Raw genomic sequence first — 72,089 nt, 5'->3', positions numbered from 1 at the left:
ACATTTTGCTTTCATCTGATTTGTTGTCGGCCACACCAGTTAAGAGAAAGCAGTCCTCTTCGGTGTAGCTGCCGTCCTTACTTGGCCGCAGAAACTGTGCCATCGTTGCAGCACGAAGTGAACACTTGAATTCAAGTACACGGGGCACAGGGTTCTTGCACCTTAGTGTCGAGAAAATATTCTCTAGGGCATCTTGGCCAAGCCTACTCAGGAGCAGGAACTTGAAGTTGTACTTTTCAAGAAACAGCGCCTGCAGTAACAACACAGATGTTGTCGCTAGTATGACACCAGTATGCAGTGGCTTCCAGACGGCTCTTTTTCCATCACCAATGGAAATTTGACCAAAAAGTGCTATTGTTTCTTCAAGAAAATGAAGGGCTTTTCCGTACTCAACATCATCAAAATGGCTCAAAGCAAGTTTTGTTGTTCTGGAAGTCATGAGTCGGAACCATCGAAACATCATCTCCAGAAACCATGCAGTTGTTAAGGCTGATTTATCTAATGTTCCGTTATGTACAAGCAAGCGTAATGCAGCAGCAGTGTCACTGTTGATGAGGCTAAAGGCAGGCCCCACCTTCATTTTGTCATAATGACTGGGGTCAATTGAAGAAGGCTTCAGATGGGGTGCTAGCTTTAACTCTGCATTGTTGTCGATCTCAACCAGCTTCTTGATGGGCTCGATGGATACTTCATTTCCTGGCAGGTTGTGTTTTTGCACCACTTCTTCGGACAGATATATCTTCTGGCCCCTGGTTAAGTGACTCCTCAAGTTCTTAAGGAGATGAGGAACGTCAGCCATGAAAAAAAGCTGCCTGGATGCATCACATGGGTGGGGACAACAGGTTTTAGGTTTGCTGTGCTTGCCTACAACTATACCAAACAATTTCCAGATGGCTTGGTTCCCCCCTCCCATGTCTGTCACTACGACATCTACTTTCAGAGAAATTGCCTGACATGCTTTTATGATGATAATGATTATATCCTTAACTGTTTTGGCATGGAATGAGTTCCCAGTTAAATGGTAAGCAACTGTCTGCTTCCAGCGGGTTGTTATGCCACCGAGCATAAATACCAGTCCATGGGTGGCCAAACAGTCAAGTGGCAGTGTTGCGTCTGCAAGCGGTATAGTTGGGGCTCCGAGCACTGTACCTGAAGATGAGCTGTATACTAATCCTGGTGAAAGCTGCATCTCATCGAGCATTAAAGTGGCGTGCCGCTCTTCAGGTGACATGAGGCTGACCTGTGCAGAGGAAAGGTTTAGTTAGGTGATGCAAACAGCGCTGCTGTGTAAACAAGACAGGCCAATGGGTTCGGGCATCTGCCTATGTACTTACCTTTATTGCGATGGACTCCATGATTTCCTGCAGCAAACCTGGTGCAAACTTTTACCCTTCCAAGTGGCGATGTAGGGTCCATTCTGCTGACAAAGGTTGTCCAAGCTCCTTGACTGCGTCATAGCCACGTGCTCCACAGGAAAGTCTCACTTTCAACGCCTTTATAATGGTCTTCTTCGTCCATCTAGTTCCCTTCATTGTTGTCATCTTCAGGCATTTAACTTGATCTTCATTCAAGAACCTTTTCAGGCCTGATACAAGGCGCTTACTTGCAGTTAGCGCCTGCAGCCGCTGCTTCTGAGCAAGCCGAAGCTTCCGTTGTGTTGCCTGAAGTTTAGCTTCAAGCTGTGTTATCCTCTCCTGTAGAGCTGCTTGTATCGATTTGCCTGTAAGAGTGCACCGAGATTTGGTCCAAAGGAGTTGTAAATGTTAAAAAGGCAATAACAGGGGCTAGTTTGTCTTTTATAGTGGACATGTGACACTAACTGATACAGAGAACACTTGTACAGAATAGTCTGCTTGCTGTTCCGTGTATGTGTTTTCTGTATCAGTTAGCACCATGTCTCCGCTAGTTGTAAATAGCATTTTTAAAAATACATTGTTGACAGCAGATGGACTGCTGAAAGAAGACAGGTTGAACACAGGAACATCTCGAACAAACACAGGGAGATGTGACATTCATGAATGTTTCTTCTCCCTTGCTTTCTTCATGCAGTTCATTTGTTTTCATTTTGCACCAATTGCCTGCAAATCAATGCTGTTAAGATGTATTGCTATTTGCAAAAAAGGGCAGTCAACCCATATATGGCATGGACACTTGCCGTAGAAAGGTTGTGTCAGCTTGCACAGGTGCATACAAAAGAAACACTGGCTGCTGACGCACTACAAAAATGAAACAAACAGGTTTAACTCACCAGCTTCTGTATTTTCTGGCTGGAATGTGACAGCCATCTGCGAACTTGTTTGCACGTTGGGAAAATCTGTGTGGAAAACATGGCAACATGACAACCCGTAATGCAGAGAAGCATTATTCTCGCACATAGGCTGCTACACGCTTTGGCCCATACAAGATCTCTGCCTGTGAGCTTGAATAAGCTATATATGTACATCTTCATGAAATATACGGAAGCAAGTTGGAACCATACATGGGGACAGAAAAATATTTACAAGTACAATACATAAAACTTACTTATCTCTGTGCTGCCTGTGCCACATGTCTCGTCTGCATCTGTGTTGCCTGTGCCACATGTCTCGTCTGCATGTGAACACACAAAGAGCATGAAGACACTAAGTACAAGCAGGTCGAGAGGAAGGAGTTCAAAGACGAGAGAAACTTACCATTGTCAGTGTCCACTGGCTCAGGTACGACATCCACCGTTTTGTTTTTCTTGACTATGGTGGCATCTGTGCAGGATACATGAGCACCATGACAAGTGGTAACTGAAGCATGGTCTTCATTGCTATAATGCAATTTGGCTTGCAGGCTGTGAATCCCATTCAAAAACATTTCTTCTAGTTAACACTATGAACATACCGGCAGTGTCTTCTGTAGTTCTTTTAAAGGGTGGCTTTCGTGGCTTTGCGGCAGCTCGATGCAAAAAGATGCTTGGCGTTGCAAACGGCCTTAGCTTTTTTTCACCAGTATTCTTGGGAATAATTGGCTCGAACTGGTCTTCCGTGAAGTGGTCCTGCAGCAGAGTTGGAAATTACTTTTTAGGCATATTGTAAATCGCAGTAAACAGTGCGCGCACAAACACAGGAAAGGCTAAAAGCAGAATTCGCTGATGAAATTTATGAATTTTAATCGCACGTAACGCAATGCGGATATTTGTCAGCGAGTTAATGCGCTTCTGCCCTGCTATTGCATGCTAAGTCAACAGGTTAATAATGCACTGAAATCAATAATCTCCACAAACTTCGGCCGTCAATACTCATGCGCGCGAGTGAAATATTATCACAGCTCAACACACGCACGTGTATACTTTCTATCGCACCTTCGTATCGTTCTAGGTTGCTTTCCTCGCATAGTCATGCACTTACCGACGGTTCAAAGACATTGCGTCCAATTCTATGCAACCACATTTATCTTCTTGTTTGGTTCTGTTTGCCGCGCGGGATGCAAAATAAATTCTTGCCGCCCTTTGTCTGATCTCGGCACCCGCCCGTACAGTAACACGGTATTCAGGCCCTTCGCATGCAAGGTCATACTGAGCTATTCAGCGGGCTCATGACGAACTAAAATGAATAATCTCCACAAACTCCGGCGATCAACATTCATGCGCGCGAGTGGAATACTATCACAGCTCAACACACGCACGTGTATACTTTCTATCGCACCTTCGTATCGTTCTAGGTTACTTACCTCGCATAGTCGTGCAGTTACCAATGGTTTGAAGTCCTTCCGTCCAATTCTGTGTAGCCATACTTTTCTTCTTGTTTGGTTCTGTTTGCCGCGCGGGATGCAAAATAATTTCTTGCCGTCCTCCGTCCGGTTTCGGCACCCAACCGCGCAGCAACAAGGCATTTCGGCCCTCCCGCAACGAAAGTATCGCAGCAATGTGCATAGCGCAACTAAGCGCAACTAAAGCCCCTAAGCGCAACAGGCGAAACACGCCCTCTGTACGCGGCGCGCAGGAACTTTTATGGCGGCAAAGGGGCGGAGCAAGGTCACATGTCACCGATCAGCCTATCGCTGGCGTCGTCGGCTGGATCAAAGCCTGTCTGTACTTTGGAATCATTGAGGGGTTTTACGGAAGCGCAGCGCACGCTGCCCCCTGGTGCCGCACTCTGTGAGCGCGGAGAACAAAACAGAATTGGTTTCGTTTTCGCATTTGTGCTGTAGTTGGTGGAAGTGCAAAATAATCGCTTGGCAATTAATTGAATTCTAAAAGAGGAGAACGCTTTCTCTCCTACAAGTTAGTGCGTTTTATACAAAGGGAGAGAGAATGCAAGAAGCAGAAAGGTAGGGAGGTCAAGCAAACCATTCGCTACTGGGGATAGCAAACCCCTGTGCTGCAATGAAGTGCAAAGCAGTGCACTGCGATGCGTCCATAAGCTCTAGTATAGTGATAATGTGGGCTGTTTGGTGCATGTAATGAACGGGTAAATAATGAGTTGTGTCATAACATTTACACATGTATAAAGCACATGGAACTAATGGTGTTGCATTCTAGGTCAAAAAGAAATAAAGCTTTAATCGGTACAACTCGGCACTGGGCATTCTTTCTTTCCGTCTTTTTTTTTCTTCTTTTTGACAGTACACACAGTACTAGCACGGTAATAGATCCTTCATCTTCAGTCACCTTCCAGTAGTTTGCACACATGTCGGTGCATGTTCGCGTTCGTTATTATGCCGTACAAGAACAAGCACGCTTACCGGTCTTGTTTCAAGATGAAGTGCCAAATGTTTGCGATTACATCTTACCGCAAGAATTAACACATGAACAGTGAAGATTATGCGTAATCGATTTGTCTCAATGAATGGACAGAGACGAGATATTTTGTAAATATTATGGGAATGAGTTAAACCAACTATATACTGCAGTTCAGCAATGCCATTTGACACTTGGGTTAATTGCTTGCCGCATTCGAAAATTTCATCTGACCGTTGTACTTGGATCTATGGGCCACCAGTCCTCTTCAAGACCATTTGTTGCCAAATGTAAACGCAGTTACGGTCATTATACCCCTCCCTGCGTTTCGGTACTGATTTATAGTGCGCACTATTTTTGGCGTAAAGAGCACCAATGTCATTCCCAGTGCACCAGCACCTGAGTGCCGCAAACTTGTTTACATATGCACGTATGTCCACGGCTCTTCATTCACTTAAACATATATGCTGTGTTATTAGCTACAAAGCGCGTAATTTGAGAACATTGCGAGAACACGCATATATTTGCGCATATGATCAGCGTTACAAGGCCCATATGCGCGGAAAACTGCGACCGGTATAGAAGATGCGTATATATATTTATACGATCTGTTATTGCAGCTTTTGGTAGAAGGCTAGCTCTCACATTTTGTACGGATCTTCATGATGCGTACAGTTTGCATGTTGAATAAAATATTGTTAGCTGAAACTTTATGAGTACGAGCGCTCATTCAGACAGCTTAAATTTTCTCACAATAATACGGATGTTGGCATAACAAAAATACGGAATTCTGTCTGTTCCGTCAAAAACAGTTTATAGCCGTTATATGATTACAGTGAAAATGTCCGAAAAGCTTAAAGCGGAGAGCACTTTCCGTATATTAACGGCAGATTTTGCTGCACTTTTGAAATATGACATAGTTTCCGTATTTTTACCTGCAGTTCTCCGTATAATGACGGAAATCCTGCGTATATTGAGGGAAATTTTTTACAGTGTGTATATATGGCCGCGGTGTACGCGCGTCGCTCCCTGCACTTGTGGTTCCGCGATGAAAACTGAAATTAAAGCCGTTTAAGGAGTATTTAAGAAGGAGTCACGAAGTGTATTATAAATATCAGGCCTGCCGTTGTGCGTCACTGTTGTATAACAAATGTGTCGTGCTTGTAGGTGCATTGTGTTTAATAAGTTGCGAGAACTGAAAAACAGTCATAACTTTTGTTCTGATCAGTCAGTAACCTGCCGCTTGCATCGGCAGTGTGAAGTCCTTTCGTCGATACGTGGTACTGGCCCGTATTGGTAGCGACAACACCTCGAAATATACTATCCTTAGGCCATTTCTTAAAAATCGCCGTTTGTTTAACCTTTTATTGCACCGTGTGGCGTTTACGCAACATTTTGATGAAAGCCGTTAAAACAGAAGCAAAGTCCGTTTGGGGATGCCTGTGCACGTTGTTGGATTTCCGCAACATTCGTCTAAAAAACGCGCTACCTTGTGCTGCAATCTGTGCTCGACCAAAAGAAATGTGGCGGAGTTTGCGCGCGCCCGCGAGCAGTGGTACAGGTAAGGTTTGCCAATTGTAAATGTATTTCTCCATAAAACAAAGCGCAAAAAAATTCTTACGCTAAGTTCCACATCCTCCCGACTCTGTAGATTAAAAAAAAAACATTGTTATCTCGCAGTAGCTTCCTTCTGGCGACGGGACGTTGCTATGTTGCGCAAATACAACGTGCACATCGCTTATTTTCTTCGAAAACGTGAAATGGCTCCCACATTATATGGTGGAGCAATTAATCCTGTTAGTATAGGCAGCGACCTTTCCAGGAGTGACGACAACCACGAGTGTAGGTCCGTTTCTTTTCTGTACGTGTGCAAGAAGTCTTCAGATCGAATTTCCTTTTTTTTTTCAAGAGGATTTGGTTCATCCGGACGCTGTCCTGTCGCATCGTCACGGGCACAGGCTTATGTATGCGCTTGTATGTTTTAAATTTTCAGTATGACGCGAAAACACTGCAATTATTTCCTGGCTGAACGGGAATCTGCATGAAGTACTGCACGATGTTTGTGAACCAACTGTGCTGCACAAGCAAGTGAAATCGCTTCTTCTTGTTCCACACTAAATGATAGGTGCGCCAATGATTGTCACGTGCAAATAAACATCTGAGTATGAATTGCACTAAGTCAGTATTTCTCCTTTACATTCTTCTTTACCCTGCACGTTGCTGCAAGTACGCAACATACCTTTTTCTGTAGATTCAAACCACAATGATTCCCTAAAGTTCGCTTCCATGGGAGCACAGCTACTGTTATGCTTCCTTACAACTCCATGAATATTATTCTGAGGAAACAAAAAATTGCGCAGTAAAAGGTTAAATGAGCGTTCAAGTCGCTGATGATGAAGCTGCCCTTGCAAAAAATGTTCTTGGAAAGCCATTGGTTTTCCATCGATATTTCATTGTACCATCAACAGAAAAATTGTGGACATTCCTTTGGTATTTCATGGAGGATTTGTTGGAGTCATGTAAAAGTGGCCACCGTGAATCCATCGTATATCCATTGGAGTATTACTGTGTTGTTTTACCATGTGTTCTTCATTGCATTTTTATTGCGTTGTTTTTTCATGGGATTTTCACTGTACTATTCTTTCACTGGGTTGTCGTTGTATTGCACTGTATCTTCATAAAGTTGGCATTGCATTTAGTCCTCAATGCAATCGCTTCATGTAAGATAATGCTTACTGAGGATGAATATGAGATGCAGCCAACAGTAAGAAACAAGAAGGCATATGAGAAGGCATGGTCTTCATTTTATTTATCGCGAAAGAAGCAAGGATGGACTGTTATATGTACGGAACACTGGCTCCCAAACACTGAGTCTGTGTGTCCTGAAGGACATGAGTAAATGAAACAATGTGCAGCTTTAGCAAATTAAATTAGTAGGCAATAATGCTTATTTAACCGACAATAAATATTTACTACAGGCTTTCATGTTTAATCAGGTACTACTGATGTTCTGTATAAGGAGCTATACCAACAGTATAATGAGTCATGGCAAATGTGGCAAGAGCTTTGCACCAGCTGCTAGACAGAAAGTACACATCTAAATGAGCTTCTATGCAGATTAAACTCGCTTCATGCTCGAAATATCCTGTAATATTCTTGTGTTATCCTTCAATAAATGATTATTACAAATAGCATTACTTTTTAAATTATCTGATGGGCACAATGCAAGGCTTGAAAATAGAATATCAAAACATTGCATCTGCAATGCAATACTTTCTGTCACTGTTTCATTGGTTTAAGAGAAAACATTCAGCATTTCTACAGTAGGTGCAGCCTGCTGCATACACATCACAGCATTGCTGGTCAGACATGCGGCAAATGGACTAAATCGGCTCCATATTTCAACGTGACTGTCACCTCAATCTGATGGGGCTTTTACTCTTTGTGCAGTCACTAAGGTCCTGCTAGAGTGGGCCTTTCATGAAACATATACGTATTTGATACTTCGTAATTGCAAAAAGCGCTAAGTTAATCCAAGTCGTGAAAAATATTGCAGGCTTTTGTTAGGAAAAAAAAGGACTATAACATAGGTAGCACATAGCAATTGGCCGAGCATGTTTTAAAATGTGCAATCAGAAACAGCTGGTGCGGAAGTGGACCTAAGAATATATGTGTGCTATGTGGCCAGCTGTTACCTTGAAGCAGCACACTTAGATCTGACACTGCCACTACTGTTGTATTGCTCAAAGACCCCTCTTTTGTAATATCTCTTCAGAAGTGCGCATGCTCTGATGGCAGTGAAGCGTGTCAAATGTCAGTGTAAAACACAGAAAAAAAGCACATATAAACATTACATGTTTACATTTCCACTCTATGAATAATCGAAGTCCAAGATACCGGTGTGCTTTTTGAGAGAATGTTACCGAGGGGAACTGATACACCTATCTTTCCATTTGTCAATTCCTATTGCTTCAAGAATTTCCTTGTTTTTTTTTTTTTTTTTGGCACTCTCTGCACACAACTTCCGTATCTTTCAGGATGGGTTTGCAGCCACAATGCTTGCAATGAAACGCTAAATGATCTGAATTTTTAGCCCTGTAGTTATAATTGTGCTTAGTAAGACTCGTATTCAAGGACCGGCCCGTCTGCCGAATGTATACGCTGTTACAGGACAGAGGGATCTTTAACGCACTATCTCTGGACAACTAGCTTAGGGCTTTCGGTGGTTTATTGCACATGGACTTGTCCTTTTCGTTGCGCCATTCACCTTTTTGCACAGGCTCGACAATACAAAGGTGCAGAAAACACCACATCAACGCCGGGCATTTGACCTATCTTTCGCAGATTGTGGGAACCACCTTGTCTTGACAGTCCCTGTGAGTGCGTGTGGATTCACTCGCCTTTTTGTCTTCAATAGCAAGCATTCTGCAACTCATATCATTAGCTTTGATGGATACCCGGACCTCCTGAGGCAGGTTACCTGGTTCCCTAAGCTTGTTTCACATTTCTGGTGGTATGTTTATTGCAGAGCGTTAAGAAAGCAAGAGCGGACAATTGCCCTCTTCACAAGGTCTGAAGGGGCCGAGTGGTAGGCAAGGACAGCTTTGTTGCTCCTTCACTCATAAGACCAACATATTGCTACGGAACAGCCGCCACAGTGTGGCTGCACTGAGGACGACGAATACGACGTGTGTGCCGGCTTGATATAGCGTCGCCATTTTGGCCTCCGTTAGCTTCCCCAGTAAATAAATTGTAAATAGTATTCGGCTTCAGCAACACGTAACATTATTTGGTGGAAGTGGACGTTCCCCGTACCCGTCATGGAGCTTCGCAGCGGTCGCAACAGCGACAATGCAACTTCGGCTCCTGCTGGCGGCACTTCATCTACGCAAGCGTCTCCGCCTGTAGCCCCGACCTACGTCGCCGTTTCCCCACCTCGGGATCCTGGTGTTTTCAATGGAGTCGGCAGTCCTGATGTTGACGACTGGATCCGCTTATACGAACGTGTCAGCACCAGTGACAGTTGGGATCGGACTATTATGCTTGCCAACGTTCATTTCTACCTCGGCGGATCTCCACTGGCGTGGTTCCAGACTCACGAAGAGGAGATCTCAAGCTGCGATCTCTTCAAAGAAAGCTCCGCGACCCTTTTGGCAATCCGTTTGGTCTACAAGTCAATGCCAAAAAAGCCCTTGCCACACGGGTACAGTCGTCGACCGAGTCCTACGTGTCGTACATTCTCGACGTCTTGGCCCTTTGTGCCAAGGCTGACCCGAACATGTCTGAGGACGATAAGGTTAATCACGTCCTCAAAGGCATTGCTGACGACGCGTTCAATTTACTGGTGTTTACGAACGTCACCAGCATCGATACCATCCTCAAGGAGTGCCGCCCTCTCGAGCATGCTAAAAGCCGCCGGGTGTCGCACCACATCACGCGCCTTCCCAACACAGCTGCTACGTCATCCTGTGACGATCTCTTCTACCAGCCGCCGCGATGTGACAACTTGACCCGCATCATTCGTCGTGAAGTCGAAGCGGCACAACCGGCGGCCCCTTCATTCCCGTTACCTGATCATTCTCCGGTGACAATCTTCTTGATCCAGTCCGTCGTCCGTCAAGAGTTGTCCAACGTCGGCCTGCAATCCATTCGTTCCTTGCGCTTGGAACCTTTTTCTCCCCGCACGTCACCACGCTGCTCTTACTCGTTTTATGGGCAGCGCAACCCCTCCGAATGGCGAACCGTGGAAAAGCCGATCTGTTTTAACTGCCGACACATTGGACATGTCGCTCGCCACTGCCGCAGCCTCGGGACTTCTCCGACGGGCTATTCTCCTGATTGCCACCCTCGCCCCTCTAGCGCGTCCTTTTCCTTCGCTCCTTCTATGCCCACCCCATCATCTGACCCTGCGACACCTTTAACACGAGCCCGCTACACCCGCTCGCCTTCTCCCTCCAGCCGCCAATCTCGCTCGCCCCCGTCACGCCATGCTCCTTCTGCGACCTACTCGCCGCACCCCCGACGAGAAAACTAAACAGTGCAGCTTCTGGAGGTGAAGCTGCAATCACGACATTGACACGAAATCCTGGCTTCACCTTACGCACGAACAAGAATCGTTTCGACGTTCTCATTGACAATGTTCCTGTGTGCGCGTTGATTGACACCTGGGCGCATGTGTCAATTAAGAATGCTGCTCTTCGCCGTCGGCTCAAGAAGGGTCTGACGCCTGCCCCGAACCGAGTTGTACAAGTCGCCGACGGAGGGACTGTCGCTGTTGTTGGAATGTGTTCTGCCCGACTCACCATTGCTGAGAGACACACCATCGTTCTCTTCACCGTCATCGAGCATTGCCCTCACGAACTCATTCTTGGTCTGGACTTCCTTGCCAATCATTCTGCCCTCATTGACTGCTCGGCCGGCTCACTTCACCTTGACTTGCCTCTTCTTGCCGACCCTGTGGACCCACCTCCAAGCCATTTGAGCTGAACGGATTTCATTCGCCTACCGCCCCACTTTGTGACACACGTCGACTTGTCCTCACCAGCTGTACATGACGGCCATTACGTGGCCGTACCAATTCCGGCCGCTATGCTTACACATGGTGTTACCGTGCCGCACACTGTGCTGAAAATTACTGGCAACCGCACCTGCCTTCCCCTTGTCAATTTCGCGCTAACCGCACAAGCTACTAAAGACAGAAGAGTGAGCCGATCCACTCGCTGTCACAAGGACGGTCAAGACAACGCAGTCGTACACACAATTTTCCACAATCTGCGAAAGATGGGTCAAAGGGCCGGCGTTGATGTAGTGTTTTACGCACCTGTGCTGTTGTCGATCCTGTGCAAAAATGGCGAAAAAAAGGAAGGAGTCCCTTTCACATCAACCATCAAAAGCCCTACGTCACATGTGAAGTGAGAGTGGTTTATAAGATCCTTCTGTCCTGTAACAAGGTATACGCTGGGCAGACAGGCAGGTGCTTGAATATACGAGGCTAATTGACCACAATTATCACTGCACGGCTGAAGATACAAGTCATTTAGCCCTTCATTGCAAGGATTGCGGCTGCGAACCCGTCCTGAAAGATACGGAAGTTGTGTGCAGAGAACACAAAAAAACAAGGGACAGCTCTTGCCACAAAGAGCGACTTGCCGTGGAACTCAGCATCAGTAAAGACGGGGTGCAAAAGTGCCCTGGCAAATTTTCCATGCCCACTGCTACTGTCACAGGCCTGGCTCAGCTGATCACGAATGCTCTTATCAATCAGCGTCCCGCCGCCAATGTCAACTTGTACACCGAAAATTAAGTGACACTTTAGAAGCTAACTTTTGATCACGCAGAGCCTAAAAGTGAATAATTTATCATCAAATGGACAAGCCATAAATGACAGGAGAGCAAACCTAAGTATCTCGCAGCATCGTTGCATGATTTGTATTGCAGAGGCATTTCTTTGACAGTTACTTGCAGTTACTGACACTGCAGCATATGTGCAGTGTGAACTAAATTGTTGAAACATATTGTTCAGAGGTGGCCTTGTTAGTTGCTGGCTGGTTGTTCATCGATACAGAAGCTGTTGTGAGTGAGCGTGATCTCGTACACGATCATTATTAATGACTGCTAGATAGCAAAAGTAACTGCAACTTTCCTGTGACGGCTTGGTACCTGCCACCATGCGGGCCAGATATCAATTTTAGTCATAATCACACATCGCAAGATCAACTGCAAATCATTAAGTGATCCACACAGATCCCTTTCCCCATCTCAAGTGATTCCAAGGGCCAGGAATTAGGAAAACACTGATATAATTTTGCTTTGCCCACGAAATTCCTTCAAATGCACTATATTGCCAAAAAAGAAAAAAAAAGAACGGGTAATAACTGGCAGCACACAATAAGCGTACCTCTGTGCAAGCAATTACTGGTTCTTCTGGCTTGCTCTCAACGTTGTTGAGGATTTTTCGTAGCCTCTTCGCCCTCTTGCCAGCTTCTGCATAATGAGAAAGCAATACAACCTCTGAATAAAAGTGTATAAGTACTTCAACCATTTCAGCGAAAAGCCCCAAATGCCTATTCTTTATGCAGCGAAGTATCTCCCACGTAATAATAAATTTTGCGACACTTCGGTTCTTTTTGTGCATCAGTCACTGATTTGGTGAGCCTGGCATTTAACATGAGTCGGGTGCGTGACACTTTGGGATAGCTGAGTGAAGCCGAGAAGTTTTCTTATAAAGTGTTGGAGGTCTTCCCACATGCTGCACAGATAAATTTTAAATTTAAGAATAGGCATGTATAGTCAAAAAATTAAAACAAAAAATTCACAGGTGAAAAGCAGCAAAAGGAATGGAAAAATCGGTACGATCAATACATTTGAGCTTTTTTTACAGATGCTACAGTATTCAATATTCCTAATTAATTCTTGTACGGATTCAAGACCAACAGGCGCAAACACTGCTGCAGTGTGTTTTCTTCCCAGAGTTATGGAGTTCCTTCCATAAGCCATGTTAACAATGTTTCTGTGTGACTGAATGAATTCGTTGAATATTTTTATTGTTCCCTGCATATGTTTTAGATATAATGAAACAGCAAGAATCATACTATTTTACCAACAGTTTTTCACATAACATTTAAGAAAGAACTTCAAAAGAAAGTGCCTGATATTATGACATCTTTATGACAAGGCACTTTTCTGTATGTAGAACATAAAAGAAATTTGGGTGAGTCCTCCGAACGGAAAAATAACCCAGGTTTGGTGGAAAGGTTGCATATTTTCTTTTTTTTTCGGCGCGAAGGCATATATTTATATTAACACCGGATGTATTTTCTGTGTGTGATACGCCACAGCTTTCCGAGCAAAATCTTGTTTTCTAAGCTATCCAGAGTACGCAAATTATTTTTTAGAAATAATTTTGCCACATGAAAAAGATATGCAGGGCTGGGATAGAACCTGGTGGCGGGATCACATGCGCTTTGGGCAATTTTTTTCTACTTTTTTTTACAATACGGTGGCATTCGATTCGCGAACGATCAACCAGCCTGTTTTATAGGGCCATCCGCCTTTATTAGACATGACACCATATCGGCCACAGCATTTCTGCATGATTATTTTATGACGATACAAGAAAAAGACTGTCCGAAAACTTTGTATTCATATAAACGGCTGTGGCATGGGCCCTGCCTCAACGGTAACACTTAAAACAGGGTCAAGCACCAAGTCAAACATTCAATATCTGTGATTTTAGTAGCCAAAGCCACGAATTCATTACAATGCACGCCGAAGTGCATGACTGAATTAAAGTTGACCGTGACCACGATCTTTATTAAGCACCCACGTCCAAGCACGATCGTTTTTTTTTTTTTTTTTTTGGCCCCATCGAAATCCGGCTGCCGCGGTCGGCATTCCACCCGTGACCTCAAAGACACTAGCGCAACACAAACCTAGCGCAAAGGGTGGGGAAAAGCATGAGCACACAGGAACAGGTGCCCTTGTTTTAAGAGGTTCCGTGTATTTCAGTTCTTAAGTCGTTCGATCGCGATAAACTTGCCTACCCTGCCGTACAGATGAATAGGCCAGGATGCTAAATACACAGACGACATGAACCCACCATGGCGCTGGATCGACCGAATGCACATCCATGATCGAACACCCTACACATGCACCCTTGTCCGGCCCGGCACAAAATGTTTTGACACCGGCGCTGTGCACCGCGCGTGAATCAGACATTCAGCTCGGAGGGGTCGTGACTGAATCAGGTCGTACGAGCGCCGCAGGCGCAAGTCTGCCCGACGTACACCCAGCAACGAAAAAAGTGCCCCGCGACTTCTACAACAGCAGTCAGAACATTTCTTATCAGTTATAGAAACAATACGAGAAACGGGCTTACCGTAGGGTCAGCCGGCGCTTCATTCTTCCTGCACGCTTCCACGCAACGCAGTCGGTGGCTGCCATAGGCTACCCAAGCACCGCGAGCGGCGCCACTGCTCCTGACGAGTAGCGCCATTTCTGGCAGAAAAATCAAAACTGGGAATATCCACTGCACATTTCTGCTGCGCCGCGCTGCAGCTGATCGCTTTTTGTGCACTTGCGGGGCTCTCTCCTCGCGTTGCACGTGCGGCGCGTCACAATGTATCGCCTTCAATGCGCCTTCAAAAAGATCGGCCAGCTGGACAGCTATTTCAGGAAAGCCAACTTGTTAAAAGGAGAAAAGCTCGTCAGTCACGTATACTCTGTGGAGCAGACAATCAACGGCAACGATGCACAGCTCAATGCGAAATGCATTTTTCAAGTCAGCGACAACATCGTGTACGACGTGTACCTCGAGGTGAGTGTCATTCTGTCACTTGTTAAAAATACTGATTGTCTATGCACACTACGAAATGGAGCCGCGCCCTGTCGATGTTCTTCTTTGTAGAATATGAAGCATATAATTTAGTTGTTTTGATATGGCATTCTTACAGTGGCGACGTGGTCGTTTTTTTTTTAATATATATTTTCAGCTACTGGGTGATTAGACCAATAATTCATCATTAATCATCCCCAGAAATTAAAGAAGAAAGTCCTGCACCGCACGCAAATGCGGAGGGCATGGGTTCGGTCCCCAATAGCGACGTGGTTGTTTTTTCTTCTACTTTCTATTAATTAGTTTTCAGATACTAAGTGATTAGATCAATAATAGATCAATAATCGTCCCCAGAAATAAAACATCTCTTGTGCTTGCCTAGACTTCGATGACTGTGGGCTTTCTGAACATGCACCATTACTAAATATTTTAGATGTTTTCTGGCCTGTAACAGTTTAGTTAACTTTTTTTCATTTCTTAACACACAACGTGTCACACCTTGAAGTTGTAATTTGGTATTTTTGAGCAAAAAATCTGTTTGCCTCTTGTCTGATCCTCCATACCAGGCCAGGACGCCAGCACTCCCAAAACAATATCCGCTGACCCAAATGCTGTTTTCAACTATCCGGAGATAATGTGCCCTCTGAAGGAGATTTTGGAGCTCCAGAACAGAGCACATGAAGATCCCATTTGTGCGGATGTGCTGAATAACATTATTGAGCAAATATCGGAAAAATTGGAAATGGAAATTTTAGACGAAATGTTCCAACCAATGAGCCATCGACCTGTGTACAGGTACCTGGATGATCTGGAAAATAATAGCACACAATTCAAAAACTTTTTCACCGAAATTGGCGATGAAAAGGCCACAATGTACTCTACAAAAGTAGTTCTTAAAGAAACACCAACTGAATTGTGCTTTCGACCCATATCCAGGCGAACTGCTCACGGTATGGAACCAAACTAAAAATGATAGCCAACAGATCTCATATACATTTCATGGCGTCATGTTTGCAATTTTGACAATTTGCAGATGGCATGAGGAACGACAAGTTCGAATCAGCAGCACCAGAGCACATGCCATCCGCACAAAAAAGGATGAAGGACTAGAGAGAGCTGCCGAACAGCTTTGCAGGAGGTCGTCATACACGAGTGCTGCAATGCGTTATGGGATGTTTTGCAGCGACGTATAACTTTATTTAAATGAAACATGCAGTGCTTAGTCACATAGTTACGACACTGGTCTCACTTGCACCATAGCAAGCTTGAATGCAAACCCTTTGTTCACAACTCCTTTGAACTAAAAATTAATAAGCCAAAATGTTTTACCAGGCATCAAGACAGAAGCCCCAGCACGAGAAGAGCTCCAGCAAAAGCTTGGTATCCGCGTAGTGCAGGTGACTTTGCTTACTACTTTACATTGCATGAGGTGCTTCTTGCATGCCTAGTTTTCTATCTGTTGCCCATTTCAATTCAAACACTAATTCTAATTATTCATTTTCTAGGCAGGACTCATCGTGCTTCCAGAGCAGCCGTGGTCGTGCTGCAGCCCAGATGGCCTTGCGAAAATGGGCGGTGAAACTGTGCTTATCGAAATTAAGTACACATACAAGTACAAACAGGAACCTTTCATCAAATACGAAGAAAGACTAAGCTTGCTTCCCTATTTAGAGTTCAGCGGGGGCCTGATTATTCTCAAAACGACGCACAGCTATTATACACAAATTAAAGTACAAATGTACGTCCTGAATTTGCACAGGGCTCTTCTTTATGTGTACAGTCCCAAGCACTCTGTAATAGTGCATGTAAATCGGGACGATGCTTTTCTTTGGGACCTTATACCCAAGTTGGAACGTTCTTATTTCAAATTTTTTATTGCATCATTGTTATAAGTTTCTGTGCTTTCTTTCCTGAACTGGTGCATGATATCTTTTTGAAATTGGACTTGCGCATTTGTATAAATTAAATTCTTTTGTATATTTGATTTCACAATTATCCTGTAGTGAAACCAACTTTTGCATCTAGCATTTAAGCATGAGGTTATATGCGCATTTGAGCGGTGTACTAGCCCCATTAAACAATACCTCGCGAAATCACGTCTGTGTGTCTGTGTACTCTGAAATGGCAAAAAAGATGGTTGGCAGTAACATGGGACGCCCCACAAGCCCCGTGGGTGTTTGTATAGGAAACAGCCACCTTCCAAGGCAGGGATGTATCGCTTAACCACTGCACCACTCCGCTATGAGGGGCATGATGTTTTCACACGATCTGTGAGACTAAAGCAGAGAATGGATGGAGACGTATGCGTTGCCTTACAACTATGCTAATGCTTTCGCGTTCATACACGTAAGCAGCTTTAGGTGCCTATCATTTTTTTTATTTATTTGTGGCTTTAGCTGCCTTACGGCTTCAAGCACTGATTCGTTTTTTGTCGTCTGTGTTGTAATACTGATCTCATTTAGCTGTGGTATGGTTATTTTATAAGTTCAAATGCAAATCAATCACCCGTACAGTCTGTCAAAGATCCTGTCGAGTATTTGCTTGCCTATTGGAGACAGCTTTGTCTGCCATCTGCCACGAAGGGTAACTCTCACAAGCCTGCATTGCTAATGATTAATATTTATTATCATGTACTTTCATTTTGTATGTTGGGCTGCTGGTGCAAACTTTGCACATCATAATTTGCATTCAATAAACAAGAGCTAAATGCTGTGTTATAATTCGGATACCATGCGTTGGCTTGTATTCAGTGCTTCCATTTCAGCATTTTGCTGCTTTGTAAGCAAGACAAGAAGGCAAATGCATGCATCTGCAGTGACAAAACACAAGGTGACAATTGTATAACCTCTTGCCACTAAATTAATTTCAGCAAAGAACACTTACTTCTGCAATTATTGTAGACATTTATTCATTAACCAATACATAATTGCAGTTGTCAAGTCACTTTGACGCTAACATGACACTGCAGAAAATGAATGCAAGCAAATAAACCAATTTACCGACATCACGGAAAGCAAAGCACTTATTTCTTGAAAATGGGTGCCTGCATGTTCACAAGGGAGGCACATACTGAAACGACTTTGTTCATGTGTGGGACCAGGCTTAGCGGTACTCTGTTCCTTAGAATATGATAAATCTTCAACCTTTGGATTACTCTTTCTACTTGGATGCGCACAGAAGCAATCTTGTATGTAATCTCCATGTCGTGTGCAGACAGTTTACCGCCTCCTGAATTAAAAGGCGGCATGAGCAGCACCGCACCACTCCCCTCTACAGTTGTTCGGATGCTTGAAAATCCTTTGTCACTTAAAATGAAGTCCCCTGGTTTGAGAAGCTGCAGGAAGTCAGCGTCTTGTGTTATGAACGAATCAGTGTGTCGTCCTCAGTATACCTTGGATATGAAACTTATCACGCCATTAGGAATTATACCTACTAAGACCTTCAGTGTGTATCCTCCTTTGTAATGTGAATACAGCATGTGCTGACAATCAGGATTTGAGGGTGTGTTTGTGCGGATCTCTGTGCAGTCTATTATTAAGGTGCAATTTGGATAGTTCTCTTTCAATGGGTCAGGCAAAGAAAGCTTGATTATTTCCCGAGAAGGCATGAAGACCCAGTTCTTCAGGGCAATGCTCAGAATACCAAGCGTTTGCCTAAACACCGCTGATGCTGTTGTGGCTGTAACACTAAATACTGCTCCTAGGGCACTGTACGTTATACCAAGACGCAGCTTGGCCAGGAACAAGCACAGCTTGTCTTCACTTGACATCGCATTGCACCTGTACCTTGGTGATGGCAACATGTTCAAAAGAAGGGAGACGACTTGCAGGGTCACACCACAGAAATCTTGCAGTGCCTCTTGCTTTCCCTTTAGAGACTCAAAGCCCCGAAATCCACAGTCTCGCTTCCAATTCCCATCCGTGCTTGCAACCTTCAGGATGAAAAAAACAGCATGATGAAATAAAAATGAGAAATAGGTACGAGAAATAAGAAGTGAAAAAAATTATTTGCACTCAAGTGCAAATAAATTCATTCATTCTGGAAATAAGTAACACCACTATAAAATGAGTGTTAGGCAGGACTAACAAAATGACGTCTGCCCAGTAATGCACGTAATTACTGTTAAATAAGAATTTGAATGCTACTAGCAAGACATCGTGACAATTCAGCACAGCAGATAAGGACCAACATCATTATTTTCCAACCTTGTGACTCATTTCTGTGTGCACAACTTGAGTAGACGCCTCCGTTCCGTTTGTCGCTGAGAGAAGTATGGACAGCCTTGCCGGAGTCGTGAATCCCTCTGTTTGGCATGTCTGAAAGAAAGGGACACAGACATTGTTGGGGTATTCAGACAGCTTTTTGGTGCTTCATTAAGTAACTCGAAGACCAGTATTAAAATCAAATGTGTCCTTACAGCGTCTTTCCTTCGAGCACAATTACTTTCTTCTGCTGCATCATGCACCAACGGATTTGAATCAGGGAGGCCGTTATGCGAAGGACTAGCTGAGCATGTTTTCACAGATGCATCACTGAAATCCGTTATAGGAGGCACATCATCCAGAATGGAGGTTTCTGAATCCTGCATTGTTGCTCCATCAGCTGTGCTTTGGGATAGATCCTCATCTCCTGCATGAAGCTTCCGAGATGAGACTGCCCTGTTGAAACGTGTTTGCCACCTGCATTTAACAAACGCCAAGATCAATGCCAATCTTGGCTCCAACCAAACCTGTAATGAAATAAAAGCACCGAGTGCTTGTCCATGCAGCCTTTGCACCACGCATGCAAACTTTTCATGAATCAGGCAAGTGTGACGACATATCTATTAGAAAACAAATTGCTATAGTTTCGATTAAGAGCTTCACATTTTCGCTTTCCTACCTTTGCGCCCTGTTCCTGTCAGGTGCCTTTTTTCTGCAGACGTGCGGAAAAATGGACGGGATGTAGGATGGGTGCTGTTTAATGTCGCTCTTGCAGTTGCCCACGAAATGAGTGCTGCAAATTCGTGTATGCTATTTGGGCAACCACGGAGTTCCATCGGGACTGTGTAAGAAAGAACCGCAATTGCTTGTTAGCCGCCATGGCACACGCAAGCGCATACACACATACCCGCGCACACGCTCGTAGACCGAAGAGAATCACACAAACTCGGAAAATGGCAACTGGAAGAACCCACGTGTTCCTCAAGCATAGCACGTATTAAGTGCCAGTGAGATTCGCAGTCCTAAATATCGCCTTAATAAAGCCACAATAACAAAGCAAACGATAAATTTTGCTGAAAGGAAGAGACGTTCATTCCGACTCGATAAAGCTACTTTCCCGACGCCTAAATTTCGAGCGCCGAACATTTCAAAACGTGCGTAGCTTAGTTTGATTAAAGGAACCCGGCAACGCTTACCGCGCGACCACTTTGCTTGGGAACTTTGAAACAACGAAGTCTAACAAACACTAGGAATGAAAATGCAAAGTTGTTGCACCACACCGCCGTAGGTGCGCTTTCACAACACTAGCGATGCGAGAAGACAACGAGCATGCCATTACTGTCGTTGCGTGCATGCGCTGCGTTGCAAACCAAAGCGAAGAAGTGAAACGGTCGAAACATCTTTCAGCTAGGACTTACTTTATTCTCCTTACGGCGGTGATCAATGCTTGTCGCCTTTCTTTCTCATACGACCTGCCCGGGAATCAATACAGTTTCACAGGATCAGCGCGTTCCTTGGTGTTGTCTGCACTGTTGTGGCAGTCCACAACACAGCAGTACTTCGGACCGCGCTTTCGCTTCGGCGGGGCTACTTTTGCCATTGCGTAAACGCAACTTCGCGCAACAAGCCTTTTGACAACGTACCCAGCTAATGGAGCGACACCCCGGTGCCTCGTCTCGACTGAATAGCGCGGGCGCGCACGTGCAGTGGCCGCCTGCAAAATGGTTGTGCCTGCAGATGCGCGGGCGCCATCTATCCCTAGATTCGCACGGCTCGCCCGCTGGAGCAGCTGCGCGCACTCTCGTCGCGTGCCCTAACTTGAGCTTGGGTTCCCTATACTTCCGCTTCAGCCAACGTACGGACGGGTACATTCAACTTTTCGTCTCCTACGCTCTTCGAAAAATGCCTCTTGTCGCGCATTTAACAGCAGATGACAACGCAGACACATGCTTACAGCTCACGACACACACAACCCCCACACCGAGACTCCTAAACAAAGTAAAATGGCAACAAATACGCCAAACGAGCAAACAAGCAAAAAAAAAAGTACCAGTGTTGCTTGTTAACTTCCTAATGTTCCGCTACGTTTGGTGAAAAACTCAAAATTATGTCATTCGGGAAAAGCTCCTGTATTTTTTTTTTTTGCAAAGCTGTCAGCTATACACACAGAGTAATAGAATAAAGTACGTCGTTGCGCAATTGGCAATTGTTAGCGTTGAAACAAGGCTTTAGTATCAACGGCAATGTTGAGGCATAGCCTTCGAGATCTCCTCAGTTACGTCACGTCGTTGCGATCCCGAAGGCCACAGTTTCATCAAGTTGGTCACGGAGCCAATGGAGCAACTGGCCGCGATTCACCACTGGTTTGGCTCATTCACTAAGTGCTTGATTTTTCAGTCACGCGAAGGCAGTAGCAAAGCTAAGCTGCCTAAGCAATGCGCTGAAGGTTATTATACGCGGCAACGATGGCGCGAGAAGAGGTGAACGGCATCAATCGACAAATCTTGTGTTGTGGCGACGGGAAGGTCACGCTTGCTGATGCGAACATGAGTCTGCATGAGTCGCGTATCGGTCGCGATTTATAGATGAATAAATCACGCAAACAAGGTGACTATTTGTCTTCGCCCTGTTTCAAAGATTTTTGGTGGTGATAATTATCATCATCATCATCATCATTGTAGTATGTCGCATAACCTCTGCAATGTAATAGTGTAAATCAACGCGAGGTTGCCTTTCCGCTGGCTGTGTATCGGTGTGGTAGTCTGCGTTGCACGTAGTAGACGTTTTGGTAAGCACCAGTAGAATCCGTACCCCGACGTACCGATAGGCTCAAAACAAAAGTTCAAAAACCAGTTACCTGTCAGTATTCTGGATGCTTCTGCATGCATTGAGAAAGGCATGAAGGTACGTCGACGACACAGTCGCTCCTTTTCCAGCCAGTTTCGGTTTCAAGGAGCCTGTCAAGGCGAACAAATTTTTTTGCGAAGCTCCCACGTGAAATCCGCTATTCAATATTTGATCGTTGGTTAGGTAGTATCGAGCACGGGTACCAAAGTACTCATTTCCTGTAGCCACCTATTGCTGATAATAAGAAAGTTAATTACCGTAACTTCGCTAATTACGCACGTAAGTGCGGCAATCGCTCTGTACCCAGAGGCCGCCATTCTGTACACTCGTATGCCGTGATTTATATTTTGCCATTTTGAAAATTTGGTACAGCTAAAAAAAAACATCTTGTACTTCGCACAGTGGGATGAACCCCTTCCCTCCTTGGTAGTACAATGTTCAAGGTTTACAATGCAACACTTGCACTCAGTTCTTTTCAGGTCTTCCATTGCAGTTATAGCATGCATTGCAATAACCGCAATAATTAACATAAGGTGAACCACTCCGGAGATTGCGCATTTGTGGCTGCAGCGGGTCGATACTGAAAGAGTGAATTATTTTGCACTGGACATTATTCTGCACTTGAACGTACAACTGCCTGTGAAACAATTTTCTTTAATAATTCGTTCAAGTTCTGGCTAGCTTAATTACGCCGTTTCAGGATGTAGCCTAAACAGAGGAATTTCAGTGTTTTTTTCGTGTAAATCGTATGTCGCCTGATTAACTCGGTCCAGTTGTTGGCACTTCACAATAGAGAATCAACATTATTTCATCAATAAAAAAATTTTGTGCAGTTATCAATAAACATTTTGGTAAACTATCATTGCGCTGCCTCAATGAATATCGTAAATTTGTGGAGTTTCTGTTTAATCTATGATAGTACAACAAATCAACAATGGAAATGCAAGAACCATGTTTCTAAGGGATGTTAGGTTGTAATGAGCGTTTTTGATTTAAACGTAGTTAACAAGCGAAAAAATCTATGGGCACTTTGCTGAGCTAACCGGCGATAGCCGAAATCCTATCTATCACTGCCTCTCTTGCTATTGTCTGAATTGTTAAGCCAACGGACGCCACCGTGGCTACGAGCATGGGATTCAATCACAGCCATATGGCTGCAAGATTGGTCGCCAATGTGCGCGCACCCCCACGTGCCCACTCTCACAGCGCTACTGGGATGGCACCGCCTCTCCTTGCTCCCTTCGCCGGTGATCACACCTTTCCTGCGTCTACCACAGACTGCGCCAGGACACTCATGAGCCACTAAAAGCTTACGCCGTAATACAAAGGTATGTCTCATTTTGTCCTGCGTTTCAGTTTTAACGGAAGACTCAGTGAAAGAAAACTTACAATAAAGCTAAGGCGATGATCTACACACAGCCGTAAGTCCACATGCGCCCTGATCAGAGTGGCCTGCCAAAGTTAGTCATGTGTTACCTAGCAGCTCAAGTAATCTTAACTTTCATTTCCGCGTCCATTGTGCCTACGTCAGTGAGGAAAACGAGAAGTGCGAAGGCCGACAAATTGAAGGGGGCGGGAGAAGGCTGTAGCGAAGTGGTTAGCGTGTCCAGCTCTCAAACGTAGAACGCTGCGGATACAGGGGCTCGAATCACGTGGCTTGTTTGCGAAAACACTTTTCTGTGCTCTGTAATGATGACGAAGCTAAGAATGAGGCGGCGGCTTGACGACAATGGTCGCTGTCGGAGTAAGAGAATAAGCGAGCATGCAAAGTCGCTTCTAAAGCCGAAAGTATATTCACAGAAAATACAGAAAACTCATATTGACAAAAAAGTGATGAATAACGAGCGCGGTTGTTGAGCGAGGTTGCAGACCGATAATGTCACTAAAGACAGGGTAGCGCTCCTATCTCGGTAATTAGAGGTAATTAGAGGGAATATACACCCGTGAACAAACGTATGCGGACCACACTGTCGCCGCGAAAGCTAAATTTCATTGTAATTACCATGCATAAAGTAAAATTTGTGACTACACTGGTATGTTCGCAATACCACGTTTGGACTGCAGAACTCAATATTCAAGTTGCTTTCACAGGCAGATGAAAAAAATGGCTTTAGTGTGCAATCTCTGGTCCGTATACTTATGCTCACGGGTGTACATCAACAGCATGTCAACTAGCGGGCAAGTGATACTTCATTAAGGGCGTTGCGTGTTTGTGTTGCGTGTAGCACGAGGGAGTAGTGTAAGAGATGACACTGAAGAGAAAGCGGTGAGGCGAAATCCGCGAAATGTAGTGGAGGATAGCCACATTGAACGTCAGCGCCATGTTGAAGAAAACCTGGGACTTCACTTGCTCAGGTTGCCAGAAAGGCTTGAGTGGTAGCATACCGTTGGGCGTATTGGTAACAACAGCGATAGACACACACTTTGCGAAAACGAAAAGAGGAATACAGCGGAGTGAGTTGAAAGTTATATTATTGAGAGAACCCGTATGGTGTATAAGAGAGTGAAGAAGACAATCAGGTTAGATGGACGGCCTTTTCAAGCTAAATAGAATAAGCCAACTCAAATGAATCAGTGTGGTCATACTTGTGTGACACACCTTGGTTGCCTGTCAATAGGACATCATGCAGTTACGGCGATGACAGTTTGCACTGGCTGCTTGAGAATGAAAACGAGCGCATCAGAGACGTCCGAGGGACGTCTCTACGGTACAAGATCACATCCTGAAAAAAAGCTTGCGAACAGGGACATCAGAAAATCGAGTAGTACGGCCCTTGTTGATTTGGTTCAGCATGAATTCAGCGTTTTATTCAGCATTTATCTCTGGTAAAATGAGTTCAAGGTGTGTTTATTTGCATTACAATGGCGGGCGTAACCAGGCAAAAAGTGAAAGCATTAGATGGTGCCTGAGTACTCAGTGTAGATTGCGTACGACATTGATAAAAAGAATACAACGTTTTCGGAGAATATAATTCGAAAACAAGTTCACTTATTATTACAGTGCAGTAAAAAGCAAGTGGCTCCAGACCTGTGGATGACGCAAATAATGAACACAAAAAAAAACGTGTTGTAGGTCTGCAGTAAACTGGATAGTCCACTCGCGTCTTGGCAACGGGATACAAGTAACTCCTGAAGGTGGAAAGTCTAGTGGCCAAATCGGAGAGTTGGCTCTTGCAGAGATGAAACCCCGCAAAAGACGCGATAACGCCACGGCGACACGCGACATTACGCCAACAAATAAAGCCATTTTTAAAGCAAGGCTTTTTTTGCCTCTTCCTTCAGCTTTTCCACTGCTGCTCTTGCTGCCTTGCACGCCTTGTTGGGGGGCGGCGAGTGCAAATACAAGGACGGAACGGGACAGAGAGGAATAGCTGCGCGAGAAACTCGTTTGGAGCTTTTCATCACATCACATGTGGACAGTGTTCTCTGGAGCTCCCTGGGCGTCGTTACACTGGCCTCTTTACAGCTGTAATTGTCTGTGACCCCCCGCAAATGCATTACAGAAACAGCAGCGCTTACCGGTCTACTAACGAGCAAGTCCTGAAGAGAGGTAAGTAGAATGGTAGAGAGGGAGCAAGCAAATAAGGCAGAGATTAGGCAGCGAATGGGTAAAACTGGCGCAATTGCGAAACAAGTGAATAACAGGCTTGCAACTTTTCGATCACAGATCCCTTACAGGGGGGATGGTCATGACAGGGAAAAGGCTATGTTAGGGAAACGAAGATAAGGAAGCGCTACTACTATAGACACGGCAACAGTTGCGGGTAAAATGGAAGGTAAGGTACTGTACGTTTCCGCTATTTATCAAAAACAAACACCATGCAGATTCGTCAAGTGGACGATTGACGCAAGGCGTGTAGATGTAAAGCCACAATAAATCACCGTAGGGTCTACGCAACACTAAGGAAGCGCTCGCACGTCAAATCAACGTTTCTGTGCCCGCCGCGGTAGCTGTGCGGCTATGGCACCGCTCGACGTCGTGGTTTGGATCCCTGCCACGGGAGCTGGATTTCGACGGGAGCGAAATAGAAAAACAGTCGTCCACATAGATTTAGGTGCACGTAAAAGAACACCAGGGTGTGAAAATTATTCGGGAGTCCGCCACTACGTCGTTCCTCATAATCTTATTATGGTTTTAGCATGTAGGGCCTCATAGTTCTGCGAACGCGTCTTCCGCGATGCGATATGCAGTGTGAAGCAATGACAATGCTCAACCCTCCCAATATTTATAAACAATGGCACATGTCTCGCTGTATGTTGTGTACTATGCAAACAAAAAGCAGTGGTGCATGCACGGTAACATTGGCCATCAACCCGCTACTCTCGTATTGCACTAATTGATGATGAAATTATACATTCGCAGTCAGCAATACCACTAACTATCATCAATCAAAGCAAGCAACACAAAAGCTTCGCTTACATCGATTGCCACAGTGCGTGGGATCCGCATAATTTTTTAGGCTGTGAATTTGTGTGCTTAAGATTGCCGCTCATTAATAGAATATTCTCACTCGCAGTGAGCAAAAGCAGCTGTAGTGTCCACGGTAGGAGGGCTTCAATTCCATAGCCATAACATCCTTACCAACTTCCGTAGGATTTGTAGTCGTCAAAATGGCATATAAGTGACAGGGAAATCAGCAAGTTGATGAATGGCAAGATGACAGTAGCTTGCAAAAGACCTCAGGAAAATAAAATAACTTTTTGAGCAGCATGGTCAGGGGCCCGTGCTCTGGTTTAAACGTCTAATAAAAATCGCCCAAATGTGAACAGAGGCCGACAAAACTGCAGGTATTTTGGGAAAAGTGAAGCCAGTGGAAATCTCAGGACAGTACTCGCCTAATTGTAAAATATTACTTCAAGATTAAAAACCATAATATGGGTAGCCGAAATTCCGAACGAATTGGCTGTTGAAGGAGTTCAGCCGAAACCTGATGATTCGAAATAAGGCGAGAATGTTAGCAAGTGTCGTAGAGAGGTCAAGTAGGTCCTGTGGCCGACGCCAGCGCCAGGCAAATGTCAGGCGACTGCACATATACGCGAGATGCCTGGTCGTCAGTCGTTACAGGGTGATTCATGTATAAATTTTAGGCGCGGCCTACGTCACATTAGATACAATGCACTCCACCCTCATTATTCGACGGCTCGTACAGATTCTCACGCCATGACTATGCAAACAAAATTGTCTCACCCACCGACTGTCACCTTCTTCCAAGTGCCAACATTCCTTACCCGCGTTGTTGCTTAGTGGATGTAGCGTTGGACTGCTGAGCACGAGGCTGCGAAATCCTAGCTTAGCCACGGCAGCCGTAATTTGATGGGGCGAATTGCGAAAACACCCGTGTACTTAGATTTAGGTGGACGTTAAGGGCCCCAGCTGGTTCAAATTATAACGGAATCCCCCACTGCCGAGTGCCGGATAATCAGATCGTGGTTTTGGCACGTAAAACCCCATAATTTATTATTTACCATTCCTTAAGGATGTCCTATAGCAGAGGAGAATTATTAGTAGAGTTTGCTGAACAGAATAATATGCGGATAATGAATACCTTTTTCCGCAAGCGGGTTAGTCGAAAGTGGACGTGGAGGCGCCCGAATGGTGAGACTAGAAATGAAATCGACTTCATACTCTGCGCGAACCCTGGCATCATGCAAGATGTAGACGTGCTTGGCAAGGTACGCTGCAGTGACCATAGGATGGTAAGAACTCGAATTAGCCTAGACTTGAGGAGGGAACGGAAGAAACTGGTACACAAGAAGCCAATCAAAGAGTTAGCGGTTAGAGGGAAATCAGAGGAATTCCGGATCAAGCTACAGGACAGGTATTCGGCTTTAACTCAGGAAGAGGACCTTAGTGTTGAAGCAATGAACTACAATCTCATGGGCATCATTAAGGAGCGCGCAATAGAAGTCGGTGGTAACGCCGTTAGACAGGAAACCAGTAAGCTATCGCAGGAGACGAAAGATCTGATCAAGAAACGCCAATGTATGAAAGCCTCTAACCCTACAGCTAGAATAGAACTGGCGGAACTTTCTAAGTTAATCAACAAGCGTAAGACAGCGGACATCAGGAACTATAATATGCATAGAATTGAACAGGCTCTCAGGAACGGAGGAAGCCTAAAAACAGTGAAGAAGAAACTAGGAATAGGAAAGAATCAGATGTGTGCGTTAAGAGACAAAGCCGGCAATATCGTTACTAATATGGATGATATAGTTCAAGTGGCTGAGGAGTTCTATAGAGATTTATACAGTACCAGTGGCACCCACGACGATAGTGGAAGAGAGAATAGCCTAGAGGAATTCGAAATCCCACAGGTAACGCAAGAAGTAACAAAAAGCCTTAGGAGCTATGCGAAGGGGGAAGGCAGCTGGGGAGGATCAGGTAACAGCAGATTTGTAGAAGGATGGTGGTCAGATTGTTCTAGAGAAACTGGCCACCCTGTATACGCAATGCCTCATAACCTCGAGCGTACCGGAATCTTGGAAGAACGCTAACATAATCCTAATCCATAAGAAAGGGGACGCCAAACACTTGAAAAATTATAGACCGATCAGCTTACTGTCCGTTGCCTACAAAGTATTTACTAAGGTAATCGCAAATAGAATCAGGAACACCTTAGACTTCTGTCAACCAAAGGACCAGGCAGGATTCCGTAAAGGCTACTCAACAATAAACCATATTCACACTATCAATCAAGTGATAGAGAAATGTGCAAAATATAACCAACCCTTCTATATAGCTTTCATTGATTACGAAAAAGCGTTTGATTCAGTCGAAACCTCAGCAGTCATGGAGGCATTACGGAATGAGGGTGTAGATGAGCCATATGTAAAAATACTGGAAGATATCTATAGCGGCTCCACAGCCACCGTAGTCCTCCACAAAGAAAGCAACAAAATACCTATAAAGAAAGGCGTCAGACAGGGAGATACGATATCTCCAATGCTATTCACAGCATGTTTACAGGAGGTATTCAGAGGCCTGGAGTGGGAAGAATTGGGCATAAAAGTTGATGGAGAATACCTTAGCAACTTGCGATTCGCTGATGATATTGCCTTGCTTAGTAACTCAGGAGACCAATTGCAATGCATGCTCACTGACCTGGAGAGGCAAAGCAGAAGGGTGGGTCTGAAAATTAATCTGCAGAAAACTAAAGTATTGTTTAACAGTCTCGGAAGAGAACAGCAGTTTACGATAGGTAGCGAAGCACTGGAAGTGGTAAGGGAATACATCTACTTAGGGGAAGTAGTGACCACGGATCCGGATCATGAGACTGAAATAGCCAGAAGAATAAGAATGGGTTGGGGTGGGTTTGGCAGGCATTCTCAAATCATGAACAGCAGGGTGCCACTATCCCTCAAAAGGAAAGTGTATAACAGCTGTGTGTTACCAGTACTCACATATGCGGCAGAAAGCTGAAGGCTTACGAAAAGGGTTCTGCTGAAATTGAGGACGACGCAATGAGCTATGGAAAGAAGAATGATGGGTGTAACGTTAAGGGATAAGAAAAGAGCAGATTGGGTGAGGCAACAAACGCGGGTAAACGACATCTTAGTTGAAATCAAGGAAAAGAAATGGGCATGGGCCGGACATGTAATGAGGAGGGAAGATAACCGATGGTCACTAAGGGTTATTGACTGGATTCCAAGGGAAGGGAAGCGTAGCAGGGGGCGGCAGAAAGTTAGGTGGGCGGATGACATTAAGACGTTTGCAGGGACAACATGGCCACAATTATCACATGACCGGGGTAGTTGGAGAAGTATGGGAGAGGCCTTTGCCCTGCAGTGGGCGTAACTAGGCTGATGATGATGATGAAGGATGTCCTTGGGAGTCGCACAACCCTTGAATACAAAGAAGTGTCAGGAGTTGTGTTCGAGGTCCTTCAGTATGTGGGTAGCCATTTTGGCGTTCGATATCAGCTAAACAATATTGCGGCTATAGTATCTGTGCGGAAAGGAAACATGGTAGACAATATGGATAACAGACAAACCCCGCAGATATTACTGCACAGTAATCTGAAGTATTGGTCTTGTTTCACGCATGTGGATAACCATGACAGGACAGCACTTTCACAACTAACTGGAAGTAGTGTATAAGTCATGCCCAAAATTGTAGGTGGTCCGGTGGCCAGCAATCGGGATGTAATATTGGGAGCAGCTTCGGCCATTGAAGTGTCGTGCTTTTTGGCTCAAGGTGCAAAACCATCTTATCCATGTATTCATTTAAATAGATATGCACATCTCGATCTGCAGCTGCTGCTGTAGCCCATGAGTGCAAATAGCAAAGTCACTAAAGAAACAATTAGGGGCGCCTTAACGAAATCGATAAGTCAAAATCAAAAGCCGTCCACGACGGCGTTTCTCGTAGACGCTGTTCGATTTTCGGACGTTTAGAGTATGTGCCGACTGAAGAAAGGCTGTTGCGGGGTGGTTCCGATTACCCTAGCTTGTTTACTGCTTAGTATCAAAAAACAGGAAAAGAAAACCATGTCAAAATCCCCGAATTAATTGTCGCTCGTTGCGACTAAACGCTTTTAGGATGATGAGTCATTTCCAGGCGGCGAGCGGCTACCTTTATCAAGAACACTGATTACGCCGGCAGGACAAACATCATAGAGAAATTCAATGCGCAGGGATAGCTTCTAATTATTTTATTTTTGTTTTGTAGACGTCACCACGCGTCACCGCGGGAAGATTGAAAAGTTCAAGGTCAGTACGCCACGTGGCGGTACTGACGCGAACTAAACCCTCGTGTCCACAAATGCTGGACAGGGGCGAGGCCATGACCCACAACATAAACGACAAGATCGAGGAGCCCCCAGAAATGCAAACTCAGTGAATATATGGCTGCAGCAGCATGGCGTGTCATCTGAATGGTCATATCAAGTGTGATGAAGTGTCAACTGTCCAAAAAGTGGGCTTGGCATCATTCATGCTGAAGCTTATGAATACATCACTTTATGCAGCTTACTAAAGAGACCAAATGTTTGTGCAACTTTATTGAACTTGCTGCTTATTTGTGTGCATAGCCCACATTATCGTGTTGTGTATAAAACTACACCTAATCGTTCCTGATGTTTAGTATTTCTTTTGCATAAGTTGCTTACCTGCAAGTTTAATTTTATTTTTGCTTTGTACACAGTACATTTATCAATTTTTTTCATTTTGGTTTCATTCTTTGAAAACTATTTCCTATGCTGTACCCCTTATTGAAATATTTTTTTCTGTTTGTGCTACAATCTCGTGCAGTTTTCTGTGCATATTGGAACTTAAGTTTAGTGGACTATATATGTCACAGATCTAAGCACGTAGTGTGCACACAATTGTTAATCATTAATATATCTACAGGTACCTGTGTATTCCCATAGTAACAGCCACTGGCAAATACACATTTCATGGGCTTGAAATCTTAAAAATTACAATGAAGGTCAGGATAGCCTATGCTGCATTTACTTCAGTAGTAACTAGGCGCAGACTGATTTGGATATCACGTGACCTACACAGGATGCCCTTTTTGTTGCATTAAAAATGAGGGCTCGTCCAGATGCCTTGCTATAATGTGGTAGGCCTCATTGATTTCACTTGTAAACTTTTACGCTGGATGAAAACAGATGAACGATTGTAATCTAACATGAAGCCTTGTCCTGGAAATGTACGGCGAAGTTGGACGACCATACTGGTCATTTGAATGAAATATCGTGATCTCTTATAGACATGATAAGGTACCGGCCAATTTGCCCTATGTATGCTTGACCACAAGTTGAAAGGGGTACAGTACACTGCCTGTGACACATACTGGACAAATTTGGTGGTATGTTTCACCGGGCAAGCCTCCCTTGCCTGCTTGCCTTTCTCAATTCACTTGCACACTGCTGTACATATGCTGCATACTTTCTTTTACACTGATTATATGGGCACCCTGAGAAGAAAGGCTTGCTTAAAGATACCACTTTAATTTGCCATGTGTCATTCAGGGGTAGTGTAGTCTATTCCTGTGATCATGTGTGTATTTGGCCAAATGTGCATGCAGCAGACTGGCCGGTGCCTAAACACGTGCCTAAGAAAGCACCATAATTCACTCACTAGACCAGTATGTTCGTCTCACTTGACCATGCACCGATGGGACTGGGGCTGCGTGCCAGATTTAGACTGTTCATCTGTTTTGTTCACCTACGGCAACCAATTGACCAACAATATTGCTAAGGAATGCCACATAAAAAGACTGCATCACAATCTGTTTACTGAATTGTCCGCAACCTCCGTTGTAACAAATTTGTTTGTTCGAACCAGTTCCAGGCACCTTATTTCTTCTCAGATGTTCTGCTTGACTTACAGAGCAGGTATGCAATCAATTTGCAAAGTTCTGTAATTCCTGACCATAGTTTTTGTTTTCTGTTTTTGAGACGCTATGTTGGAGGAAGGACACATTTTTAATTAAAACCTTATTACCTTTTTAATTACAATAGGGAATTCTTATCATTGCGTTTAGAATACACACAGTACGTACCCCTACTAGATAAAAAACTAAATGTTTCGATAACTTACAACGCACAAATATGCTGTGACCATTGTATCTGGCCGTGACATTGTGACTATGTTCCAAATACAGCGATTTGGCAGTTATCCAATACAATTTACGAAAACAACTAGTAACATTATTGGTTCCCATGCAGCGGGTACTTACATGCATCATGATTATTGTTCAATCTCAAGCTCTCTGTGAGAAATTTATTATTCGCATATTAAGCATAGCACATACCAACTATGGCTAACAGTGGTTGGAATAATAATTTTGTCTACCGCTCAACAACAGAAGCCAGTAGGTCATTCCCTTCTTTTCAACAAAAAAATATTGCTGTGCATAGTGTGACGTCTGTATAGAACTCTTAGCTCATGGGTATTCTTACTAGCCTATGTTATAAATGGGAATGTGTTGTCATTGCAAGATGAGATTGATGTGTGACTCGGCTGTTGTCGTTTGGCGATACCTTTTGTTATTAGCAATGATATTCTAGTGCCAGGCACATTGGCCCAGTGCTAATGTCACAGAATCTTCGGAAAGTGAAAATATTCTCAAAAGTGATGCTCAAAAGCACTGCCCTTGTTTGGCAGAGTGCTGAGGGAGGTGGGGTGCTCTGCCACTTTTTTGTAATAATATTTTTTGCTATACTGGAATTAAACTTAGCATAGTGCAACACCTATATAGATGATTGTTTCATATTTGTGCCTGTTAATACATTGTGTGTGAATGTTCATTACACCTTTTGAAAATTAATTTCAATTGTATTTTCCAGGGATCCATCGTCGCCGATTACTAGACGGACCGAATGAGGCTAAAAACTAGCCTTACCTAGCTATTTTCCTGGGAAGTGAAATAGCAGGCGATCATAAAAGAAGTGACTTGCAACATGTGAGCAGTAGCCAAAGCTCCATACAGGTCATGCTGGTTGTGGAATTCTAAGACAAACCGCAACATTCATTTGTTTACTTATTCATTTATATTTATTTATTCAGATCTCAAGAATGCTTTACAAGCTTCCAGCAAGGAATCAGGTAAAAAAAATATTGTTGCATCAATGTAAACATGTTAATTCACGTACCACAGGACGGTGATGAAACGTTTTAGGCAACTAGTCTGCTTTTGATACGAATTAACGAAACCTGCAAAATTTGGAGAAACAGCTGTAAGAATAACAAATCTTACTCATCAGTAAAAAAATTAGATCACATTTCTGTTGGACCTAATACAATAATTTATTCTCGCAAACTTGACATACCATATGCTGGTCTAATATCCAAGCCCTGATTTGTGAGTAGATGTGCAAAACTCTCGAACATTGCAACAATTTCATGTAGTCTGTAAATTCATATAACAAACTTGTTGACTTTAGACAAAGCAGACGGAGTTGCACAACTGTGGTATCAGTTTCTGGCACAGAGACATGGATTATTCAGCTTCGTAGTGTTATTTTTCATAAACCTGCCAACTAGTTCTTCCTGAAACGAGTAGAATTTAACTTTCTCAGGTGTCACAAACTTAATTCAAATTAGACGTGTGGTTGTCTCCAAAGTATTTTTGTATTTTGGAAGCGGTTGAGTAAGAAAATTCTCAGAATTAACGGAATTGTGCAAGTTCTTTTTTTAAGTAATCTATAGTTGCAAACTGAGTGCGTTGTTTTCCTTCAAGTTTTGCTATCTTGAACAATCTTTACTAATAATTGGTGCCAATAATGTAAAAACTGGTTTTTAAATTTTTATTGTACCAATCACCATCAACTTTGGTCGCATAGTTGCCGAGAAAAACGATTTTGCTGTTCATGTTCATTACGTAGGAGCTCCCGAGAGAAATATATTTAAGGCGTTGCGTGTGTCGGTCTGGTTTGGATTCCTCACCATAATTTTAGAGTACTGGCTCTGATCTCAAAATTCCTTCCCTTAAAACCAAATTCAAGATTTTGAACTTTGCTCGATATATGTTGTACTTCTCTATGAAGACCACTGTTTGCCACATTTTTGCAAGGTCTGCCAGCGTTAAGTTTACACATAAACATAGACTAAAATGCTGTTCGGTTTCTTCAGGCTGCCACAGCATTGCAGTGCACATTCATATAAGTCTGTTTTCAGGCTTCAGTATCCAACCGTTTAATGTGCACTGCTGGAACACGCAGTACTTTTGCTGTTTTAATAGTAAGGTTTCTTGTCCTAGCTAAACCTGTTATTGCAAGGTGTCAACCGTAATCAAGTCTGCCACTGATTTGTTTACCTCATGTTTCGTGCGGTTGCACTACCAGCTTGACCGGAGAAGCATGTTGGCAGCTGCAGTTCCGATGTTGCAAGTTGTAGTCTGAAGCATGTATGTAACATATATGAAGCATGTATCTAGTTTGAATGCAATAAACATTTAAAACTGCCTACTTTGTGGTTATATCACCAATTTTTTGCCACTGCATTTACTGTAGCCTTATTGCCTACAGTACAGCTTTCTAGAGCTTTGGTAAATTGAAAGCATTTTACGCACATCAGTCTAGCTTATATAGGCATTTGCCTGTGGGTCTCGAAAGCAAGTGCATAGAAATATTTCATAGAAATTTGTCTTTAGCATCTGTAAAGAAATTCCATAGACATGTTCTATAGAGATCTGTCTTTAGCACCTTCAAAGCAACTCCATAGAAACATTCTATAGAAATGTGTCTTTAGCATCTCTAAAGCAACTCTATAGAAATGTTCTATAGAAATTTGTCTTTAGCTTCTCTAAAGCAACTAGATAGAAATATCCTACACAAATTTGTGTTTAGTATCTCTAAAGCAGCTCGATAGAAATGTTCTATAGAAATTTCTCTTTAGGACCTTAAATGCAACTACACAGAAATGTTCTATAGAAATGTGTCTTTAGAGTTCCTATAGCAATGCGGTGGCCAAATAATTTTGGGACTGTATAGGGAAATTTTATAGGCAAGCAATAAAAACAAAATAGAATTGTATCGAAAAAATTGAAGACTTTCTAAAAAATCCTCATTAAAATTTTTGCAAGGGCATGCCGGGCACCAAGAGCAAAGGCGGAGAAGTTGAGGTGAACGAAGTGTCATGCATGCCGGAAACAGTACAGGCGCAGACGTAGGACGTAGGCAAGACGCAGGGAGCAAGCAGGAGAAATGGTTTGCCTCGTCGCCAGTTTGTAGTAGCTTCGACGGGGTGGCCGGACGTGGTACCTACGGCATGAGGGCTAAAGGCCTGTCGCGAAGCGCCGCAAAAGAAAAGCCAAACTGCTCGAGTTGGGGACCGAACAAAGAATGAGTTTATTCCAGCGAGGGGAAACGCAGCAGGTACACTTACCGCGTTTGGCACTGAGTGGCGCCCTGATGTTACGATCCAAAACCGAAACTGGAAGCCGACACAGGATATCACAGCTTCCAAGAAATGTGCAGTATGTGTGCAATAGGTTTATTTATAACTGGATAAACAACCTATGTGGAAAAGCGAATAAACAGCAAAGCTAAATCAAGCTGTAAGCGCGGGCAAATTTACCTACTGCGTTGCACAGCATAGTCCACATAGAGCTAAGGAGGAATGACGTGTTTGTTTATTTAATAATTTATTAGGTGTCTACTTGTCTTCTAAAAGCCATTAAAGCAGGGATAATACACCGACGTAATTAGTAATTACAGTAGTTTTTCTGTAGAGCACATGCAATAAAAATAACATCTTCTGCAAGAAAGTTGCAGTCCAGAACGATATGAACAGACATAAACCCGGAAAGCGTCACGTCCAAAAAGAGCATCAGGAACATTCAAAGTATGTTTCTTTCTTTTTGACAGGGAATATGATGGCCCAATGTAAATAGTTTTCATGGTATACTCCTACTCGGGCTCCTTCGGGGATCTTTGAATAAGGTTTGGATAAGGACAGGAAAAGGTTGACCACAAATATTCCTGTTTCCCGACAAATGCCGTCTAAGCGAAATCCTGGTGGAGTGATGAGACAACCTTAACGCTCCCAAAAACTCGCTGCAAAGAAGGGCTGAGGAATATGGAAGAAAGTTAATGGGCTGGGAGTGTGTTCAGGTATCTGTACAGGAAAAACATTCATTCACAGTGGGGGAAAATAACAAAGAAGCTTATCAGCAAGCATGGGGCCTGTACGGTGGGCAACACAGCAACAAAGAAGGTCAAGCGGAAAGTCAGAGGCTGAAATAATCTCATGGGTGGCGGCAATGGAAAAGAAACCTGCCATGAGCAGCTACTTAATAGGAAAAAACGATATCAGGAAAGAAACAACTCATGATAACTCAAAGGAAAGCTTATTACTTTTCGAAGCGTGATCGGCATTTCTTTGAACACGCCCCTCTAAAGCGAGGTATAACAAGGAAGAAGCATGTTCTTGCTGCGGTAAAGCCAGGGAAACTATGGAGCATGTTTTATTAGTATGTGAAGACGTCTACCCAGCGATCGATTTAGGCACCACTGGCCTCCTTGAAGCCCTTGGGTTCAGCGGCAGTAGTGGTAAAGTTAAGATGTCCGCAATATACATTAATAAGAGGCGATTAGAGGATTGGTGGAAGAAACGAAGGGAAATGACAAAAGAGACGTGCAAAAGCACAGCGCGCCATAGGGGACCGAAAAATTTGGGTGTGGTAGTTCATAGCGTTTTTTTTATTGTTTAACCTACGTAGGACATTAGGCAGCATAATAGGAAGATCTTGGTGGCGCAACCCACCACCCCGTTCCAAAGGGGACGCTTATAACATCCATCCATCCATCGACTTGCTGGAGCTCACTGAGGCTGAACTCTTGGCGAGCGTCAGTGAACAGGATGTTATCAATGTCCAAAGAATAAGGATGAGGCGAGCTGGCAAAGAAATCCAAACCAAGCACTTGATAATAACCTTCTGTTCAAGTGTCCTGCTCGAGTCAATCGAGGCAGGGTACATCAAGCTCCATGTTAGGCAATACGTGCCCAATCCCGTCATATGTTTCAAATGCCAACGTTTCGGCCACAGTTCGCAGAGCTGTCGAGGCCGCCAAACTAAACTTGTGCGAAATGCAGTGCCCATGAACACACCTCCGAATCTTGCGAGAACACTCTCCGCTGTGCAAACTGTGATGGGGAGCACGCCGCGTACTCGCGGTCGCGCCCATCCTGGAAAAAAGATAAGGAAATTGTGACAGTTTAAGTAAAAGAGAACAAGTTTCATGGAGGCACGCAGGAGGGTTTCGTGCCAGCCAAAGTACACCTTTGCCTATGTGACGCGTCAGGGGGCAGCGACTCAACGGCTTCCGGCAGCTGTCCGATCCACAAGCAGTTAGTCGGCAGTTACGCCATATGCCCCCACGGTAGTTGCAGCTAGCTCTGCTCTGCCAACTAAGAAGAAGGGGCCATCCACCTCCGGTGAAGTGGCCTCAAAGGCCTCGTCTAACGTGCCGTGGCCTTCACGTCAAACAAAGCGCTCGGAAGAGCGCGTGTCCAGCGCATCGCCAGAGGTGTGGGCCCATGAGCTAATCCTCGTCTGTTAAACACGCAGCACTAAACACAAGTAACATAATGGATACACAAATACTACAATGGAATGTTAGAAGAGTTCTTCATATCCTTGACAATATTAGAGAATTCCTACACAAACCTAACCCAAAGTTGCTGTGTGTTCAGGAGGCGCATCTACACCATCCTCCACAAGGACCCTGATGAGGCTAACACCTCGGGCGGCGTTGTAGCAATCCTCGTAGACAAGTCTGTAGCTTGTTGCCACGTAGCCTTACAGACACGCGTCGAGGCAGTGTCATATAAAGAGGTTCCTTGCAATAAGTTGGTAATTGTGTGTACCATATATTCCCCAAGATATCACCTCCGAAAAGCCGATTTCTATAACCTCATAAAACAGCTCCCGAAAGCCTACATACTTGTGGGTTATTTTAACGCCCACAACACGTTGGGGGAGACGCATGCTGCGACGCAAGAAGCCGACTCATTGAAAACTTTAGGCTGACCTCTAGTGCCTGCCTGTTGATTAAGAAGGAATCAGCATATTACATCATTCACCATAATTAATATTCATCCATAGACCTAGCAATAGGCTCCGCTTCCCTTCTCGCTCATCTGGAATGGAATGTGATGAATAATCCATTTGGAAGTGACCACTTCCCTATAACTTTAAACTCAATAACGCGGCATGAAAGCCCTCTTCGTATTCCCATTTGGAAATCAGCATCGGCTGACTGGGAGCATTTTAAAGCGACTACTCATTTATCACCCGAATTGATAAACAATCTTAGTATAGATGATGCTGTCGCATATTTTACCGCTTTTAATTGTGATGTTGCTGAAAAGCTTCTCTCGCAAACGAATGGTGGTTCACCTAAAAGACGTGTTCCCTGGTGGAATGATTACTGTTGAAATGCGCGAAAGCGGCAGAATAAGGCATGCGAAATATTGCGCAGATCGCCGAATACAGAAAATCTAATTGAATATAAACACATAAAATGGCAGGGAAGGAGGATACGACGTCAGGCGAGGAGAGAAAGCTCGGCGAGGTTCCTTAATTTCAGGTATACCTTCGTACACACAGGAGGCGAAAGTTTCGAATGGTAAAAGGAAGGTAAAAGGGCAGCAAATAAATTAGTTGCCTCTGGTGAACGATCAAGGGAATACCCTAGAAGAACACCAGACACCCTAGGGGACCACTTTGAGCATGTGTCAAGCTCAATCCACTACTCAAAATTCTTCAAGCACAGCCAAATAGAAGAACGTAAGGCATTTGAGCGGATATCCCCGCCAAACGCACCATACAACCATCCTTTCTGCCCTGCCGATCTGAGAGATGCCTTGGTCGTATGCAATACCTCTGCACTGGGACCTGATAGAATAACGTACCAGATGATGCAGAACGTACACACTGACACACAACTGTCGCCACTTGCACTTTTTAACACTATTTCGGCTGCTGGATATCTTCCACCTGCATGAAAAGAAGCGATCATGGTCCCCGTTTTGAAGCAAGGTAAAAATCCTTAGTCAGCGGGAAGCTACCGCCCGATGGCTCTCAAGAGTTGCCTTTGTAAGCTGTTTGAGAAAATGATTAACCGGCGACTCATACCTATCCTTGAAATGAACAAAATAATTGATCCCTACCAGTGTGACTTCAGAGACGGTCGGTCCAGAACCGACCATCTCGCGAGCATTGAGGGGGATATTCGTGCCGCGTTTGTACACAAACAGTTTTTCTTATCGATATTGCTCGATATGGAGAACGCGTACGACAAAACGTGGCGATACGGGATCTTGCGAGACTTGTCGGGAATGGGCATCCGTGGCAATATGCTAAACCTGATAGAAAGGTATCTGTCCAATCATACCTTCCGCGTGAAAGTGGGGAATGTACTATCACGTCTATTTATAAAGGAAGCCGGTGTAACCCAGGGAGGTGTGCTCAGCTGCCATTCTTTATATTTAAGATGAACACACTCCGCGCTTCATTACTACAAGCTATATTTTATTCCGTCTACGTAGATGACATACAAATAGGTTTGAAATCTTGTAACCTTACAGTGTGCGAAAGACATGTACAGTAGGGATTGAACAAGATATCTAAGTGGGCAGACTGAAATGGGTTTAAAATCAACCCCCCCAAACGTTCGTGTGTTCTATTTACGAGAAAGAGAGGCCTGGTTCGAGACACATGTATGGAACTGTGTGGACAAGAAATACCTGTAAACAAAGAACACAAATTTCTAGGTTTTATGCTCGACTCTAAGCTTACTTTTATCCCACACATAACATATCTCATAGCTAAATGTATAAAAACAAAGAACTTACTCAAAATACTATCACACACAACATGGGGTACCGACAGGAAGTGTATAATAAATATTTATAAGAGCCGATCTCATTCAATCACTGTTAGACTATGGCGCTATAGCATACAACTCTGCCGCCCCGAGCGCACTAAAGATGCTGGATCCCGTCCAGCACCTGGGGTATCCGTCTGGCCAAAGGCACATTCAGATCTAGCCCCATTGAAAGCTCATATGTAGAAACGAATGAGTGGTCACTCAATTTGCGGATATCTTACGCCAGCTTTACATATTTCCTTAAAGTGCACTCTAATCCGGAACATCCGTGTTGTAAAACTATTAACGATTCGACCTGTACTTCACTTTTCCGTAATCGACCCTCTGTGAGACAGCCTTTCTCACTCCGTGTGAGGGAGGTTAGAGTGGAAATGGAGTGCCACTCTTCGAGTACCGCTTAATGCCACCAGCGAAGCAGCTACCGCCTTGAGAGGGACAGGTGATATAATGTGATATATCTTTTGTAAGCGTTACAAAATACGCGCCAGAGCTCGAAATACGAATGAATTTCCATGAACTCCAACTGAAGTACTGTTCGGAATTCTGCACCGATGCGTCAAAATCTTATGTTGGTGTGTCTTACGCGGCTGTTGAACCCTTTTTCTCTGATGCAGGTGTGCTGAACCCACATACAAGCGTCTTTGCTGTAGAAGCCTACGCAGTACTGTCTGCGGTAAAACACACAAAGAAAATAAAACTAGAGAAAACGACAATATTCACGGGCTCGTTAAGTGCTGAAAAAGCATTAATGTCCTTAATACAACACAAAAATAATATTTTCATTGACCTTTACTCTCTCGTGTGCAATATTTATTCGTCTCCTAGACATGTGACAATATGCTGGGTCCCTGGTCATAGATACATCGAAGGTAATGTGCTGGCCGACCAAATGGCCACATTGGTTACACCTCAAGCTGGTAATTCCACCACTGCTATTCCGGCCACAGACTTGAAGCCTGTTTCGCGAACGAAATTGCGAAGCTTCTGGCAACGCATGTGGGACAATGAAACAAATAACGAGCTGCCTTTGATTAAGCCAAGGATAGGTTTCTGGCTCCCCGTTACAAAAACAAGACGGATTGATGTCCTATTCTGTAGACTCAGAATAGGACACACATATGGTACTCACAATTTTCTGCTTACTGGCAACAAACCTCCTAACTGTGGTAGATGTGGTGAACGGCTCACCGTCCTCCACGTCCTCGTAGAGTGTCGGGAAACCGAAAGAGAAAGAAGGAAACATTTTCCTCTAGCATACCGGTATTCTTTCCCTCTCCATCCCGGTATGTTTCTTGTTGAGGAACTCCTTTTTACCCCGAAAGCTCTCCGAGGTTTCCCGAATGTTGTGGTTTTACATGTTCATAGCCCAATAGTATCGCAGCGCATCCTCTCTCTAGAGGATTCTACTGTGATACTAGTCCTTGTACAGCACACGTCTTCAGGTCCTTGCGCTTCAAGAACTCTGTTAGGACAGTAGTGCTTTTTCGAATTTTTATCCAAATGACCAATATAACCACATTGTAACTCCTTTACAATGCACCTTTCGCGTCCTTGGCACGTTTCATAGTCATTGTCATAGGTTTATTACATGTAGCTCTTACACACTTTACAGCGATCGTCTTTTAGGCCTATATACAGCCCTGTAACATTCATGGCTCGTAATGTATCGCCTCACTTTGCTCTAATTCCAATGGGCTTGGCGCTCTTTGGCCAAACCTAGCCCTTGCGCCACAAGACACCACAAATCATCATCATCATCATAAGATAAGAAAAGAGCAGATTGGGTGAGGGAACAAACCCGCGTTAATGACATCTTAGTTTAAATCAAGAAAAAGAAATGGGCATGGGCACGACATGTAATGAGCAGCGAAGAGCACCGATGGTCATTAAGGGTTACGGACTGCATTCCAAGAGAAGGGAAGCATAGCAGGGGGCCACAATTAACACATGACCGTGGTAGTTGGAGAAGTATGGGAGAGGCCTTTGCCCTGCATTGGGCGTAGCCAGTAAACTTAGGTGAGCTGTCGTAGAGACTGCGGCCTATTTAAAATTTGCCCGTTGCTGGGCATAGTGGAATCCATCATCCATCATGATGGTGGAATATGGTAATGGGTGGCATGCTGGATGAAGGGTTGCATGGTGGGTGGCGGACATAATGGTGGGTGTTGGATGGCACGATTGGTGCTGGGCGGCACGGTCGGTGCTGGGTGGCACGGTGGGTGCTGGGTGACACGGTGGGCACTGGGCGGCATGTTGGATATTATCGTGGGCACAGCATGTCAAAGGCAAGTTGTGTGATGAATTGAAGGAGCAGCCAGTGCTCTTCCGAAGCTCATGACAGGCAATCTTCAGGTGATGAGTCTTGTGATGTTTATAGTATATATCTACATGTTGCAAGTATGCAGCTATTTTCATGCCATAAAGAATCAATACGTAAAGCACCATGCTATGTTCCATATCATCACACTTTATTGAAAAAGAAAGCATAATTAGACTTATAGAGCATTTAATTTTGCACTTGCTTGCCCCGGCTACCGGCTTCTGTAAAAAAACACTGAAGGTGCTTCCGCAAAGAAGCAAGGTGGTTCTCCGGAGGTTGTGTTGGCGTCCACATTTAGTGGTCGCTTATGTATTTCTCCAGGCGGTCTAAATTAAGAGTGCAATAAATATACAAGTAAATTGTTTTTGTAATGATTTCTAGCAATAAGTGAAGGAAAGATATTGCTGCAATCACTTCAAGTGAAAGATCGATTGAACAAAAGTTTCAGATCACAAACTGCATCAAATGCTAGACGCAAGCATGATACCCAGTGCGCAAGCAGCGCATGGTTAGTGGCAGTGAGAATGCATACACGTATATCACATTGTTTTGCAGATTTACATGGGCTTTCCTTATGTCTTTTCCCAAAGCCTCCCTCTTCTCATTGGTAGGCTGGCTTTACTGAAAAGTACATTGTGGCCCATATGAGATGGCATTGAGATTTCAGAAGTCGCCATTGAAATATGATTGACATTTCGTTGGGCTAATGGATTTTTATGCATATATTGAAATTGCTTTGCTATTCACATTTGCATGCCCCGGCGCCTGCTCATAACTTTCACAAACAAAAGCAAAGGAGAGACTGATCAATTTGAAATACCTTTATTTACACTAAAGATGCGTGCCATTGAAACATTATTACAGTACAGAAGGCACCACTACATCGAACCTGGAAACATAGGCTAGTACCTACAGCACTCTTAACAGTGTAAATACATCTGAAAAAAACCTATACATATGCATTCAATCAAAACGATCATTGTGGTCTTCACCTGCGACTTAAGTTTATGACTAGAAGACGAAGCAACTCAAAAGGCAGGGCTTCAGCATACCCTTTTAGCAACCAACTTTGAACACATCAACACTTGAAGCTGCTTGCGTGTGGTGAATACACACAAGACATCTGAATACTTTACATCAAAATGTTTCGCACACTAACCCATCACAGGAACAGTTACGGCTGACTGTGAGAATGCAAAATAACAGACTTGAAACAAATGGCTTCACGTAAATATATACAAGCTTTAGCAGACGTTTTTCACCGCGATTAAAATTGAATGAAGTACCAAAGTAGACTTGTCTGAACTTTTTGTCTTCCAGATGTATATATTTTCATGTTGCCCAGTTATTTTACAAAATACCATCACTCAACTTAGCTATTATTTGACGAGACATCATTTAGAAAGCTTTCGGGCATGGTGAACACCTGAATCATGTTTCTGACGAGCGAGGTTTGCAAGAACAGTACACCATTTATGTTAAATTGAGGTACAGAAGAGCTTTTTGGTGGTATTTCCTCAATTTAGTGAGCTCATGTTCAGTTATTTTTTTTGGACATGCACAAAGCTTATTAGAGCTCTTTTTGGGCCCTTTTTCACTATACCCAGCAACTAAGTGGTACCTCAGTCAATAAAGAGATCAGGCTGGCCTAATGCCTTGAACGATAAGAGAAAAAAAATAATTATTCAGCACAGACAATTGGCGGTAACACACGGCTAACACAATTCCAAAGAGCCAAATAGATGGTCACCTGCACTTGCAGTATCAAGTACCCCAGAAATAGTAATAAAGGATGGGAAAAAGTTTCAATGACTGGACAGCCAGATTGGTGAGACATTGAAAAACGCAAGTAAATGCGTATGAGAAAAACCAATGACCTCAATTGCACAGGTGAAATGTTATTAAAATGCTACCAGAATTTTATAGCATGAAATTCATAAACGTTGCATGAAAATTGGGACAAAGCAGTAACAAAGACGGAGGGAGATACAGCACCCGTGTTAAAAAATTGCAAGTGATATTCATGCATATTTAAGCTCAATACAATTTTTTCTCCAATATATGCAAAAATACTGACGGCACAAAAGAAGGTTCCTGCGCCTGGAGAATGCAGCACAGTACAAAGCAGCGTCATGAGAAGCGAAAACTAGAGCTTAGTATGTTTAAAAAGTACGAATACTTGCATACCTACAAGCATGTGACATGTCATGCCTTGAATGGATGAAATTCATAAATCTTACACAAATGAAGTTACCACCACTCTTATTGGCTTCCTCCGGGGACTCCTTGAAGTTGAACTAGAAAAATGCACATCAGTGTTAAAAAAAGAGAAGATAAGACCCTGTAGCATTCTTCCTGAAGTAAACAGCGCAAATACTTCATGTATCAATTCGATAAACACTTCGCCAATTCAGTGTACATTTATATTTGAGAACCACCCAAACAGAGACGAGAAGGATGAGTTAAGGTAGAAACACACATGAACGCTGACTCAACTAGAAGTTTATTCGTGAACACTACGATTTTAAACACATTGGCCAACTTCACAAAGAAAAGGTCATGGATGTGCAGCAGAAACAGCCCGGCACAACAAAAAAAGACCGAAAGACATGTCCTGTAGGACAAACATGTGCGGCAAAATCAAAAAACACATGAAAACTGAAAGGTTTGTCCTGTAAGTCATATTAACGAGAAATACTGCAGCAACTCTTTCCCACTAAGGGTCACAGAAATATTTCTTATGAATTTTTCTTCGTGATCAATAAATAATTATTCCATAAGTCCTCTTGTGTTCTGGTCTTTGTGATGAAACAACCGTTCTTTCTGCTCTATACCTCAACACCAGAGGAGTTCCAGGAGCAATATTTCTTGATCACAAACGAAACAAATGCATAACCAAGTTATCTGTTGCCCTTAGTGGGAAAGACTTGCAGTTCTCAAGAGTATTTCGTGTTGGGTAGTATCAGTCATCGGACAAATATTTCGCTTTTTCGAAAGATTTGTCCGATAGTTGTCGTTTTTCACGCACGTTTATTCTACATGACATGGCTTTTTTCATATTTTTTCTTGTCGCTCGTAGCTGTTTCTGCCACGCATGCACGGCTCATTACCTTCGTCAAGTTGACCAGCGTCTTTATTACCTCTGTCATCAAAAGTAAACTTTTAGATGAGCTTGGGCTCGTGTGTGCTCCTACCTATTACGTCGTCCGCCTATGTTCGCGCTGCTGTTTCCAGTACACACGTATCCCCTGGTTAGGCTGGTAAACATTCTCGGAAGCAAAAGGAAATACCTCCCCTCAAAAGGTAGCCCATCCTTCACTACTAAAAGCCAGAGCAAATCGAAAGTAAGCCTTCAAAATGTCCATGCGGCAGTCAGTACACCACAGAGCAGCACAAAAAATAGTTGAAGATCCCCATTGATGGAGAGTGGCAACAGAGGGGCGCGCTTGCTAGTGAATAAGCCACATATTGACACGTGTACATATCTTTATCGGGCGACCACGTTTGGCCGCCTAACAAATGTTATCGTGCAGCACAGGACGCGCCTGCATGTAAAAGAAGTTTCTGGAATGTTATCGATGGTTCCGTCCACTGTCTTTCACCGCAACATGTGTAATCTGATTGCATGTATGCGTGACGCGGATAGTGTAGAACTTTGTGGAAGACACGCGGGTCCCATCGGTTAATCTGGAACATTCGACGGCTCATCTATAAAAGCCGACGCGCTTGACCCGCTGATAAGATTTTCGACGATCGCCGAGCGTGTTCGCCGCTATCGTTGTGCTATAAGTGTAGCCTGTTTTGTGGGCACAGGTTCGCCCAATAAAAGTTAGTTTTGTCATTCACAGTATTGCTACTGCTTTATTCAACATCACCACCACGTGACATCTGTTGGAGGTGCTTTTGGTTCATGTACCGGACGCCCCCGACAAGCCGAGATCCAAGCCCGGAACGCAAAATCACCAACGTAGTCCCGGACCATCGAGCAAGCCGCCGTCTTCTACAACTGCCCCCGGAGCACGGACTTTTGCCTGAGACGACCAGGAAGATCCCCACAAAGTCCACCCCAATGGCAGCCCCGGCATCACCTATCGTGCTGCAGCAGCCCAGGGAGCCTCCGACGTTCCGTGGTTCAACGTTCGAGGACCTGGAAAGCTGGCTTGAGGCGTACGAGAGGGTCGCTGCTTTTAACAACTGGAACAGCGACGACAAACTGCGACATGTCTTCTTCGCATTGGAAGACGGTGCCAGGACGTCGTTCGAGAACCGAGAAGCCACCTTAACGACCTGGGAGCTGTTCCGAAGCGGCTTCCTGCAGATATTCGCAAGCGTCGTGCGCCGAGAACGAGCCCAAGCGCTATTAGAATCCCGGGTGCAACTACCAAATGAGACCATAGTGATTTTTACCGAAGAAATGAGCCGCCTATTCCGCCACGCCAACCCAGAAATGTCCGAGGAGAAGAAAGTGCGCCTACTGATGCGTGGTTTAAAGGAGGAACTTTTCGCCGGAATGGTACGGAGCCCACCGCAGACCGTCGAGGAGTTTCTTCGCGAAGCCACCAGCATCGAGAAGACACTGGAAATGCGGAACCGGCAATTCAACCGCCGCTCTAACTCGACAAACTACGCCGGAATTCAGTCACTGGCCACCGACGACCTGGGCGAGACTATCCGAGCGGTCGTGCGGGAGGAGCTGCAAAAGCTGTTCCCCTCATCACAGCCTCAAGTGGCGTCGGTTGCCAACGCCGTACATGAGGAGGTCCAACAACAACTCAGAGTAGCCCTGAATTGCCGCAACCTCAGCCGCAAGCGATGACATACGCCGCTGTAGCCCGCCGTCACGTACCCCCTCCGCGTCCACGCCAAGGCCCAGTGACGACACAGTTCCGTCGTCCACCACCACCCCGCCGCCAGCACGCCAAGCCGTCCCCTCAAGCAGCGTTCCAAGGAAGACTGACGTTTGGCGCGCCCCCGACCACCGTCCGCTTTGCTATCACTGCGGAGAAGCCGGGCACATCTACCGCCGATGCCCATACCGGGATATGGGACTCCGAGGGTTCGCGGTTAAAGGCCGCGACCACAAATTGGCGAACGACCTCACGATATCGCCGACTACCTCGCCGCCACTCAGTTCAACCCTCGACGACCATCCCGTTCGCCGTCACCAGGCCACTACTTGTCACCGCAGTGCCAGCCATACACCGGCCCAGCCCGGGGCCGCTCTGCGAGCCCATATCCGGAAAACTAAAAGCAGCAACCGATGGAGGGGCGGTTGCTGTTCGTCGTACTGACGAAGATCCTCCGCCGCCGACGAAGACGACGAAGAGACCATCTCGACGACATAATAACGACACGCCGCCTTCCCGACGAAGTCAGGAAGCCAAGACTACACTGACGAAACACGACTTGACGACGCACCGTTCCAGCTTTAGTTCAACACGACGCAGCCGTGATCCGACGCCAAGACGTAACTGCAACCCCAGATAAAGAACCACCGACCTCGACGGGCTTCTCGACGGCCACGCAGTTACCGCCTTAGTGGACACAGGGGCCGATTACTCCGTAATGAGTGGACACATCGCCGCCCATTTGAAAAAAGTTAAAACTGCATGGGAAGGCCCTCAAATTCGAACCGCTGGAGGACACCTCATTACGCCGACTGGAGTCTGCACGGCAAGAATTACCGTTCATGACCGGACTTACCGTGCTACCTTCGTTATCCTCCAACAGTGTTCACAAGACGTCATTCTCGGCATGGACTTCCTGAACCAGCACGGCGCAATCATCGACCTGAAGTCAAAGTCAATAACGCTGTCGGAAGATGATCAAGCGATACCGCCGGAGAGCCCTCGTAGTCACCACGCCTTGAGGGTGCTCGAAGATCAAGTGAGCATCCCGCCTTGCTCCAGCATTTTCATTTCGGTCGGCACCGAAACACCCGCTGACGTAGAAGGCGTCATCGAAGGCGACCAACGTCTACTGCTCGACCGTGAAATTTGCGTCGCAAGAGGGATCGCTCGACTGCATGGAGGGAAAACTGAAGTGTTGCTGACAAACTTCAGCCAGGAGTTCAAGCACATCAACAAGGGCACGACGATCGCATACATCGAGGAAATTCAGGAAACCAGCGACACGTTTGTCCTCTCAGATTCTGTAGCATGTACCCCGACGACCGTAGTTCCCGAGCCAGACTTCGACATAAATCCAAGTCTCCCCGTGATTAAGAAGCAACAGCTCAGAAGTCTGCTTCGACGATACAAAGACTGCTTTTCGACGTCATCGAGGATTCGACAAACCCCAGTCGCAAAGCATCGCATAATAACCGAAGAGTGCGCTCGACCACTCCGCCAGAGCCCTTACCGAGTTTCGACGCCAGAACGCGAAGCTATACGACACCAACTCGACGAAATGCTGCGCGACGACATCATCCAGCCGTCGAAAAGCCCGTGGGCCTCTCCAGTAGTTTTAGTTAAGAAAAAGGACGGAACCCTACGTTTTTGCGTCGATTATGGTCGATTGAACAAAATCACGAAGAAAGACGTATACCCCCTCCCACGGATAGACGACGCATTGGATCGGCTCTGCAATGCTAAATACTTCTCATCGATGGACCTCAAGTCTGGCTACTGGCAAATAGAAGTCGACGAAAGGGATCGCGAAAAGACCGCCTTCATCACGCCAGACGGCCTCTACAAGTTCAAGGTTATGCCATTCGGACTGTGCTCGGCGCCTGCAACGTTCCAGCGCGTCATCGACACGGTATTAGCAGGATTGAAGTGGCAGACCTGTCTCGTTTACTTGGATGACGTCGTCGTCTTCGCCGGAAATTTCGACGATCACCTCAAGCGGCTTGCGACAGTACTAGAAGCCATCAAGTCGTCAGGGCTTACTCTGAAGCCGGAAAAATGCCGCTTCGCTTACGATGAGCTTCTGTTCCTAGGCCACGTAATGAGCAAATCTGGTGTCCGTCCAGACCCGCAAAAGACAGCTGCAATCGCACAGTTCTCGCAACCCATCGACAAGAAGGCAGTGCGTAGATTCCTTGGCATGTGTGCCTACTACAGGCGCTTTGTCAAGGACTTTTCACGCATCGCCGAGCCGTTGACACGTCTGTTGTTGAGTTCAAGTGGGAAACGCCGCAGGCCGACGCATTTGAAGAACTCAAACGACGCATGCAGTCGTCGCCGGTACTTGCGCACTTCGACGAGTACGCCGATACAGAAATCCATACTGACGGCAGTAGGCTAGGGCTCGGTGCCGTTCCAGTCCAGAGGAGAAACGGAGTCGAACAGGTGATAGCTTACGCTAGCCGGTCGCTGTCAAAAGCGGAAGGCAACTATTCTACGACCGAAAAGGAATGCCTCGCCATCGTTTGGGCTACAGCTAAATTTCGCCCTTATCTTTATGGCAGGCCATTCAAAGTCGTCAGTGACCATCACGCGTTGTGTTGGCTAGCGAATATAAAGGATCCTTCAGGACGACTAGCGCGGTGGAGCCTCAGACTACAAGAATACGACATCACTGTCACCTCCAAGTCCGGACGAAAACACTCCGATGCCGATTGCCTTTCACGCGCCCCCATTGACCCGCCGCCGCAAGACGACGAGAATGACGACGCCTTCGTTGGAATGATAAGCGCGGAACACTTCGCTGCACAGCAATGGGCAGACGCGGAGCTAAAAGGCCTCGTCGAATATTTGGAAGGGCACACCGACGTTGTCCTCGGGGCATTTAAGCGCGGATTATCTTCATTCACGCTTCAAATCAATCTACTCGTGAAGAAGAACTTTTCAGCAGTCCGCGCCAACTACCTTCTTGTTGTCCCGTCAGACTTCGTCCAGAAGTATTGCACGCCCTGCATGACGATCCGACCGCTGGACACCTAAGATTTTCCCGGACACTATCGAGGATACAAGAAAAGTATTATTGGCCGCACCTGACCGCCGACGTCGCCCGTTATGTCAGAACATGCCGAGACTGTCAGTGACGCAAGACACCGCCGACAAGGCCAGCCGGATTACTACAGCCAATCGAGCCTCCTTGCCGACCATTCCGGCAGATCGGGATGGACTTGCTGGGACCCTTTCCGACGTCAACAACCGGAAATAAGTGGATCGTCGTGGCGACGGACTACCTCACCCGCTTCGCTGAAACTAAAGCACTGCCGAAAGGTAGCGCAGCCGAAGTGGCGAAATTTTTCGTCGAGAACATCCTGCTGCGACATGGGGCCCCAGCAATCCTCATCACCGACAGAGGAACGGCTTTTACAGCGGAGCTCATCCAAGCCATTCTGAAATACAGTCAAACAAGCCACAGGAGGACAACGGCCTACCATCAGCAGACGAATGGTCTTACGGAGCGGCTGAATAAGACCCTCGCCGACATGCTAGCGATGTACGTCGACGTCGAACACAAGACGTGGGATGCCGTCCTGCCGTACGTAACATTCGCTTACAACACGGCGGTGCAAGAAACAACACAGATCACGCCGTTCAAGTTGGCTTACGGCAGGAACCCGACGACGACGCTCGACGCCATGTTGCCACACGTCACTGACGAAGAGAATCTTGACGTCGCTACCTATCTCCAGCGCGCCGAAGAAGCCCAACAAATCGCCCGCCTACGGATCAAAAACCAGCAGCGTACCGACAGCCAACACTATAACCTCCGACGACGCTTCGTCGAATACCAGCCCGGCGACCGTGTTTGGGTATGGACTCCGATACGCCGACGAGGACTGAGTAAGAAACTACTGCGACGTTATTTCGGACCCTACAAGGTCATCCGACGTATTGGCGCACTGGACTATGAGGTTGTGCCAGACAGCATTTCGCATTCACAGCGGCGCCGCGCACGCCCTGAAGTGGTCCACGTGGTGCGTCTTAAACCGTTTTACGGACGCTAACGAACTTACCTTATTTTGTTGTTTTCTTTGCTACGAGTGCCTATTTATTACTTTCGTTTGTTTGCAGCATCGGGTCGATGCTTTTTAAGAGGGGGGTAATGACACGTGTACTCATCTTTATCGGGCGACCACGTTTGGCCGCCTAACAAATGTTATCGTGCAGCGCAGGACGCGCCTGCATGTAAAAGAAGTTTCTGAAATGTTATCGATGGTTCCGTCCACTGTCTTTCACCGCAACTTGTGTAATCTGATCGCATGAATGCACGACGCGGATAGTGTAGAACTTTGTGAAAGACACGCGGGTCCCATCGGTTAATCTTTATGGCAGGCCATTCAAGTCCTTCGTGGTCGCCCGATAAAGATAAGTACACGTGTCAATATCAACGGGTGTCTCTTGCACGACGCCCAGCTGCTCTTGACGTAGAACACTTTAGCATCTGGGAATTTGCTGCATGCGCAACCTGGGAGAACGGAATGTGGACAGAAAATGAGATTGCGCGGATTCAGAATCTGCCACACACTGCACATAACTACGCACAAAATAGAAGTACACACTATGCCTGCAAGTAAAAATTTACGACTCTTTACGAGTGCTTTCTAGAAAAGGAAGAAATGGGTTGCTGCGGTAAATGTTAGCTAAGACACGCACAGGGTTGTTTCACAGCGGGGAGAAATATTCCCGGCTCTCTTACAGAACCAACGACCACGCGACAGTGCCTAGCCGATACCAAGCAGATATCGAATTTTTGGGTGGACGTCCAGCAGCAGGAATGGCCTAAAGATACGCCGACAGCGATGCGAGCGTGAGCGTGCATGTACGAGTGAGAACATGCACCGCTTCTTTGAAGCTAGCCGCTCCGGCGTGTCTCCGTTCATAATGATGATGATGTGTGGTGTTTTATGGCGCAAGGGCCAGGTTTGACCAAAGAGCGCCATGACATGTGGTAATGTTCACGATGTATTGTGGATGACATGCACAATGAACTCATCATGGTAGATGTGATATGGCTGTAAAAGGGCCTAAAGACTTACGCTGTAAGTGGAGTGGAATATATAGGTGGTAAAATAATGACGGTGACTAGGATGTGATGTGGGCTATGGCAATGGGCTTTCATTAAAAGATGATGCAATAAAACCATAACACTGACACCAGAGTTTCAAGAGAGCCCTTGAAGACAGGGCTGTTAGTCGTTTGCTTAAAAGTTGCCTGGCCAGATGATTTTCAGGGTGTCCGTTGCGGCTAAATACTCTAAGACTGTTTGCAGATTAAAAAGAGGTTCATCGCTAAGAAAAAATGCAGGGTTAAGGGGTAAATTCTCGCGATATGCAGCAGGGAAATACTTTTTCCTGTCTGTTTCTATTGGTGGGCACTGAATGAGAGCATGGAGGACAGTGAGATTATTGCCGCACTTAACCCAAGTTGGAGGATCGCCCCCAGTGAATAGATGAGAGTGGGTGCCGTATGTGTGGCCTATCCTTAATCGGCAAAGAAGTACTTCCTTGTACCGTGCTGTTTTGTAACTTATCCAATTTCGCAATTTTGGTTTTATAATGTGTAACTTAGTCAATGTTTGTGTATCCCACTCTTCTTGCCAGTGATTCCTCAATTTACGGCGCAGAAAGGGCTTTAGGTCTGTGGCAGGAATGGGAATATTTCCATCTGTGTTGCTAAAACTCACTGATGTAGCGTTTTTGTCAGCAGCTACGTTGCCTTTTATGCCTTTATGACCAGGTACCCAGCATAGTATAATCGCTTGATTGCACATATATGCGGAGCATAACAAGCTATACAGCTCATTAAAAACCGAGTTGTTATGCTTTCGTAAGCTAATTAGGGCTCTCACTACACTTAATGAGTCAGTGAAGACAATAGCCTTAGCGATATTTCTGAGCCGTATGTGCTGAATAGCCTTAAGAATAGCGTATGCTTCCGCTGTAAAGATACTGGTGTATGGATTTAGTGGTCCAGACGTTGAAAGTGAGGGTCCCAGAGCTGCGTAAGCAACACCAGCCGGAGACTTCGAAGCATCTGTGTAAAATTCATCACATGAGTACTTTTCCTTGAGTTCCAGAAAATGCGAATATACGTGTGCCTCCGGGGCTCGTTTCGATATTTCTAAGAAAGAGATCTCACATTGGATAGTCTGCCACTCCCAAGGCGGTGGAAGCCGTGTAGGAGCCATTAGGACATTGTGTAAAAGTGGGACCCCTGTTCTTTCTGATAGTGCTTCCAATCGGAGGGACAGAGGAGGCCTAGTGGCTGGGCGGTTGCGAAACAGCCTAGCAGTGGACAAGTCGCATATAGTGGAATGACAAGGATGTTTAACATCTGACCTAACTTTAAGGGCGTAGGAGAAAGTTAAATATGTCCTCTGGTAGTGCAATGACCATTCGTTTGATTCGACGTAGAGGCTGTGCACAGGGCTAGTCCTAAAGGCGCCTGCAGCAAGGCGGATACCTAAGTGGTGAATAGGATCAAGCATTTTCAGAGCATTAGGTCCGGCAGAATTATAGACTATTGTTCCGTAGTCAAGGCGTGTTAATACTAGACTTTTGTAGAGCTTTAAAAGGCACCGCCTGTCGCTTCCCCAAGATGTACGTGACAAGAGCTTCAGCAAGTTCATTGACTTGAGGCACTTTGACTTCAGATACTTCAAGTGTGGTACAAAAGTCAGCTTACTGTCTAAAAGGATTCCTAGAAATTTGTGTTCATGGCTCACCATGCCGTTCTCCATTTAGATCTATTGCGGGGTCCGCCATTATGTCTCTTTTATTAGAAAATAGGACTCACGTACATTTTTGTGGGTTTAGCTTGAAACCGTTTTTGTCCGCCCACATACATAATTCATTTATGCAAAGCTGTACTTGCCGCTCGCAGATACTTAGGTTACATGATTTGAAACCTATCTGGATGTCATCCACATACACCGAATAAAACATAGTATGTGGTATGGCAGTCTGGATCGAATTCATTTTGGCTATAAAAAGAGTGCAGCTTAGCACACCACCTTGTGGAACACCAGCCTGTTGCGTAAATGGACGAGACAGAACGTTACCAACTCTAACACGGAACGTGCGATTGGAGAGGTAACTCTGAATCACAATCAGCAAGTTGCTTCGAACTCCCATTTCAGACAGGTCACGGAGAATTCCATAGCGCCAGGTTGTGTCGTTTGCCTTTTCCATATCTAAAAATACTGATAGAAAAAATTGTTTGTGGACAAAGGCATCTCGGATATTTGTCTCGATGCGGACAAGGTGATCTGTTGTGGATGTACCCTCCCTAAAACCGCATTGAAAGGGATCGAGTATCTTGTTGCTTTCAAGAATATGGATGAGGCGACGGTTAATCATTTTCTCAAATAATTTGCATAGACAACTTGTCAGAGCTATAGGCCTATAACTGTTCGGCGAGGAAGGGTCCTTGCCCTCTTTGAGAATGGGGATTACGATTGCTTCTTTCCAGGCAGATGGAATGTAGCCGGCAGAGAACATTGAATTGAAGAGTGACAGTAGTGTATTTTGAGTTTCAGGGTGTAAGTGTCTGATCATCTCATACAATATTCTGTCACCTCGTGGAGCAGATTTGTTGCAACTGTTGAGTGAGGCCTGGAACTCAGCCATTCCAAATGGACGATTGTATGCTTCAGTGGATGTGCCTTTCCGACTCAAATGCAGCTGTTCTGCTAGTCGCTGGTATTTTAGGAATGTATCTGTATAATGAGATGTGCTGGAAATGTGCTCGAAATGTGCTCCTAGACAATCAGCTTGTTCCTCAAGAGAGTCTGCTTTTGTGTTTACTAATGGTAGAGGATGAGTTTCGCGGCCTTTTAATTTGTTTACCCTGTTCCAGGCTTTTCTTTCGTCTGTATCAGAATTAATGTCGGAAATATATTTTTGCCTGCTATCCCTTTTGGCACGGCGGCGCGTTCTTCTGCCTTCTGATTTTATTTTCTTATGACTGATAAGGTTTTCGATAGTCGGAGAGTCACGGAGCTGATTCCAAGCCTTTTTCTGTTTCTTTCGTGCTTCCTTACATTCATCATTCCACCAGGGAACACGTCGTTTATTAGGCGATGCATTTGTTTGCGGGATACATATTGACGCTACGTCGAGAATAAATGCGGTTAGATATGACACTGCGTCGTCAATACTACGCGCACGAATATCAGCCCAGGTCATATATGTCAGTTCTCCGTATCGCTGCCAGTTCACTGAGTCAACTTTCCACTGGGGTATATGTGGAGAACATTCGTCCCGTTTCCTTAAGTTTAGAACAATAGGGAAATGATCACTCCCGTGTGGGTCCTTATGTACGTTCCACTCCAAGTACGGCACGACTGTACTTGAAACGATGGATAAATCTATAGATAAAAATGCCTTGTGCGCAACGCTGTAAAAAGTTGGCTCTGTCTTATTTAGCAAGCATGCACCCGTACTGAAGAGGAAGTTTTCACTGAGACGCCCTCTGGCATCACAGCTAGAGTCGCCCCGCAAGGTATGGTGGGCATTCAAGTCTCCAACGACAATGTATGGTTCCGGAAGTTGCGCAATAAAGCTTTCAAATTCAGTTTTGGAGAGTTGATAGTTTGTAGGAATGTATAAGGATGCAATTGTCAGCAGCTTACTAAAAAGCACTGCTCTTACAGCAACGGCCTCTAGGGGCGTTTTAACCTGTAACTGCCGGCAAGCAACACTCTTATCTACTATTACTGCCACACCGACCGACGAGGCATGGGCCTCATTTCGGTCTTTTCGGAAAATGGCATACAGTCGGAGGAAGTTTGTTTGCGAAGGTTTAAGATGTGTTTCTTGGACACACAGCACCTTTGGGGTGTACTTATGTAAAAGTTCCTTAATATCGTCTAGGTTGTGGAGTAAACCCCTCACATTCAACAGTAATATCTGCGTGTCCATATTATATATGTTTTGTGCTGTGTGTCTAAGAGATATAGATTAGATTAGCTCACGAAGCCTTTCCAGGCCCCTTGATACGGAATTTTTCTTTCTTCCCGGTGCGCTCGAGAGAGCCGCGCCGTTGCTTGGGCGTCTGAGACGCCGGAGTGTTATTTCTTGTGTCTATCGCTTCGTCTGAGGCTGTAGATAGTGCCCGCGGAGCGGGCACGTTCGCGGGAGTGGTGGGCCGATCTGCCCGAGCAGTGGCCCTGGGTTCAACAGGCCCGAGGGTCTGCTGTTCGTCCTTTGAAGGGGCCTGAACAGCGCTGGCTGTTCCGGCCGGGGGGGCTAGTGGCGTGACCGCCGTCACACTCCGTGTGACTTGGGCGGCCGCCGAATGATGTAGCGCTGCCCCCCGGCGCGCCACATCGGTGTAAGACGGACTAGATTGGTTCATCGAGAAGCGCTTGCGCGCCTCTTGGAAAGAAAAGTTCAGTTTGATTTTGATTTCAATGATTTGTTTTTCTTTTTTCCACGATGGGCAAGAACGGGAGTACGCTGGGTGATCCCCGTCACAGTTAGCCCAATGGGTGGTGGAAGTGCAAGTGTCAGATGAGTGCTCGTTTGATGCACATTTTGCACAAGTAATGCGCCCTCGGCAGCTTTGTGAGCTGTGCCCGAACCGCTGACATTTGAAGCATCGCCGTGGGTTAGGAATGTATGGCCTTACACGGAGTTTGCAGTATCCTGTTTCTATTGAGTCTGGTAAGTTGCTAGTTCCAAAAATTAAGATTATGTGTTTTGTGGGGATTTCCTTGCCGTCCCGCCTAATCGTTATTCTCTGGACCTTTACTACATTTCGATCTTGCCATCCCTCAAGTAGCTCACTTTCACTAAGATCGAGCAGGTCATCTTCAGAGACGACACCGCGGACAGTGTTCAAAGATCTGTGTGGGCCTACTGAAACTGGAATGTCCCCAAAAGAAATTAGTTTTGACAATTTACTGTACTGGGTCTTGTCACGAAGTTCAAGAAGAAGATCGCCGCTTCCCATTTTAGTTACTTTGTAACCTGGGCCAATGGAGTTTGCCAATGATTTTGCCACAACAAAAGGAGATATTGTTCGGGCTGTCTTGCTTTCATGTTGACTGTGAATGACATGGTATTTTGGGAATGTTTCTTTGCGACTCATGAAGAAGTTGAAGGAATCTTCGGTGCGCCCCCTCTTGAAGGAGCGATCAGGGAGTGGAGGGAAATTTGATTCCATAAGTAATAATAATATTCGGCAGGGATGGCCGCCACCCACCATGGAGCCCAACCAGGGGACGACACAGGACGGGAAGTATCCAGTTCTGCGCACGCCAGTGGTACATCCCCACTATAACCAAATACCTATGGGCGTCTTGCGCTGGAGTTTGAGGTATAGTAGCGGCGCCTGGTGGCGGCGCGGGAAACGACATCTGGGTCGTACCAGCTTGGGTCGTACTGAAGCCTGGCTGTGGCGAAGCACGTTTCTAGGCCGAGTTTTGCGTCGATTCGCACTTTTTTCTGCCCTGTTGCGAATGCGAAAAGGCTCGTCACTTCTCACAGACCACGTCGACCACGCTGCGAGCTCGCCGCAGCCTATAGTTAACGAAAACGGACTCTCCGTGTGCCGTGGAACGTAATGCTGGGAGCAGAAGGAATCGGTGAGGCCGATCCGAAGAGACCTAGCCCAGCCTCGAAAAGGCGTCACCGTCATTACTTCAGCGTCGTGGGCTGCCATGAAAAAGGAGGCCTGAATCCCAACATCAGATTCTGCCATTTTCCTTCAAGGCCTCACGAAGTGGAGCGTCGGGCGCGCTGCATAGCTGCAGTTCGTCGCGCTGAGTAAGCGAAACTTCGCGCCATGCTGGCTGCTTCGCCTGTCTTGAAGCTTGCTTGATTATCAGCGTTCTAATGTTCGGTCTTTTGCGCCTACAGTCCCGACAGCAGACCGACATAGCAGCAGGCATGGCTGGTATTTCACGATTCGAGACCCGGCCACAGCGAATATTAACATCTCGACCGATGCGACGTGGTGAAGTGACCAGGTGTGTGCAAATGAGCACAAATGGTCGGGCTCATTCGATGACCATTCACTACTCCACTACGAGCAGCACAGGTTAAGAGAGTTAAATGCGCTCATCCTTGATCTCAAGCCAGCACGTTGAGGTAGCGCAGCAAGGCAGTATTGATTGCAGCACATCGATGTTCGAGCGCTGTCATTAAAACCTACATCAAGCGAGCAGCGCACGAGCTCGCGCTGCAGCGCGATTCGCAAGACGTGCGAGCTCATATGCATTGCATCAGTTATTACCAGTTACTAAAAGGGACAGATGGCCACTACTACAAAGCAGGCATAACTACTTGTTTAGCGGCACGCAGTCAACAAAGATTGCAGGAGGCCCGCCGTTTCGCGGCATGTCGAAAGACCGCTGCCGTCGCGGCGCGTATGATTGTGCGCTCAAACAGTTCGTACATCGCGGCGCGTACCGTCGAGTTCTCGAGCAGTTCCGTACACATGATGCCTGCTTATCGCTGCTGTGGATTAATTTATAGCAAGCATTTCCTCGCGTTTGTGCGCCTGAATCTAGCAGCTAGCGTGCAAACCTTACCTGAAGTTCCACTTCGTACGCGACTCGCTTCACTTGCGATTGACACGGTGCTAAAACTTCGCCGCCTAATTCTTGAACGGCGTACACGTATTCGGCACTGCATAATTTCTTGCCTTTACGCAGCGTGCCACCCCTGAAAAAATCTTCGGCACCCGATATTCGCTGCAGGCCATGAAACAACACAACCGAAAGTGGCGGGTCCATATTGTAAACGTGCTTTCCGAAGCAGACGACCGAGCTTGGTACGACCCATTTCAGTATAGAGGGCGCTTTTTAGCTTCCTTTTCGCAGCGCCCCCTGGGCAGTGCAAGAGCCCCATACCCGAGGTTGGGCATAATGCACAAGGTTAACACTTGCCGCCGGGAAACTAGGAAGTGAGGAGAAGTGATGAGAAGACAGGAAAGATGAAAAAGACGAGAGAGAAAGACGAAGATTGGAGAGGACGACAGGAAAACACGACTGCCGATTTCCCCCGGGTGGGTCAGTCCGGGTGTGCCGTCTACGTGAAGCCGAGGCCAAAGGGGTGTGTTGCCACCGCCGAGGGGCCGTAAAGGTCCAAACACCCAGCATTGGCTCAACCCCCAGGATCCCCTTTTCCCCGGACACGGCTATGCCGCGCACGGCTACACGCGGGAGGGTCCAACCCCCATGTACTCGGGTACGTGGTGTCGCAACACACCAAACGCCTGCTTGCGCAGACGCCCCTGCGGGGTGTCTCCGATCATCCCACGCGATTTGTGTGCAGAACGTCGCGTACAAGCCCTTGCGCGTTTTGCGCGGTAGCGTCTTCGCAGTGAGCTAGCTTCATGCACACATCATTCTTCACCACGCAAACGGTGCTCGAGGCGACAATGCGCCGAGTCGCGCTCCTTTCGCTTCTGCAAGCGACGCACATTCGGATCGGTTCAGCTCAAAGAGTCTGCGGAGAACGGTGGCATGCTTCGGTTATCGCCAATTAGTTCGGCAGCAGTGCGCGCACAGCACGGATCTGATCGCCATTCATTCTTTGCCTTCGCAGGTGAGGAATTTTGTGCCACAGATTTTGTAAATCCTTGTAGTGCACTGCTAACAATCTACTGCTGTTGCCTGTGCTGTATTGTGCATGTGGTTTCATGTCTAATGGCGGGAAAATATAGTGGAAAGAGCACTGTAAGAGGGGGCGGCGTGGCTTCGGAACACGACACGACAAAAGATTTGCGTGAGGTGACAAGGGCTCTCCAGAACTTGAGGCGTGATTTCCGAGAATAAATGCGGGAGCTTAAGAAAAGTGTGTCTTACTGCACTGATATTTGCAATGATGTCAAATATACTACTAAGGAGATTAAAAACTTGAGGCTTGAAATGCAGGAATTGCGCAACAGAAAACTGAACTGAAAGGCGAAAACGTCCGATTATCACAAAGATGTGAAGAGCTCGAGCAATACCAGCGCCTCAACAACCTCGAGATTAAGGGCGTCCCGGATGGAAAGGACCAGCTGGCAATAATAAGCAAAATAGGCGAAAGTGTAGGGGTAACCATTGACACCATGGTTCACATCGACACGGGTCACTATGTGCGTACATTCAATGCTGATGTCAAGAACATAGTTGTTTGCTTTGTCAGATGAAATCAGCGGAATGAGCTGTTATCAAAGTGCAGAAAAAAGAAGATAGACAGCTCTATGCTTGGTCTTGAAGGAACAACCCCGGTTTTTGTGAATGAACACTTGACTCCAAAAAACAAGGCACTGCTTTCAGATGCGATTAAAAGGAAAAAGGCTGCCAAATGGAAATTCGCCTGGATGACTGGAGGCAAGGTGCTTGTACGTAAAGATGAAGACTCCGATATATTTCACATTGCTCATGAAGGAGACTTAGATAAAATCAATTGTTGAAGACTAAATTGAATGTGATTTAATTGCCTTTCCTGTTCATGACGATGAACCCAGAGGAGAACAGCAGATACTACACAGTTGACGCTTTTAATCGCGAGTTTTCTTGTGGAAAGTTTTTTTCTGCATTACATGCAAACTGTAGAAGCATTCGACCAAAGGCAGACATTTCTGTTTTTTTGCATTCGCTATCAGCTGACTTCGATATTCTAACCTTTACTGAAACATGGCTTTCAGATAATGACACAAAACCAAACTTTCCAGGCTATCGGTCTGAACATCTTTGTCGTAGGCAAAAAAAGGGTGGAGGGCTGGCTATCTACATTAAGAATACCTTTTCTTATCAACTGTATAGTGATTTCTCCTTAATGAGTGCCGATTTTGAAATTTTGTGCTTGCATATCGACAAAATAGTGGTGGTCGCTCTCTACCGCCCTCCGCTAGGGCACAAAGGTCGTTTCGTAGAGTTTGTGGACTTACAGTTGGCTTCCCCTGTCTTTTCAAACGCATCTTGCATTATTATGGGGGACATAAATATCGACTTAAGTTCCAATGATGCTTACGTAGAAAATTTTTAGACACTGTTATCTACGTATGGTTTCAGAAACCATATAAATAAACATACAAGACTTACAAAACAAACTGCCACTGTTTTGGATGTTTGCATAACAAACTTCAGTCCACGAGAAATCTCGAGCGGAATATTTTCATATGCTCTTAGTGATCATCTGCCAGTTCTTTTGCTTTATTCCATCACTAAGCACTATGACAAGCCCTAAATTAACAGAGAAGGCAGACGAGCCATAAACCTTATAAGACAAAAAGAATTTTTCCACTTGGTCAGTCTGATTGACTGGAGTGAGGTTTACAATGACGAAAACGCAGACAGTGCTTGTGAGAAATTCTTTTCTTTACTACACGCTTCATACAATGCGGCATTTCCTGTATTACAGCCGACCGATCGTAATAGAAGAAAACATAAGAAACCTTGGATTAATTCAGAGCTTTATCACCGTATCAAAATAACAAATAAGTTATTCCATGATTTTATCCGTTCACGGGATCCAACTACATTCACAGAGTTTAGGAAGTATCGGAATGCTTTAACGACTGAGTTAAGAAAAGCAAAACAGTACTACTACCAGAATCTTTTTGAGAGCATATATAATAATCATCGACGAATATGGGAGGTTGTAAACTCGCTCACTTCAAGAACAAAAGCTAGGGATAGGATTACGCAGCTCGTAGTTGATGGCAAAACACTCATCGGTGAACGACTAGCTAATACAATGAACAAACATTTTGTGGATGCTGGCTCCTACAATACCATGAGCGAAACTATCCGCCACGGCAGTATGCCACTAGGCACCATATTGAATCACTCTACTTTCCTGAAACCTACTGATCCTAGTGAAATTTCAAGTGTAATTGGCAATAATACATCTCTAGGGGTGGATGGACTTCGTCCAAATGAAATAAAATAATATCGCCTTTAATATGTGAAGTTCTTAGCTACATAATTAACCTCACTCTAACAGGCGTATTTCCTAAGCTATTAAAAATTGCCAAAGTCACCGCAATTTTCAAAGAAGGTGATATAAACAATTTATCTAACTACCGACCTATTTCCGTACTTCCTACAATATCTAAAATATTTGAATGCGTCATTCATGAGAGGCTAGTTTCATTTTTTGAAAGGCATCAGGTGATAACTCAATGTCAATATGGCTTTCGCAAGCATCGATCGACAGAACACGCTCTCGTACACATCAAAGACAGGATAATTGAAAACATGGAATGTAGAAAATATACACTAGGTTTGTTTTTAGACATTCAGAAACCTTTTGATACCATACAGTTCGATTAATTACTTAACAAATTATCAAGATACGGTATCCGAAGTATTGTACTAGATCTTCCAGATGGTTATCTGAATGATCGTTATCAGTTGGTGAAAATTAATGATGCAGTATCAACACTCGCGAAGCTAAAACAAGGAGTACCACAAGGATCAATATTGGGCCCATTACTATTTCTTGCCTATATCAATGACATTGTCAAAATTGATAGTTCTGCTGAAACCATAATGTACGCTGATGACACCAATGTCTTTTTCTCTTCGCATAACCTACTGACACTTGAATCCTCTGTAAATGACTAGCTTGTGCATCTCTCAAACTGGTTAAGCAGAAACAAGTTAAGATTAAATGCCTCAAAAACAACATATGTCGTATTTGGTCCTCCCAACAAACCTCTACACCACAAACTTAACGTGAAATTTGAAAACACCTTTATAAAACAAGTTCAGACACAAAAATTTCTCGGGGTTTGGTTTCAGGAAGACTTGAGCTGGTCAGTGCACGTTAGAAAAACATATTAAATATGGGGTTTTATGTGCCAAAACCACTTTCTGATTATGAGGCACGCCGTAGTGGGGGACTCCGGAAATTTTGACCACCTGGGTTTCTTTAACGTGCACCTAAATATAAGTACACGGGTGTTTTCGCATTTCGCCCCCATCGAAATGCGGCCGCCATGGCCGGGATTCGATCCCGCGGTCTCGTGCTCAGCAGCCTAACACCATAGCCACTGAGCAACCACGGCGGGTGTGCGTTAGAAACCTAAGTGTAGATATTGCCAGCACACTTGGATGTCTATACAGGATATCTGCGCTCATACCGCTCTGGCTAAAAAACGAACATTTATTATTAACTTTTTTATTCCAAATTAACCTATGGCTTGATGGTTTGGGGCACTACTACGCAATACAATTATACTAAACTTATTACTTTGCAGAAGAAAATTCTGCGCTGTTTTGAATCTTATTGTGGTAATGCACAGGACTTGAGAACCGCTCCTCTGTTTAAGAAACACGGCCTCCTAAAGGCAGACCAGTTATATTATTTCAAAGCGCTGCAAGTAATCCATCAGAAGAAACTATATGGAAATATGGACTCTGGAAATGCTGAACACCTTTTGAGGCACTGAAAACACAGAACACCAAAACTCCGTACAAATTATGGAAGGAAAACAATGGCGTATCAAATACCTGCTATATTAAACAAATTTGAAGGTAAGCTAAACTTTGAATGTAAATTAAAAGCATTTAAAAGCCAACTTAGGGAGCTATTGTTATCTTGCCAATCTAACTATAGCCAAAATTGAAGTGTTTTTTCATATTTTACTGTCTTCTCACGAAGGATACATAAAACTCTATATAACACAAAATAACTCTAAAAATTGCTCTTATCTTACTTTTGTGTCGTTTCAAGCAACATTATACAGTTTCACTGACAATTATATTTTATTTGTATGTTTTTGTACAACAGCTGTTTTGTGCTGATTCATTCAAGTAAATTTCTTAGCGTCCTATTATGTATGATTTGTTATGTGTCATTTGTGTACAACAGTATATGCAATACGTTTGTGTACAGGTGTCAGATGCTGCGTTTCTTTTACTTTATTTCCTTTGTTTCTAAGATTTGTGTTGTATCTGTAACCGCTGTAGACTGTTTAGGGTCAGAGGCCTCGTCAGGTTCCATCAGCCTTTAGCTTCTGTCCTTGCATCAGGCTCTATTTTCGTCTGATGCTGAAATAAAAGAAATAAAAAATAAAATAAAATTGTACAGTACGCCTTCAACGGAAACGTGCCGCTCTATATAAAGGTGCTTACTGCGGTAGTTTTGGCGGTGATAGGCGATAAGGTGAGCCCGTCGGCGGCTGTGTTTTTTGCCGACGTCGTCAACGGACCTCTGTTCATTTACGCTGTGTATCCGTGTACAGTCACCGCGTGGAAACTGCGACTTACCGGTTGGCAGTTCTCCGCAAATCCCAAAGAAGCGGAATATATTTTGCGGTGCGCTACATCATTAGGCGCAAACCTAAATCGAGGCGCGCTTAACCGCTATGGCACCAAAGGTGATCACACTAACCGTATGGTATACGATGAGCCACTATGGATTTAAAAAAAATAATTATGATGGCCTACGTGCGATAGCAACGATCTGCTTATAAGGCAGGTCGTAGTTGGGGACTCTATTAATTTTGGCTTCCTGTAAATATTTATGTGCATACAATGCACAATGCACGAGCGTTTTTGCATTCCGCTCCTTTGGAATGCGACTGCTGCGGGGATCGTATCCACGACCTCAAGCCCCATATGGCCACGGCGGCCGCCATAGTTACGAAATGCGTAAGCGCGAAGTGCAACACTGCCCTCCAGTACGAGTTTGGTACAAGCGTAGCAGAACTGCACACCTGTTGCACAATTATTTGTCGCGGTTCGCCTAAGCTCGTCGTGCCTACCTAAATACCTTGAAAGGCAGTGCGCCTCTCACGTATCGGAACGCGATAATAAGCGCTTAGACGGCCCACGTGAGCCCCGATGAAAGATGGCGTGGCCACTGTACAAAATTATTACTGCTCAGAGAAGCTGATCCTTATGTTCCAAATGTGTTCGCTCATGCAAATTAAGGAAAGGTCATTAGACAGGAACAAATGAAGCAATGCAATTTTACGCACGTGGGGCACCGCTGCCTCGTCGCCTGCCATTGTTTCAAACGATGTGGCGGCGGCAGCGAGCGTTAGTATCGCGCGCTTTCGCTCCGTGGCGTACGGTTTGCTTGAACAAAGTGAACGGTGTGCTTAACATCTCACGCTTGTCAATGCCAAAATAGAAAACAAGGCTACGTGCCCAAGAAATCGAGATTACTTACCTATCTGCAGAAGTTCGGCTGCGACTGTTTCGGGCTGCCTTCTCACCAACATGCATCATGGCCTCTGCCGCGCAACTCATCAAAACAGCCAGGCTCGCACATCAGTCGAAGACTAGTAGCTCGGTTAGCCAACGACTTCGACTTCAACGGATGAACGTCCCACTTATCGTCGTTAAAGCATTTCACTAAAGTGTGCATCATGATGTCCGAAAAGAAAAAAATACTTTCATCAAAAAGCACGAGGCGTGAACCACCACACAACTGAAACCATCTAATTGAGTCCGAACGCTACTAGAATAGTTTATAGCACCATTGCAGATGACGAGGTGACAAGAGGGGTATGATAAGTGTCCGTTACCTGTATTTCTTTCATTTCCCGTTAGTGTTCTTCTATTTAACTGAACATACAGGACCTGTCCAGCAGGGTTCGAAGACAAGAGGACGATAGTTCGGCGAGGCTCAAATAAATCGCATGCTTCTTTTAAAGCGAGAGTCGGGAGCAGCCGCAGATGCAGCGATTAGCTGGGATACTGTTTCGGCTGTTTCTGAATCAGAAGCTCTTTGAAGTCAATAGTGATAGCGGCTGCACGCTGCGCTCTCAAAGCGTGTTCGTTGTTTGATCTTCAGTACCACGGCCGTTGGATAAAAAAAGCTATATTTACTTTCCGGACAGCGGGTGCATCGCAGGAAATTCGAACACCTCTCACGTGTATGTTTGCTGCGTCTGCGCCGCTTGCATCATCCGGTTCCCACAGCGCGTCGCATGCTCGAAGGTAGCGTCGTCGCCTGTCGGCGCCCGTCTTATCGCCAGCCGCGCTGCCGCCGTGTCTACATTTGGGGAACTCCACATGCGCGTAGTCACCATGTTTGCTAGTGAACTTCGCATACTTCTGCTCCCCGAAACGTGCTCATTTTGGATCGTACCAATTGCAATGTCATCTAGTGTATATTAAAACGAAGATGGCATTTGTACACCGGCGAAGAAATAAATCGTTGTGAACTTGGGCGGTCATGAAGCTAGTCTAACGCTGCAGTTTTTACAGAGCGAAAGCGGCTGCGAAAGTGGGGTGGTCCCGGAGATGGGCGCTTGAAAGCGCCAGCTTTAGCGACAGCACGAAGTGGCACGCTGCGCACGGGCCAGTCATTTCAGAAGTTACTGGCTTTCGAACGAGAGGAACATGTGCGCGTTCATGCCCTAATGGTTAGAGCACCGGGCTCGACAGCCGACGTTCGATGCCACCCCATCGGTCACACATTATTTTCTTATTATGAAAAACGCGAAAGAAGAACCTACCTGCCGCAAAGTGACAGGAATGAGGTTGGAACGCTTCGCCTTAAATTTTAGGAATGTCTTCATATGCGAGTCCTAATTATTATATACTGGACTCAACTGCTACACAACAAAAAAAAAACAACTACAAAAAATCAAGACAAGTTGCCCAATAATTTTTTATTGAGAACACTCAACGGTAATATTGGTGTGCAAGTGTTGAGGGAACTCAATTGCTTTTGAAGATTTGTTGAAGTCCGCTGTTTCAACAAATCCCCAACAATATATCAATGGTGAATCAACAGTCATTTTTGTACGGGCACTAAGTTTCTGAATGCCCCTCTTATATCAGGCATATACACTAAAAAGGCACATCCTGCGTTTAATATGTTCACAAGTGACACTGAAATTAACTCAGTCCCGGTACAATTGCACAGTCTTTCAGCTGTGTGCTTAAAGGCATCATGTCTGCTAATGAAGGCACTCTGCACCAATTGATCACTGTACGAAATGCCTTGCAGTTGGATTAGCAATGTTTTTTTTTCCTGCTTACTGCAATAAATTTTCACCGCATCACTGTATTTGATCATAGTGAGGCTACATAATGGATGACCAAAGAATTCACATTTAGCGTTCCAGGTCGGGCGTCTTCCAGCTCATTTTGAATCTGAAAAAAGATGTCAGTATTCAAACGTGAAACCACGATGCTGCAAAAGCAACAATCAAAAGTGCTACATGGACCAATATGCTGACCTAAATCGACGGACACAAATGACTAGTCATTGAATACACTAAAGTGTGGCTGGTCTTGTCAATGGCAGTGTAAGCTTGTCAAATAATTTATTTCACATTCCTCTACTTATTCTAAAAATTATTTCCACGCATCTACTTAACTGTTATGGCGACATATTAAAGGCAGCTCCTTCATATAGAACCATGGTGTTGTACTTTTTTACTCCCCTTCTACCTGATGCTACTCAAGTTTTGCTTGCTCTCAAAGAAATAATTTCACCGAACTGCTCTATCCACAAAGCATTATTCCAAGCATGTGGCAAAGTGTCCTTACTTAGTACCCAACGATGCGCTCCCCTTGATTTCTTTTCTCTCTATAGTGCTTGGATTCAAAGCAAAACTAGCTTTTCGACATAACTAGCTACTTCTATGGTCACAAGAAACTTTGCCAATTATTGATGTTTATGTTACCGATAACGTATACATGCGTCCTCGAAACACAGTGGGACGACAAGGCAGATATGCCAGGCACCTCGTTCCTTTACAGATTTTAAAACTCTGTTAAATCAATCAGTTACTGAAGTGCGAAAAGCTACAATTTCACCAAATGAGTTATTTTCAATGGTTTATCCTAGTAAAGTAGGACCCGGAGTGCCATCAAATCTGCCTCTCCGTGAATGCAAAGAGCGCCTACGCGAAGCCATTTGCGCGAAGCACTCGATGGCGTCGAACGGAGAAGATGAAAAAAGAAAGTTGAATGCGTGCGAACTGGTTGTAAAACAAAACACACGCGGTTGGCGAGGCGTATATCTCGAGGATTTCACAGCACTCTGTAGCACCACCCCTATTGTATCTCACGTATCGCATATAATCGCATGTACACCCTTGAAATTCTTTATTATTATTGCGGGACAGCCTCTGTGTTTTCCGGTCGCGCGAACGTCGGCCGCACGGCGCGTCACCGGCCTCGGATACACGCGGAGTCACTTGATCCTGAAGGAAACAGCGCAACGGAATACGTATTCGCCGTTCCCACCGCCCCTGGTTGCTACAAGCCCGCTCACACGCCTTGTACTAGACCGCGTGGCGCAAACGAATTAGCTTCGATTACAGTACGGATAGCATGGTTTCACGTCGCATTGTTTTCCGGTAATTAATAAGGCTAACTCAATCGGTGCTCGAACACCGTATTAGAAATCATGGCGTACAACATGTCCTGTTTTAGATGGCACCACATAACTGCCTTAGTCACTCCAAGCGGCGGAGCGTAAAGTTAAACCAGTAAAAACTCCATATTATATGCCACAAATCTAGTGCTGTACAACGAATTCTCGCAACGGAAGGATAGTACTAGGAATGAAAACTAGAAAAGAGGCGCGCGGAAGACACGCACAGACACTGAACTCATTTCAGAGCTTCCGTTCAACGCGTCGCAATGGACGAACAAGAGGAATTCGAAACACTCACTCACCTTTGATGTCGCTGAGTTGGAGGCGATCATGGTGATCTTGGAGGCAACAAGCCCACAAAAAGCCAGCAACACGCAGAAATATTCCCAAAAAGTACACAGAAAACGCAGGAAGCTCTCAAGGAAACGGCGTGCACGAACTCGCAGAAATGCGCCAATCATCTACAGCGCAAACGCACAATCATACACGTACACTCATACAAATGCACGCGTATATTATCAGAAATTCTACCATTTGATAACAAATTTTGTAATATCATGTTATTGCTGAACAATTGCTGCCATTTGCAAGTGTATGAATGTTTTTTTGCTTGACTTTTTTGATGAACTACTTTCTTTACCGCGGTAACGCAGTGCACTGGCCGGAGCTAATGGGAGGCGTGGGAAAAGGCGCCAAATTCAAACGTCGCAAACGCCGCGCCAATGTGTGCGCGCACAGTTTTCATCGTTCGGATTTAAAAAAAAGTAATGCGTGCCGCAACCATGCGAACTGAACTATTGACCAGAAAAGTACAGAAATGTCGCTGTTTGTGCTTCTTATTTCGACGCCATGGCAAACTGCAGGCGGTCTTCTCATTCTTTAAACATTTGTGCGTGTGCTTCTGCGCTGTGCGATTTGTCACCGAGAACGTATAGCAGCGCTGATTGTGCTTGGCGGCCAAGCAGATTCCCAGCACATTCGCCAGCACCCCGTCTATGTCACAGAAAAGAATTTGGCCTCCATGTGAAATATGAGCACCATGTCATACATATCAGCCAACCTTTTCGTTTCGTTCTGTTGCGCGCTAACGGTGTAACATCTAAGCCAAACGCACTCTGTAAAAACGATGTTCACTGCTTTCTTCGCCGCAACCGCCGTGGTGGCGTAGTGGCTGAGGTGTTGTGCTACTAACCCGAGTGCTTGGGATCTAATGCCGGCCGCGGCGGCTGCATTTCGATGGGGATGAAATGCAAAACGCCCGTGTACTGTGCGTTCGGTGCAGGTTAAAAAACCCCAGAGGGTCAAAATAAATATGGAGTTTCTTACTATGGTGTGGCTCATAATCAAAGGGTGGTTTTGGCACGTGAAATCCCAGACTTCAATTTTGTAAACTTTCTCCGCCACCTTGACCATATGTAACATGGAGGCATGCAATGCCGTTTCCTAACACACAACCAGGGCACTGGCCCCTTATAATGGATGCCGATGGAAATGCAGGATGCGTCCAATTTGTCTCACTGCTTGTAGAGACGTTTTTCTTCTCAAACTGCTTATATATATATATATATATATATATATATATATATATATATATATATATATGTATGTATGTATGTATGTATGTATGTATACATATACAGGGTCTTTCTGCTAACTTTAGGCCGAGTGTAAACTCTATGCACTCTAGGACGACGCGACTAAATGCATGTTGCTCACTTTTGTATGTGGCGTGTAGTGCCATTTTTGTATTTTGCTTACTTAGCTAATTAGTCCAGGATTGTTAACCAACTTCTGAAGCAAGTAAGTCGGGAAAGAAATTCCAATTAGAAAGCTTCAGAGGAGTTGGCAACACGTCCGAATAAACAGTTTCTGTATTTTTATCTATCCAGCTCCATTGCATTGCCATATTTTTAAACTCTGGCTGAAATTAGCTGGGACACCCGGCAAAGAAAACGTGTGTCAATGAGTTTTTCGAGGAGTGCATCAACGTTTCAAATACCTTGCAGCAGCTATAGATGCCTCTATCATGAAGGCATACATATATATATATTGTAGCCTGTTTTGTGGGCACAGGTTCGCCCAATAAAAGCTAGTTTTGTCTTTCACAGTACTGCTACTGTGTTCTTTAACGTCACTACCACGTGATATCTGGTGGAGGTGCTAGTGCGTTCATGCACCGAACGCCCCCACAAAGCCGCGATCCAAGCCCGAAGCCCGAGGACAAAACTAACATCGCCCAAGACCAGCGTGCTAGCCGCAGACTGCAAGGACTGCCCCCAGAGCACGGACTTCTACCTGAGTCGACAACGAAGATCGTGGTTGAAACAACCCCAATGGCTGCCCCAGTGTCCCCCGTTATCCTACAACAACCTCGGGACCCACCGACCTTCCATGGAGCAGCGTCTGAAGACCCAGAATCCTGGCTGGGGACCTACGAACAAATCGCGACTTTTAACAACTGGGACTCCAACGACAAGCTGCGGCATGTTTACTTTGCCTTAGAAGATGCCGCGAGAACGTGGTTTGAGAACCGGGAGTCGACCTTGATGACATGGGACCTCTTCCGTACCGGCTTCCTGCGCACCTTTACGAGCGTCGTGCGCAAGGAAAGGGCCGAAGCCATGCTGGACGCCCGAGTGCAGCTGCCTAACGAGAATGTTGCCATCTTCACGGAAGAAATGAACCGTCTGTTCCGCCATGCCGACCCGGATATGCCAGAGGAGAAGAAAGTCCGCCTTCTCATGCGTGTTGTGAAGGAAGAACTTTTCGGTGCAATGATACGAAGCCCGCCGAAGACCGTAGAAGAGTTCCTTCGCGAGGCCACCAGCATCGAGAAGACACTCGAAATGCGGAACCGGCAATTCAACTGCCGTACAAGCTCTACCCACTACGCAGGAATTCAATCACTGGCCACGGACGATCTGCACGAGACCATCAGGGCCATAGTGCGCGAAGAACTGCGCAAGGTCTTGCCTTCGTCATAGCCTCAAGTGGCCTCGATCGCCGACATCGTGAAAGAAGAGGTGCACCGATCGCTTGGAGTTCCTGAGGTGCAACCAGAATCACCACAGCCCCAGCCGGAAGCGATGACCTACGCCGCCGTCGCACGCCGTGAAGGCCCCCCTCCGCGACCGCGCCAGGGCCCTG

At 45.3% G+C, this 72,089-nt stretch overlaps 1 pseudogene; it reads right to left on the bottom strand.

Moving 5' to 3' along the window:
- Window positions 1-18,060: 18,060 nt before the first annotated feature.
- Window positions 18,061-69,274, bottom strand: LOC126519923 (uncharacterized; annotated as a pseudogene).
- Between the last annotated feature and the right edge of the window lie 2,815 nt (window positions 69,275-72,089).

Source organism: Dermacentor andersoni, chromosome 5, assembly GCF_023375885.2.
Source record: "Dermacentor andersoni chromosome 5, qqDerAnde1_hic_scaffold, whole genome shotgun sequence".
Classification (NCBI taxonomy): domain Eukaryota; kingdom Metazoa; phylum Arthropoda; class Arachnida; order Ixodida; family Ixodidae; genus Dermacentor; species Dermacentor andersoni.
The sequence above is the reverse complement of the archived record's forward strand: the minus strand, read 5'-3'. Positions and strand labels throughout refer to the sequence as shown.